This window comes from Siphateles boraxobius, unplaced genomic scaffold (assembly GCF_051911475.1).
Source record: "Siphateles boraxobius isolate OS27281-9 unplaced genomic scaffold, OSU_SipBor_1 25, whole genome shotgun sequence".
NCBI classification, from domain to species: domain Eukaryota; kingdom Metazoa; phylum Chordata; class Actinopteri; order Cypriniformes; family Leuciscidae; genus Siphateles; species Siphateles boraxobius.
Genome location: NW_027508866.1, coordinates 17,749,348 through 17,821,436, shown reverse-complemented (window position 1 = coordinate 17,821,436; position 72,089 = coordinate 17,749,348). Strand labels below are relative to the sequence as shown.

General features: G+C 44.5%; 3 long non-coding RNA genes across 3 annotated transcripts; 2 read left to right on the top strand and 1 right to left on the bottom strand.

The window, feature by feature from the left end:
- Positions 1 to 36,617: 36,617 nt before the first annotated feature.
- LOC143749545 (uncharacterized) lies at positions 36,618 to 46,891 on the bottom strand. The gene is made up of 3 exons (XR_013207014.1): positions 46,812 to 46,891; positions 45,785 to 45,837; positions 36,618 to 37,048 (listed from the first exon to the last, which is right to left on the bottom strand). It is a non-coding gene; the product is annotated as an uncharacterized LOC143749545 (long non-coding RNA).
- Positions 46,892 to 69,353: 22,462 nt separating this feature from the next.
- Positions 69,354 to 69,825, top strand: LOC143750098 (uncharacterized). The gene is made up of 3 exons (XR_013207109.1): positions 69,354 to 69,482; positions 69,578 to 69,645; positions 69,743 to 69,825. It is a non-coding gene; the product is annotated as an uncharacterized LOC143750098 (long non-coding RNA).
- Positions 69,826 to 69,841: 16 nt separating this feature from the next.
- LOC143750097 (uncharacterized) lies at positions 69,842 to 70,452 on the top strand. The gene is made up of 4 exons (XR_013207108.1): positions 69,842 to 69,925; positions 70,159 to 70,220; positions 70,302 to 70,349; positions 70,427 to 70,452. It is a non-coding gene; the product is annotated as an uncharacterized LOC143750097 (long non-coding RNA).
- The last annotated feature ends 1,637 nt before the right edge of the window (positions 70,453 to 72,089 follow it).

Genomic DNA, 72,089 nt, shown 5'->3' with positions numbered 1-72,089 from the left:
CTTTTTGGCCTTTGTGTTGGCTGCCTAATTTTAGACAAAATGATAAAATTTAATAAAAGTATTTTTAACAACATCTTGTAAACAGCACCAAAGCTGCTTTGCACACAAAACCCCGATTACCTTGAATTTGAAAGCAGCTTGGCAACAGTGGAAAATTTTGGTCTTGTGTGGCCTTCATTAATCATATTACGAGTTCATACAGTGCACATTCAATTAATCACACCCCCGAAGAGGAATGTAAGGGCACTCTAATTAAATTAATGGGGTCTGGGTTGTGGGGTCTAATATTAAATCAATAAAAATACAAGAAGTGCATACACAGTAACCAGACTGCCATCGAGCTATGGCACAGCACTGATGTTCACAGGTAGAGAATATCTATTCCTGTGCCATGGGAAACAATATATTTTAAAATGGCTGTTTATTTTAACTACGTGGTTTGGAGGCACAATATCATGTGACTGCTTGGGGAATGTGTCAGTGACAAAAGTTAAATGACCCAAACTAAAAGCAAAGATTTTTAATGCATTTGGATGTTTCTTATATTTATGCATATAATGCTTGCACAGTGACACATTCAAGATATTTCACCTCGTGCATTGCTGTTATGCAATAACACATTAGAATACTTACAAAGACAAATTATTTATGGGTTAATTTACAGGTCATAAGAAAGCATTTTATTCTATGTGGACATCTGTGCTTGGCAGAATATAAAAACTATGTGATAATAATATGCTGAAATCAATTTGTCATGAACAAATTTGAATAAAATCAAAACCAAAAACAAATGTGTGTCACATTCACCTCTTTCATCGTCTGTGTCTTCACTCCACTTCCCAGTATCCCCTGTCATCATCACCTGCGCCTCATCACCCTCATCATCATCACCGTCACCTGTTGTCCTTGTCATTATCTGTGTATTTAAGTTCCCCTCTCTCCTTTTCATGGTCGGTCGTTGTCGCTATATGCATGTTTGTGTACCTGTTTTCTCTGTTCTTCGTCGTGTTATGAGTTTATTAATAAAGACTGCTGCAACTACGATCCTGTTTCAGTGTTCACCTCAACCAGCCGTCACAATGTGCCGAATTTTTTATTTTTTTTTATTCAAAATATCTGTATTATAATTACAAAAAAAATTTGTGCTGGGCAACGATCAATTGCGATTAATCACATCCAAAATAAAAGTTTGTGTTTACATAAAGTAATATATGTGCATTTTTTGTATATAATTATTTTGTATATACTGTATAAATACACACATATGCATCGTTGCCCAGCACTACTAAAAATGAATATAAAAATATGCAGACATATAAATAATGAACAATGAATATAATGGGACAATACAAATAATAATTGGATTGACCCATTGCATTTTCATCTTGAATAGTTAAACAAGTTATGAAACTTATGCTATGCTTATGAGTCTGACTGTAGTTGACAGGACAAGGAGAGATGCTAGACAATATGAGAGAGAAATAGAGACAGAGAAAGAACATTTGTTCTTCACAACCTCCCAGAGGGTAACAACAGACATCTTAATGCAAGTATGATGAAATGGAAGTACAATTGTCCCTTCTCCTTTTTCTTTTGTGGATTTCATAGTGGAAGCATCTTTCCATTCGCATAAAACTCTATAATGGTATCTTGCTTAGAGATTACAAATTACATCTTTTTGTTCTGCACCACTCAATTGTTGGATAAGTCCATGATTGTGTGAAGTACATGCTTATGAAGAATATTCTAAAAGCATAGTAGATTAAGATGAATATACTACAAGAATAGCAATATATAATCCCCCCTGTGGTAGGATTGGGATTATCTTTTAGAAGAGCAGCAGTGATTTTGTGGTTGTTACATAAGAAACTGGCCTGTTGCATCTTAAACAAGATCAAGCTATGCAAAGTGTCAATCACCAACTCCACTTCATTAATCAGAATGGTAATTTAAAAAAAAAAAAAATTTATTCTGCCAGATTGTATTCAGAGGATTAGACACGCCTTATTTTTTTTAAATCACACGCTTGAAGCCCACAGTATACTTTTTGACTTAAATAGTCTGTTTTTATGTATACGCAATGATTTCAGCTTTTTGTAAACGCAGGTCGCGCATGCATATTGAAATTATTTTGCACTAATTAGTTGTTCCACAAGTTAGCAACACTGGCCCAGGTCATTGCTTCACAATAGAAAATGAAACCAAAGATGGAACAATGACAACAAAATACCGGAGACTGCAACAACACCAGAAGCTTGATAACAGTTGTGTGAGAGGGTAATAGTCACAGCTTTAGTTTACTTGAAAAAACTAAATTGTATAGGTAACTTGTGCTTCTTTTTTTAGCTTTTCTTATCTCATTGGGAGTTAATTTATTTGTTTAAAATTTAATATTGTAATGTGTCATCAGTTTTGGTTTCATTTTCTCTGCGTTCTATTCCTGTTTTACCTGCCTGAGTTCCTAGTTAGTTTCCTTGGTTAATAATTAGCTCTACAACTATTCTGTTTCAGTCAATCATCCTCTGTGTATTTAAACCCTCAGTTCTCTTATGAGAGGTTCTCTCGTATTGTGTAAGTTGCTTATGCTACGGGTAAAGTAATCTTTTCTCGAGATATTGAAGCCAAAAATTATCCTTAATTTTCCATTTACTGTCAACGCAGTGCAACAACCAACAGACCTAGAGCAGGCTATCTTGCGTGCCCTGCGGCAACTGCTGCAGCCTACCACTGAGCCTCGCGTGTGACGTCGCGCCCTCTACGCATCACAGCCCGCCAAAATGGGGGTGGCTTAGCGTATAAAAGTCAGGCTCGGAGGTTGCATCACTGATTTCATCATCTTCAGCGAAGCTCTCCGCATCGCTGGACTCTGAGAGAAGCCGCAGCCGTTGAAACCAGCGACCAGCACGCAGAGGAAAGAGCCTGAGGAAGCCGGTCGTCTTCGCCGCCTTCAGCCTTCCGTGCCTGCTACGCCATCCGGCAACGAGTTTTCTTTTAGTGCTATTGCTTTCTGTGAGTGTTCGCCACTTTCTAAAAGAGCGTGAGGCGTTTTTCTAAAAATGCCTCGCATTCCTGTGGCTCGTGCAGAGCCCCATCCAGCCGACCGCCATGTGATCTGACCTCTCTGCCTGGGCCCGGAACACGCAGCCCTCGCCCTGGATTCGGGAGGCTGCGTGCATTGTGAAGCGCTTCAGCTGTCGACCCTGCGGGCTCGACTCGAGGCCTTGACTATGGATACTGTCACTCCACCCTCTGGACTATGCAAGAAGAAGCGCCGTTCACAGAAGCAAGCGGAGCCTGAGGTCACACTGAAGAGCTCGCTAGATTACATCCCGCCAGCTTCTCTCTCTCCTTCTCCGCCCCTCCCAGACGGGCAGCTGCCGGCTTCGGCCCTGACTGCCGCCGCCTCAGGGGACGAAGCTGAAGGAATGGACGCAGGTGACAGCTCTTCCATCCTGGCATCGGACAGCGAGGAGTGGCCGAGTTCTCATCACTCCGAATCCTCCTCGTTAAGGGAAGGCTACATAGGCTACTGCAGCGGTGTATTTAGCAGCCAACGAGCCGGTAATGCAACCCACTTGCCTGCACACATCCGCCGTTGCTACGTCGACCCAGACAAATCTCTTAAAAGATGGTTGGGCCACCACAGCCGGACATCTCGCTGTCAGTCCCCTTAGAAAGGCTACTGCAGCGATGTATTCGGCAGTCAACGAGCCGGTAATGCAACCTGCTCGCCTCCAAAATCTCAAGAGTATAACGTCTGGCTATCCGGCTCATTCCTTAGTGCTCTAAGTGTAGAAAATGTGCCCACATCTCAGTGTTCACCCCTACACGCAAGCACGATACGCCCGTGTCTCTCACACTCACAGAGCCCACTCTCATAAAGGTGGCAAATGCCGCTCGAGTGCTAGATGAAGAAAATGAGCCCACAACTCTGTGCTCTTGCCTACTCTCCGCCCGCTCTGTCACACGGCCAAAACCGCCTCATATCGGTCAGGTTACGAATGTAAGTTATGTGCCCGCTTACAAGCGCTCACGCTTACTAGTAAGCCCAGCACTGCTCGCTCATCACAAAGTTATCTCAAAACGTTCCCCGTTCAAAGCAACCGGGACGTCAACCGGGACAGCCACCGTATTCATGCACAGAGGGCGCGCGCGCCATGCCCATATCTCTGGTTTAGTTTTCCGAGCCCACGAAGCGTGGCGATCGGAACCCGGAGGCTATTCTGTCCATGGCTATGAATCTCTCGCTCTCAAAGAGCCCACTCTCCTATAGCTGGTGAATGCCGCTCGAATTTTAGATGTAGGAAACGTGCCAACAACTACGTGCCCACGCCTACTATCTGCCCGCTCTGTTGCTCAGCCAAAGCAGCCTCATATCGGTCAGGTTATGAATGTAAGTTATGTGCCGGCTCACGAGCGCTCACACTTACTAACAAACACCTCGCCCCAGGCGCCGCTCCCGCATCACAAAGTGATCACAAAACGTTCCCCATTCAAAGCAATCGGTGCGTCACATATGAATGTAAGTTACGTGCCCGCTCACGCTTACTAACAAACTTTTTGCCCCGGGCGCCGCTCGCGTATCATAAAACGTTCCCCATTCAAAGCAATCGGGACGTCACATATGAAACAGCCAGCTACCGCTGTCAGCGAGCCGCCGTATTCGAGACCTCTGGTTCAGTTTCCCGAGCCCACGAAGTGCGGCGATCGGAACTCGGAGGCCATTCTGCGCCTAGCAATAAATGTAAAAACATGGGAAGCGATTCCAGGGATATCAGAGTGGGTGCTAAGCACAATAAGACAGGGCTATTCACTACAGTTCACTCGCCGTCCCCCTCGCTTTCAAGCACGGACCGAGACGAAAGTGAAAGCGGAAGTAGCGCATCTACTCCACGCAGAAATGGCCAAACTGCTGTGCAAAGGGGCTATAGAACCAGTACCTCCTTCTTTGAGCGAGTAAGAGCTTTTACAGCCGCTATTTTCTCGTACCCAAGAAGGACGGAGCTCTAAGACCCATCTTAGATCTGAGATATTCTAACAAAGCTCTCATGAAAAGACCGTTCAAAATGCTCACGACCAGACAAACCCTCGCGAAAATTCGCCCGAGGGACTGGTTTATATCTCTCGATCTGAAAGATGCTTACTTTCAGATTCAGATAATACCCCGTCACAGGCCATTCTTGAGATTCGCCTTCGACGGCTAGGTATGTCAATAAACCACCCTCCCGTTCGGCCCGTCTTTAGCACCCTGTACATTACAAAGTGCATGGACGCGGCTCTTGCTCCCCTGAGAAATCAGGCATGCGGATTCTGAACTATTTGGACGATTGGTTGATTCTGGCACAATCAGAGATAGAACTGTTATCTCACAGAACAGTGCTCCTCAGTCATCTGGAAAGCCTGGGTCTTACGGTCAACTGGACCAAGAGCTCATTACTGCCCAGTTAGTCAGTTTCCTTTCTGGGGATAGAACTGGACTCTGTGGCTATGGCGGCCCGTTTATCGACACAGCGCGCGCCGTGTGCGACACCTGGCCGCATCTTTCCAGAAGGGCAGCGTTGCTTCTCTGAAAACATTTCAAGAATGCTGGGCTGTATGGCCTCAGCTACAGCATTGCTGAGGCCAGACAAACTGTCCAGGAACAGCGTTCCCCCAGGGGAATGGTCCCTGCACCCCCAAACAGTCCAGTTACTGTGGCGCCTTTTCGGCAAAGCGAAAGTTAACCTGTTTGCGTCGAAAGACAACGCTCATTGCCCGATGTTCTTTTTAAAGAACAAGGATACACTAGCCCAAATCTGGCCCAGTCTCCCACTCCATACATTCCCTCCGGTCTCTCCGTTACCACAGGTAATCAAGAGGATTGACCACTATAAGGTGCTCCTTATAGCCCTGCGATGGGAGAACCAAATCTGGTTCCCGGAGCTGACGAGGCTGTCACACACAGCCCCTTGGCCGATTCCGGTGAGGAGAGATCTCCTCTCTCAAGCCCGCGGCTCAATCTGGCATCCCTATCCAGAGCGCTGGTCTCTGCATGTATGGTTAATCAACGGATACCCGTTGTCTTGCCAGAAGGAGTGATGAACACGATTACGCAATCCAGAGCTCCCTCTATGAGGCGGCTCTACGCGTCTAAATGGTCTGGGTTCTCCAAATGGTGTGCCGACAGAAATCTGGACCCACGGACATGTGGGGTATCGTGGTTGCTTAATTTCCTTCAAGAGCTGTTGGACAGGGGCAGGTCCCCCTTCCCGCTTAGTTTATGTGGCGGCCGTTGCAGCATTCGCTGAATCAACGCACGGCCAGTCAATAAGAAGGAACGAGCTGGTCATCCGCTTCCTTAGGGGAGCCAGGAGGATGAATCCCCTGCGACCCCCGTCGGTTCCCATGTGGGATCTTTCCTTGGTCCTAGAGGCCCTGAAAGCTTTCCTCTTTGAACCGATAGACTCTGTGGACCTAAAGTACCCAGGGTTCCAGACTGCGACCTCAATTTTTTGAGAATGTGCAAGTTAAAATGTTATGTGGTCTCCTACGTCTTTTCAGCGGTTATATTTTCCTCCGTCGAGCGATTACTCTCATGATCGCTCGACAGAGGAAAAGGAAATTATTATAAAATGCAGAAGGTAAGGAGTGTGAGATTTATGCTTTGTTACATATATAAAGTTTGATAACGAAAAATCTGTATCAGTTTATTATTATACTCTAATCTTTTAAAATGTAATGCATACATTTGAATGTTTAATGATTTTTAAAAGATAGAAAGATGATAATAGACAGATAGATAGATTATGATTCAAATGTAAATAGATAGATTGTATATAATTCAAATGTAAAATGCTTAAAATTACAGATTAAAATTACTGTCCAAAATCCACGAAAATCCTGAAATTTGGCAATGATAATTAATATATTACAGGTATTTCTGCTGCAACCCAGAAAGCCTTTGCTAGCCTTGGTCCATTAAAACCACTATTAATCAGCATGCCTTGATTAATCCCATGGCATGTAGCAAAAAAAAAAAAAAAGGTGTGACCAAATCATATGCTGGTGCGACCAACTGAGAAAGTTGGTAGCACCAGTGCAACCAGTGGAAAAGTTAGTCTAGAGCCCTGGTACCTCTCGCTCAAAACCGTTTTTCTGACAGCTCTGTCATCAGTTAAACGTGTGGGGGATTTACATGTCTGTTAGCGCTGTGTGTCTTGAGTTTGGACCAAATGACTCTAAAGTCATCCTTAAACCAAGGCATGGCTACATCCCTGAGGTGATAGGCACTCCCTTCAGAGCGCAGGTAATTTCTCTATCGGCTCTGCCAGCATCCGATTGTGAGAGCGATGTTAATCTCCTCTGCCCTGTCAGGGCTTTGAGGGCTTACATTACGCGCTCCGCCCCTTTCAGGCGCTAAGAGCAGCTCTTTGTTTCATTTCGTGGCCGCACCAAAGGTCTCGCTGCCTCAAAACAGAGCCTGTCCAGATGGATAGTGGATGCTATTGCATCCGCTTATGTGTCTAAAGGTCTGCAATGCCCTTTGGGCGTCAGGGCTCATTCCACCAGAGGCGTGGCCTCGTCGTGGGCTTGGTCCAGCGGGATTTCCATTCAGAACATTTGTGAGGCGGCAGGCTGGGCCTCCCCGTCCACATTTGTTAGGTTTTATAACCTGGAAGTTTGTGCCCTGCAGGCTAGACTTCTGTCAGTATGAGCGATGTGTATGTCCTGCCCAGATTTATCATGCGCAGACTACTCTCACGCAACCTTAGCTCTCCTGGTTGAGCTGCATTGTATGCTGAATATTTGTATAGACCAGCAACACCGCTCTATATACCCTATATGTGCTTATAACATGTGCTGGCCCGCATCGCTGGCCACCTGTTTCCCACTTATCTATGTTCCCCGGGACTCATGAAGTGGATGCTGGGCGTGCACGGCGTTGACAATGGGTTCCCCAACTTACGCAATACGAGATAACCTCTCGTAAGAGAACGTACTCGGTTACATACGTAACCTCGGTTCTCTCTAGAAGAGGGAACGAGTATTGCGTAACCCGACCGTGCAGGCGCCACGAGCGATTTTCGCTTCAGCTGATGAAACCAGTGACCCAGCCTCCATGCCTAACTTTTATACGCTTAAGCCACCCCTATTTTGGCGGGCTGTGACACGTAGAGGGCGCGAGGCTCAGTGGTAGGCTGCAGCAGTTGACGCAGGGCAGCCAATGAGCACGCAAGATAGCCTGCTCTAGGTCTGCTGGCTGCTGCACTGTGTTGACAATGAATGAAAAATTAAGGATAATTTTTGGCTTCAATATCTCGAGAAAAGATGACTTTACCTGTAGCGTAAGCAACTTACGCAATACTCGTTCCCTCTTCTAGAGAGAACCGAGGTTACGTATGTGACCGAGTACGTTTCCCGTGTTTCATTGTCTGGTATGTAGGGTATCTGGGTGAATCATTGACTCAGTCCCTCTGAACACAAATGAAGCACATTCTTCCTAAAACCCAAAGTCTTTTAGAATGAATGTAAATTATGGACATTGGCATGAGAATGCCTAGATGAGACTGTTTCTGAAACATTTACGACTCTGTGATGTGTCCCAGAACAACTCAGAAACTTCCCCCACTGTAGGCAAACCCAGGTGGCCTCCCCGTCCACACACACACACACACATAATAACTTTTAACGAATTTCGCCATTAAAGACATTTTAATGAGAACTATTTCATATGTGTTATGTGGGTCAGAGTGCCTAGGGCCTATGAAGATACGTGTGAGTGTATTGTAGTTCTAAACGAACGACAAATGCCTGTATTATGCATTTTTAATGAATAATCCAGCAAACTCACTATCCTAACAAAGTCTGTGAAACTTTGCTCTGCTAACACTGGCCGAAGTCAGTGTCCTGTTACGGGTTTACGACCTAAAGGAATGAAATGAAACCTTTTCAATCCTATATATTCTATATATATAAATATAACCATGTGAGAAATGTATTACCATATATCTAATGTTCAAATCTCATGATGTGTCCTTTTATGTGGTTTGTTTCATGTAAACTCTAATACTTACTATTCCAGACTGTTCACACTATGATCAACCAGAATCAGATGTGTGACATATTTGTTTAATAAGTGTTTAATTCCAATCGATGAGTGAAAAGAACACCGCGTGACATATCATCAAATCCACAGCAAATCCATCTACAAGGAGAAAAAGCGCGCGCTCGCTTTGAAGGAGAAACACGCGCACGTGATCACGTGAGGCGCCGGACCGAGAGACACACACACGCTTCTTCACAAGCCATGCAAAGAATGCAAACACTATCCGTGTTTGATCACGCTTTTAAGATTTGTTGAAGTCTTGTTGTCTTTCAAAGTTCCGTTGTCTATGTGAATTTGCTATTTAGAAAGATCCTCGGGTCTTTCTAAACTCCCTCTTGCATAACTGCAACTCTCTACATTTCCTCTCTCTCTCTGTCTCTATGCATTTCTCGTTCATTGATGCCTTATCGTTTATTTTTTCCAGTAATAAACAAACATTAAGTTGTTTTGATTGATACTGTGAAGCAGCTTTGATACAATCTGTATTGTGAAAAGCGCTATATAAATATATTTGACTTGACTTGACTTATCGTGTTTTGTTGTTTATTATGTTTGTAAATACATATATCCCATGTAACCGTAGTAAACACATAAGTAGTTCTGCCTTTATTAAATTCCTTTATATTCAGTGATTGAGTCATCTCTTTTGCTCATGTTCAAGTCACTAAAGTGTCCGATCTAGCTACGAGCTGTAATAAGTTAACTAAAGTTAACTAGGCTATCGTATAAAACAGGAAGGCTAAATTCCTTGCCAGAAATTATCTTTCCTGTCTCCGAAATTATTTCTGTATGAGAATTGATAATGTTCGCGTGATGAGCTTGCTGGACAAGCAAATCACAAGATCAAATCAATTCACAGGGATGGCCTCGGAGGAAGCCAGATAAACCTAATTGACACATTAATATTTAATTATAATCCGTTGTGATTGAATATTGATTTACAATTGACCTAAATTTTACCCACCTATAAAACGTGATCTATGCAATTAACTAGAACCAGTTTATGGTTAGTTGTCGAGATACACATGAATGCAGATTCAGGTTAACATATTATCATCCCTACTCGGGAGATTAAATGAAATGTAAAGTTGATCTGGTCCAAACCTGTATGAATAATTATGAATTATGAATTATTTTATACAAATTCCCTAAAATCGACCGGGTCATACTCTACAGGTAACATCTTTATTTTATGTGGTGGTGCATTACTATTATTCTTGTTATCTCCAGAGTGTTCTAGTTGTTTTTATTAAAAAAAAATCTGTTTTATCCCCTGCGTTGTGCTCTTACTTCATACACCCATGTGTGACAGAATACCAGACCAATAACGGATATTTGCAGTGTTTTTTCTTTCTTTTTTTTTTTGTTTCCTCTCCTATGGACCTTCTCGCCATCAAACTGCTCTGCCTGGAGCAGAAGGCCTGTTCTCTGGATGACCACACCAGATATTTTTTTCAATTTTGCATACAAACCACACTATCTGGACTGCTCGCTCTGTGTTTTTTACATCACCAGCCTCCAAGGCGTCCCTCCCAGAGAACATTCCTCGAATGGATTTTGCTGCTTTTGTGGAGTGGGTGCTGGTAAACAATGGATCTTTGCTTACCATCGGCTCAGCGTTGGACTTTACCAGCCCTACTCCAGATCCAGAGCCAGGCCAGTCATCACCTCACTGCAAGGTTCAGCGCCAGAGCCCACCGCAGACAGAGAGAGCGAGCCTGCCACAATGAACCAGCCAGACTGAGCATACCATCATCCCAGAGCCCGAGCCCCCAAAAGAGTCTCACCAGGTGTGTGAGTTGGCAACATCCTGTTACACCATGGGACTGCTAGTGTTCAAGGGAATGGAGGAAGTCCCCACCCACACTCCTACCACTGAAAGTGAGCTGCAGGCTCTGCATATCATTTTGAAATAGAAGATGATGCTTACCTTAATCTCCTGTCCAGTTTGAAGTCTCCTGTGTTTCTTCTGGCTCTGCCCAGCTCAGAGTCTCCTGCGTCAGCACTGGTTCCACCCAGCTCAAAGTCTCCTGTGTCTCCAGAGTTACTGCCCAATCTTCCTCTACCGCCTCCTCTTCAAAAATCAGCCAGTTCTTCAACCCCCTTCTTCACCTTGGTCAGACGTCATGCTGTCTGTTCCTCCCATTTGGGTTCGTTTGACTCCACCTTCCCTCTGGCTCCACCTCAGTCCTCAGTCCCACCAGCTACACCTCAGTTCTTAGGCACCCACCTTGGATGCTCGTCACTGCGGTCTCCAGGATCATCTGTGTCGCCCAGTCCTATCTGCTCTCCATATGTGTGTAGGGCTCCACCTCCATCGGCCTCATCTCCCTTTGGCATCTCCCCTGGTTTCCTGCCCTCCGCCTACTCAACGTCCTCCTCCAGACTCCCCACCCTCCATCCTAAGTTAGACTTTTACGGCACAATGATGGGCGTTCTGGAAGGGGGGCAAACTGATGTGAATGTGTCACCTAGTGACCAACGTTAAATTATAAACTCAGGTCCCAGCCACAGAAACCCAACAGACAGTCAAGGTTGCATACAAAAAAAAAAATACACTTTATTGATGGGCCAGCAAGCATAAAATTGAAACACTAATACGTAGGAGAAAAAGTTCACTAAAATCAAGTCTCTGAAATCCTTTTGAGAGAGGTTAAGATTCAATGACTGGGTAGCTTCTCAGTGGTTTGCTCCAGCTGTCCTCCCTCAAAACAGTCAAACGGACGCGTCCAGAGGGTCACAGTAGTCGTCAGACCCACAGGAAAAAGTTACGGTACTCCAGGCAGCAAGCGTCGAGGGAGGTTCGAAGATAGCCACTCAGTCTTCGAGACAACGCCAGAACCACAGGATGGGTATTGCCAAGGCTAAAAGCAAGCAACCACAATGAACACCAACACCACCAGTAGCAGAAGAACACACATTCACACTGTGTGGTAAAAAAAAATATAGTTACGGCCCTTCAGGCAACAATAGCGAGCGTTGAGGGGGGTTCAGGGGTAGTCACACTGTCTTCAGAACCACGCCAGACACTGGAACCACAGGATGGATATTGCTGAGGCTAGGAACAAGCAACCACAATGAACACCGACACCACAGATAGCAGAAGAACACGCATTCACACTGTGTGGCAGAAAAATATAGTTACGGCCCTTCAGGCAACAATAGCGAGCGTTGAGGGGGGTTCAAGGGTAGGCACACTGTCTTCAGAACCACACCAGACACTGGAACCACAGGATGGATATTGCTGAGGCTAGGAACAAGCAACCACAATGAACACCGACACCACAGATAGCAGAAGAACACGCATTCACACTGTGTGGTAGAAAAATATAGTTACAGACCTTCAGGCAACAATAGCGAGCATTGAGGGGGGTTCAAGGGTAGCCACACTGTCTTCAGAACCACGCCAGACACTGGAACCACAGGATGGATATTGCTGAGGCTAGGAACAAGCAACCACAATGAACACCGACACCACAGATAGCAGAAGAACACGCATTCACACTGTGTGGTAGAAAAATACAGTTACGGCCCTTCAGGCAACAATAGTGAGCGTTGAGGAAATCCAACTGCAGTATACCGGTGTTCAAACAGCGAGGCCTGGGAACCTGGGCTTTACAGTTACAGAGCAGGAGCATGCATTGACCACAATGGCAGCCGATCAACCACCACCAAGCAAGTCCTCTTTCTCTTCCAAAGGACCAGTTTTTATCTTCCTTCAAACCAAGCATGGCCAGCCGGTAAACAATTAGTTGGTAATTGAAAACATCAGCATCAAAGCAGAGGCAATAATAAAATTACTCAATGACAGGAAGTATCGCCCAAATATGGGTAAAAAGGTGGAGCATTATAACGAGTTCTAATAAACTAATTTCATCACATTAGTAGGGGAGGAAGCACAGTCCAAATATGGGCATAGTAGTGAACAGGAAGCAGGTTGCCAGGTTTGTCCATGAACGGGTGTCTAAAAAGAGTCAAGTAGGGCAGATTAAGTAGTAGCCACAACAAAACCCAATACAAATTTGATGCACACGCACAGTGAATAACCACTACAATTCAGAGTGGAAATATGTTCATGCACACAGTAAACACCATCACACATGATACACCACACGAAGTAAGGCCCTAATGTCTCTTCCAATTAAAAACAAAAAAAGTACTGGTTTAACCTGTGACAAATGTGCTCTTGTTATATTGTTAGGGGAGGGGCCAGTCTCAGTGGCTCCAGTTCGACAGTAGGGGCGGGGCCAGGAGTTCAGTGGCTCCAGTGCGTCATCGACAGTACGGTTGGGTCCAGGAGCTTAGTGGCTCCAGTGCATCATCAAACCACTATTTTTGCCCCGCCCAAAAATCCTGAACACAGCAATGGTGAAAAACTCCACAATTCAGTACTTCACAGACTTTGCAATGTGCTTTAGCAATACATTTCTAACATTTATAATGTCTTTTTTTTAGATTTTTTTTAGAATATGCATAGTGTTAAATTTCAGTATTTTCTAAGTTTCATAAAATGAAGCATAGTTTATCCTTCTGCATGTGGTTTTCACAGCATGGTCCGGTTGAGACTGATATAATTCTTTCTACAGCAGACAAATCAAATCTAAGTGCATAGCCAGGAGGTCAGCCATAGAGCGCTCACACACACACACACACACACACACACACACACACACACACACACACACACACACACACACACACACACACACACACACACACACACACACACACACACACACACACACACACACACACACACACACACACACACACAATGTAACAGGTCCAGGATTGTAATGGATTTGTCTCACTAATCCCTGTATGTCCCTTCCCCATCCATATTTACCTCTGGATTTACACTTCAATGATGGGGGTGCACACCATGATAATGCCCCATACACTTCTGCCTGGATGAGACTGACACCTGCTTCTGTATACAGTATGTGAAGGTGTTTTTATGCTTTTATAAACTACATTCATGATTATTTGCATGCAGCACCCTTTTCCCTATCTGTTTCCGTTTTATTTATTTATTTATTTTTGGGCGGTTTTCAGCCCAATTTTGCTTCAGAGGCTAAAAACAAGTTGGGGCTGAGGTTTGTATTACCGAAAGGCTTATATTCCAACAAAAATATTTCACAAGAGGAATTAGATCCGGAGTGAGCCGGATCCAAACACATTCTCTCAGGTTTGATTCCACAGGGAGGACTATCTCCATTTCCAATGGAAATGATATATGAACCTGTCCAATTTACATGACAATATGCAATGAAAATAACCATCAAGCGCGTCCTTAACATGAAACCTATTCACCTTTCCTTTACAGCTATCACCTTTACCATGTAATCCCCTTTATCATCGCCAACACTTTTCCCATCCCCCTCCCTTTCTAGGTCGACCTCACCTCCTTATCAAATACGGTTTATTGGAACTCTCCAACTAAAGTCTCAATAAATCCATAAGCCTATGAAGATGACAGTAGAGGGAATATATAATATGTGTGGAGATTCGCATCCATATGATAGCGCATATGTGTGTGTGTGTAAGTTTGTAGCTGGGGAATGGCTCATACCTTGCTTTCTCCTTGTCATCCCTGCCAGGCGCATGACCAGTGGTGCATGAGTGTGTATATATATGTGTGTTCTGACAATACAACTTGTCCTCCACTGTGTCCCAAAGGTGTCTCCAAGACAACAAGAGAGACAACTAACTACTTATGACACATGAGGCTTCAATTTCCTGAGTTAAAGGTGAAGTGTGTAATTTTTTCGATAGTAAAATACTTTCTCCTGTATCTGTGTAATGTGCAAAGACAACTATTAGTAAGCTGTTTTTGGGTGAACTTCACGAACAGTATAAAGACTGTGGCATCAACTCCAACATACCATTTTGTTCAAAAAAGGATGTACTTGGACTAAGAAATAAACAGTTTTGAACATATGCCTGCAAAATACATAATAATAATAATAATAATAATAATTAAAATATACAATTTTTAAAAATACCTGTTAATGTTCACCCCCATGTTTGAGCATTATATCTGAAAATAAATGTTTGCAGTTCAATGCTTTGAAACAGTACAATTTCTAAGGTTGGTCTCTTTTTACACTCTTAATTAAATCATGAATTAATTAATTAAGGAAAAACTGTATAGTAATACAAGTTTAAGTTTATTGTAAAGCATTTAACTGTAAATTACAGACTGAACAAAACATTTTTAAACAAAATAATTTGGACTATAAAATTGCAAGACAATCTTAGCTGAATGTCAAACTAAGTTGTGTAACAAATTTGAACTTGATATCACAAAATTGAGCCTACTAAAGCACCGTTTCATGATAACTCAATGTCCAATTTCAACATTTTTCACAGGAAGAATTTTGAATGTTTAAGCTTTCGAATGATACCAAATTTGTGATGATAACTAAACTATGTAATAGAAGGATTTTTTTTAATCATGAAAAAAAAAATCTTCCATTTTAATAATTTTGTAATATTGTTTGGTTCCCCTGGTCCTCTCAATGTTCCTTTTAGATAGCTATCTTGGCATAATTTTTGTAAAGTCGCATTCTTCCATTCTGTTGGGCAATGCCCATTTGTTTTCACAAGTCAGTCAATTGCCATGGATAATATCAAGTCCCACCCTACATTTTTGTTCTTATTTCACTTTGAAAAAGCATCACATTATGGGTGTAAAATTGGTAGCAACTGGTAATTAACATCTTAACATTTTAATGATTGTTGCAGCTTTATCAAAAACAAGAAATAAATAATGGGAACCGGAGTAGAGAGCAGGCAATGTCTTAAACATCTCTTGTTTGTCTGTTGCGTGTTTTCGATAAACAGAGCTGCTTTTTAGAGTGTTAATGAGAGGTCTGTATTTATTTGCAGTTCCTTAAGATGCCCCTAAGGCAGACGCAGCAGAGACTGGAAGAATACAACAATGATTATGCATTTCTCTCTGTCTCTCTCCATCTTGTCTCCCACACAGATCAGTCTGACTTCCCACCATCTGCTGACAAACCTATGAGATACAGCGGCCCTCCTTGCCTGGTCACCATCTGACTACAGCAATCAAAGAATGATTTGCATGATATTTGAATATCACACTGCTGACCCCGTCCCCACAGTTACTGAGCTGCTTTAAAACATGCTATGCTTCTTTATAATAATATATGAAAACATTTTTTTTGTTATGAAGTATTATGTCTATAAAGCTATAGACATAGCTATAAAACTTTTATGTTTATTGACAATGTTCACATTTGAATGCAGCCCATTCTTATCAGAATTTGTAGTTGGAACCTATGTTTTATCAGGGGGAATTAAATAAGACTGCATCTGAATCAGTTTTTGTTTCATAAAATTCCTCTTAATCTACTGACCTATCTGTTTTCTGTGATTAGACTGCATAAGGATTTGAGAGAGTGTGAGTGAGAGTGTGTGTGTGAGAGAGAGAACGAGGGAGGAACATCATTTTTTTTAAACATTAAAAAGCCTGATTCAAATAATGGCTTTTTATGTGATTAATACCACCAATGACAAAATAGGCAAATGGATTTATTTTTTGTTCTTTCTGTGCAATATCCATTTTGATTCTTCTGTGATTATAACCAGGGCAGATCCTAGCCTAATCCTGGTGCCCCTGTCTGGATCTGCTCTCAGAGGTGAGGGCTTTGTGTGCAGGATTGGGTTTAATTCTGACATAGGACAGAAATCTTCACAGTTACTGCGACAGGACAACATGGTGTAAGAATGACTTCAGTGAAGTGAACTTAGATGATTTTTTTTATTTTTTTTATTTATTAAAGTGAAAGAGTATTACCTGCCTCAAATGCTAATGCACAAAAGTAAGTTATTATTGGGGAGCTAATAATTATTAGCAGACTAAAATACGCAGACCAAAAATGTGTAATGTAAAAAAAAATATCACCTTGAAGAAGTTTTTATATCGATGATATTGTCTGTACCTGTACATTATACCGTTTGTATAACTGGTCCTACACGACCTGCTCTAGGTGGGATTCGAATCGTGGTCTCCGGGATGGGAGGCGGGCGCGCAAACAAGGATGCTAAAGACTATAGTCGTTAGCATTATTCGCTAACACTCCTCTTGAGGCCAGGGGAGTGAGGTTTACACGCACAACTCTTACTGTTCCTGTGTGAACAGCCCCTAAGGGTACATTTACATGACAACAATGTACTAAAATCTAAAAAGTGTTGCTTTTGCATTTTTCACGTTCAGAAGACAGCGTTGTCAAAATGATCCCCGTTCACACTGATCAGTGAAAATGACTAAAAAGGCTGTATTATTCATGCTAGGCTAGTAGTTGGCGATGTCACTTTGTAAAGAAACACTACACACCTATAGACTGAACACGTGATAGGCATGAACATGACGGCACCGTTTTCACAAATTTAAGTTTTTGTAGTTTACACGGAGAGGATAATGGTATTGTTTTCAAAAACTTGCACTTTTAAAACCTGTTTTCTGATAGGAAACAGGAACAGGGAACACAGGAAAACCATGGAAATAAAACAGAACATAAACCTAACAAATGTATTATCTTTGAACTTTTTTCAGCCAAAATTGATGAGCATGATGTGCACACGCACATGACATGATCGTTTCCCAACAGGGGGGTCTCGGCCCACAGGGGGGTCTCAGTTATCCTGAGACACTATGGTAGACCTATAATAAAGTCTTTATATTGGGACTATTTTACACTGGTTCGGGTCATACCGCTGCAGTGTAGCCCAGTGCCTGCGTGACTTGTCATAGACATAAACAGAGACAAGTAGCTCCGGCTACAATGTTCTTCCGCAAGATGCATTATTCTGTTTATAAACGCATGTTTATTACCGGTATTCACTGGAGCGCCAAACGATCATATTACATTAGCTAATTTTATTTACGATCCCCTGGCTGACCAAAAAATGTTTTTTTCGACGAGGTCCCAGACACCAGTCATTTTGTAATAGCCTATATAAATATTTTTTTTCCCAACACACCAGTGAATTCTGATATTTTTGTTATTGCATTTCAAATAGGGGCAATTAATAGGCTACTCCTGGGCTTACGTTTTTAAATTACAAATGGGCTACTGATGTTTTTGTTATAGTATTTTCAATATTATATGCTATTATTTATGCATAAACATATCTGGTTATAGTAATAATACTGTTTATTTGGGAAAAAGGGGGTCTCAGACAAAAAAAGGTTGGGAACCACTGATGTAATTAACTCATTTGATTCCAGTATTGTTTGACTCACAGCCCGCTATTATTATTATTATTATTATTATTATTATTATTATTATTATTATTATTATTATTATTATTATTATTATTATCAGTTTGTGCATGTTACTGTATATTTCAATATATATTAAATAAAACACAGCAACATTTACAGCCTAAAAAGGATAGGTCCTCATCATTAACATCTTGACATTTTGAAAGAGACTTTACCACCTTGAATTCTATTGAATCTATCAGTTATTCCTGGCCTCCATTTTCTGTGCCTTCTGATATCCTCTCAGTGTTCAAACATGTCTGTGTGGGCGTTTAGCCATTCGTTGTGCTCCACTGACTGCTCAGATTATCGCCATCCATCATTTGTTTACACTTTCATTTGGAAAATCGAGCTGTTTTACTCCCTGAAATTATAATTTGTTCCCAAGGCCACGTAAGGTGAACATCAGCTGTGTGTTGTTGTTTTTTGTACTCTTAAGATGTTTTCTTAAGTTGGAATCGACCTCTCTGGTCTGTGGTGCACTTCACGTGTTACGCTGACAGACGTTCTTTGTTTTTCCTTTGTTTTACGCCTTGTCTTTACTTGTTTGCGAAGATGTGAAGGTGAAAGGGAGATGCCAGAATAGCTGGTGATTTACGTCAGTTTAAGAACACGGTGGGATTGATGCTACAGGCCAAGGCTCTTGATGTCGCATGCGACCTTTGTCATTGAAAACGTTCTCTACACAAGCTTAGGTTCATAAATGATAATACAATCTAAAGAAAGTCTCTTGAACCAATTTGTACAAAAACATCACATACTTCTGAAAACTCTAGCAGCAGAGCGCTGTATACTGCACATAGAGCTGATGAAAATAAATACAAATTAAATTAAACAAAATTAAATATTAAACATTTAAAACAAAATAAAATGACAAACTAAAATTAAATATAAAATAAAAATATAAAATAAAATAAAACAATTATAAAATTAAATAAATACATTTAAATAAATAAATAACTGGGGTGTCATCAGTATGATTGTGTTAATTCAAATAACACAGTCTGACTGTAATTTGATTTTTATTCGCCTGACAGACTGTAATAACAACAGTAAATATACAAATAATAATTATATAAAATAATAGATGTAGTTGTAGTCATAGCAGTAGTAGTTTTATAATAATAATAATAATAATAATAATAATAATAATAATAATAATAATAATAATAATAATAATAATTTTACAGACCTTCGGGATTTGGGGTCAAGGATTGATTTGATGAACTAAAAATAAATAAGTTCCCTAGTCAGCATATGATATAATTATTTTTAATTATATGATTTTCATTTGTGTGACAGCGCTAAATTGTTCATTTATTTATAGTTGTAGTAGTAATAGTTTTATAATAATAATAATAATAATAATAATAATAATAATAATAATAATAATAATAATAATAATAATAATAATAATAATAATAATAATAATAATAATAATTAAATCTGCAAGCAGCATTTATCGGGGTTCAAGCGTTTAAGGCCATTAAGGCCTCATTGTTAATGAGTTGAAAAACATTATGTTTGAGAGAGATGTGGCAAAGGGTACAGCAAATAGAACTGGAAACAAGGAGGATTGGTATGTCTATTGCAACTTAAGAAATCAAGTAACTAAAATTAATAGGAAAAGAAAATAATGTTTTACAAAATTAAAATAAGTGACTGTATATGATTGTAAAAAAAATGTGGAGTACACTCACTGAAATAATAGATAGAAAATCATGTCAAATTCCTTCTTTTATTGATACATGTGACTCATTTTAAACAATTTTTTGATCACAATAACTTAGTAGGAGCAGTATTGTTAGATTTTAGCGCAGCTGTTGATGTACTGGATCATAAATTATTGCTGGATAAACTCAAATGTTACAAATTTACTTCTCATATACTGTTCATTGGTTTAAAAGTTAACTGTCTAATGGGACAATGTGTATTTTATAATGGAAATTATTCAGATGTGAAAGAGCAATACGAAGTTGCAATGTGGTGTGCCTCAAGGAAGTTGTTTAAGACCAATGATCTTCCTCTTGTTATAAAGTGTGCATGGACAGTCATGTATGCAGATGTTAAAACATTATATTTACCTGCAACATCAATTAAGCAGTTGTCTACTGCTTTGGATGAGGAAATACAATTGGTCATAAAGTATACGGAATAATAAGTTGGTTCTAAACTTGATAAAAACCAAAAGCATTGTGTTTGCATCAAATTGCATCAAAAGTTGATTGCATCAAAAGCTAAATTCGTCTGTAAAGAGTGTGCCTATAAAACTGGTATAGGAAATAAGACTTCTTGGAGTTATATTAGACAGTAGGCTGAAGTGGTCAAAACAGTAGAAGATGTGGTAACAGGTTTGGGAAGAGGTTTGTCAGTTATTAAGAGATGTATACACTTTTTACCACAACACTGTATTTCTAAAATTGTGCAAAAAATGGTTCTTGCTTAGATTATTGCCCAGTGGTGTGGTCGAGTCCATCAAGTAAAGTCAAAAAAATTTAACTAATTGAAAAAATACAATTAGTCCAGAACAGAGCGACACAACTCATTTTAAACTATAATAGAAGGGCTAATATAATAAGAATGCACTGGCGAAGGATTGTCTTTCTTCGTCTAGAGTTCCTAATGTCCTGTACTCTCAACTTTTGTATAGTTGTACTAGTCATAAATCTAACACCAGGTTTTTATTTCCTGTTTCGAAAACCACTGCAAAACAACAGACTGTAATGTATAGAGTAATGAAAATATGGAATGATTTACCATTGATATTACATATTTTTTAAAAAGAAACATATTTTTTACAAGAGTTTTAAAAAAATATTTAAAGGAACATTTAATGGCACAATATATAGTAAATTGATGATTTTGATATTTGGAATGAATGTTGGGTTCCCTTTCAGTAGCTCACGTTCGATGTAACGTTGACGTGACCACGTAATTGGGATCGGCTTGAGAGACAAATCTACTTTGAGAGTATTAAAAGAGCCAATGCACATTGGCATGCGATAATTGCATCAGCTGCTTTGCTTGCAGCGCGAGCATATAAGCAGGGCAATACAATGGTGGTCCAATACAAGATGGCGCCGCAGATGGCTGCCTCGGTGTGGGCAGTGGCGCAAAAAGTGGGTATGCGCTATATGCGGCGCATAGGGGCGCCGCATCATGGGGGCGCCAAAGCGATGGTGAAAAAAAAAAACTTTTTATGCAAGTTATATAAATTTATATCAAAGTTATATAAGTTAAATATAAAAAAGTTATATACATTTTAGAGGACTAACAGGCTAGAGTAGGCGCCGGCGCCGGCGCTCTCCTAAGATTCCATCATAGAATTTATTTTGACATAGAAGAAGGGTAATATCGCGAGCGGGCGTGGGTGCGCGCATGAGCGCTGAGTGAGCAGCACAGAAGTGAGTTGTCGTTGAAACTCGAAAAAGAGATGGATAAAGCAAGCTGTCGGGGGCAAAAAATAGAAAAATAAACAGGGAAAAGGAGATGGCATGTCAAGGGATGCGACAGCAGCTAAATACGTGGATGGTGAAAGGCAACAGGTAGGATTTAAAGTGTGACGTCTGTGCTTGGAGGAGGCTTGCAAATATTCATGTTAACAGACCAGCGTTTGCTAACACTGGGAATGTAGCAGCCAGAATATGTACTGTAGCTATCTAGAATATGCAAAACCGAGGTTGCTGAGCTGAAAACTGAAAAATATAAGGTAGCATGTACAATAAATGACAAGAATCTGGAAAACAACTAATGCAATATCTCTGGTTTACCATGGAATCATGCATAGATTTGCTACCAAACTTGGAGGCTTGCAAATATTAATGTTAACAGACTGGCAAGTGTTTGCTAACTTAATGCAAAATAATATTGCTGATATCTACATTTAGATTCTGGTTAAACTCTATGGTACCAATCCCATGCATGACATATCTCAATTTTATCAAAGTAATATAACAACTGGTAAATATAAGGTAGCATGCACAATAAATGACTAGAAGCTGGAAAACATTATTTATGCCATATGGCTGGTTTATCATGAAAACAAATAGATTTTGTTTTACCATTAGCTGTTTATGTTAGCTGTGCTGTCAGACATACAGGCTATAGTTACATCTGCTGGATGACATAGAAGCTGTAAGTAGGGGCACATCTCTCTCTCTCTTTAAAGATCTGTGCTATATATGTATGTATGTTATTTATTTATATATATATATATATATATATATATATATATATATATATATATAATTTGGGGGGCGCCAAAATTGTTGGTGCATACCCCTCTAACACTGGGTAGTTGCGCCCCTGGGTGTGGGGCTCTCCAGCTATTGTGTTGTTTTTGTTCGCTTGTTCTGCGTTTAGTCATTCTTTTCCTATCAGTTTCACCAAAGACAAACTACTGGACATTAGGAAACAGACACCAGAAACCTTTTCAACAGTTTTTGATTATTCTGACGTTTTGCTGGACTTTCTCGTCGGAGGGGCAGCGGTGTTGTTCAAATGCGTGGTCAGACGCAAACGCGGGAAGCGAGCCGGGGCGCTGGTTAAACTCCGCGAGCGCGGCCTCCGCACTGCACTCCCCAGTATTCATCTTGCGAATCTCCGATCCCTTCCTAACAAAACGGATTAACTTCTTCTCCTTACCTGCACTAACAAGGATTTTTTAAACTCTGCTGCTCTGTGCTTCACTGAAACCTGGCTGAGTGCAGCCATACCAGACAACGCAATACATCTGCCGGGCTTCCAGCTGTTCCGTGCGGATCGCATCGCGGAGCTAACGGGGAAAACAAGAGGTGGTGGATTGTGTTTCTACATTAACGAAAGTTGGTGTCCAGATGAAATAACACTGAAGAAGATGTGCTCTCCTAATTTAGAGGAGCATTTCATAAACTGTAAACCCTTCTACTCGCCTCGGGAGTTTTCCTCTTTCATTCTCGTGAATGTATACATCCCTCCTGACGCGTGCGTGAGCGCGGCGCTACAACAGCTGGCTGAACAAATAGCTGAAACGTACCCAGACTCTCTTCTAATCATTCTTGGGGATTTTAACAAAGCAAATCTTTCCCGTGAACTACCAAAATACAGACAGCACGTTACATGTCCCACCAGAGACAGTAATATACTGGACCACTGTTACACCACAATAAAAAATGCGTATCACTCTGTCCCACGGGCAGCTTTGGGGCTCTCTGATCACTGTTTGGTTAATCTCATACCGACCTACATGCAGAAACTGAAATCAGTTTAACCTGTAATAAGGACTGTAAAAAGATGGACTAATGAAGCAGAGCAGAATCTACAGGCCTGCTTTGATTGCACTGATTGGACTGTTTTTGAAGCTGCTACCAACGATCTGGATGAGCTCACAGATACTGTAACATCATATATAAGATTCTGTGAGGATACATGCATTTCTACCAGGACATTCTTATCATTTACTAATGATAAACCATGGTTTACTGGGCAACTCAAACACCTTTGTCATGCCAAAGAGGATGCCTACAGAAGTGGGGATAAAATCTTGTATAACCAGGCCAAAAACAGACTGACAAAGGAGATCAGAGTTGCTAAAAGGAACTACTCTGAAAAACTGAAAAAACAGTTTTCATCCAACGACCCATCAACAGTCTGGAATGGCCTGAGGAACATCACCAACTACAAGTCACCATCCCCCCGATCTGTGGACAATCAACACCTGGCTGATGATTTAAACTCATTTTATTGCAGGTTTGAAAAGCCCTCATTCACACCACACACCGGCTCAGAACTGCACTTCACACATTCACCATCACCTCCTGCACCCCCATTACTCCCCCCTCCTGCCATCCAACCTGAGCTTAAGGTCTGTGTGGAGGACGTGAGCAGAGTCTTCAAAAAACAGAAGACTAGGAAAGCCTCAGGCCTAGACGGCATCTCATCTACTTGTCTAAAATCCTGCGCTGACCAACTGGCCCCGGTCTGCACGCAGATCTTCAACAGATCATTCGGGGAAACTCACATCCAGGACTCTCACCACCAGTACTGGTGCCCCCCAAGGGTGCGTTCTCTCCCCACTGCTCTTCTCCCTGTACACTAATGACTGCACTTCTAAAGACCCCACTGTCAAGCTCCTGAAATTTGCAGACGACACCACTGTCATCGGTCTCATCCAAAACGGTGACGAGTCTGCTTACAGACTGGAGGTTGAACAGCTGGCTGTCTGGTGCAGTTATAACAACCTTGAGCTGAACACGCTCAAAACCAGGGAGATGATCATGGACTTCAGGAGGAACAGCCCAGCACTCCCCCCACTCACCATCATGAACATTACTGTGGAAGCATTGGAGTCATTCAGATTCCTGGGCACTTCCATTTCTCAGGATCTGAAGTGGGATAATCACATTGACTCCACTGTGAAAAAGGCTCAGCAGAGACTGTACTTCCTTCGCCAGCTGAGGAAGTTCAACCTGCCACAGGAGCTGCTGATTCAGTTCTACTCTGCCGTCATTGAGTCTGTTTTATGCACTTCCATCACTGTCTGGTTTGGTTCAGCTACCAAATCAGACATCAGGAGACTACAACGGACAGTCCGGACTGCGGAGAGGATCATTGGTGCCCCCCTGCCAAACCTCCAGGACCTGTACTCTTCCAGAGTGTGGAAGAGAGCAGGTAAAATCATCACAGACTCCACTCACCCTGGACACCACCTGTTTGAACTTTTAACGTCAAGACAGAGACTCAGATCACTGGCCACAAGAATGTCTAGGCACAGGAACAGTTTCTTCCCACAGGCCATATCCCTCCTGAACAGTTAACACACCTCCCAAGGCATATGCCTTTGAGTGCAATACTCCCACTGTTTAGTGCAATATCCTACAACTCAGGTGATACTTATACGTAGATTTATTTATTTATAATATTCAAATCACTATAAATATGTTCATTATCTGTAAATCTGAAAATGTCTATTCTGACTAAACCCAACTGTGATACTTTTATTCTCATATATTTATATTTTTATTTTTTATTCTTAGAATTTATAATTCTTATAATTTGTAGTATTATGTTTCTTGTTGTATTTGTATTTGTATATGTCCACTGGAAGCCTCAGTACCAAAACAAATTCCTTGTGTGTGCAAGCACACTTGGCAATAAAGCTCTTTCTGATTCTGATTCTGATATAACGAGCAGCAGGTGCATCGGATGTTGTCTTTCGCTTCGGAGCCAAGCGGTTCTACTGTTCATGCTCTACAATCTTCTGACAGTGTTAAACTTCAAAAGAAGAAAATGAGTCAGCTCTTCAGGAGTACGCCTCTTCAAAGCTGGTGTTGGTGTGGAGCGGTCTCACAGAGAGCCCGCAAAACTGCTGTTTTCACAGCTCAGAATGTTGCGCCTTCAATGAGAATGTGAGTGCTCACATCAGGCTGGCCGTCCTGTTGTGTAGCCGCGGTCATCCCTGGGTGCTTCAGCACCAGAGAGAGCAGTTTTTCCTGAAAGAGCATACACGGTTTAACACTGCGTCTTTTTCCAAGTCGTCATTCAAACCGTGTGTTTCTGGATTCGTTTCCTATCCTCATCTGACGGCCACAATCACTGTTGATCACCTGGGCTTAAGTGTGATGAAACTGTGCTCTTGGGTGTTTTATGTTCTCTCTGAGAGCATGACCACGTCGGCACGTTGTTCGTCTTGCCTTTCTTATTAAGGTTTAAGTGTTCAGCGTGCCGTGAGCCGTCGAGCTGCTGGCTGACAGCGTGGGTTGTCACGACAATGAATGAAGAAGCCCCCCCTGGCTAAACCTTGCAGAGGTGTGAGACATCGCCAAAGTTCGCTTTCTCGATGCTCCCATCTTACGAGGTGGCCTTTCGGCAACACTGTTGGAGACTGTGCCCAGCGGTTCTCCGCAGTTCCAAAGCAGGCTGAGGTAAACCAAAAACTTGCCACAATGTGCTCCCTGACTCACTGGTGAGCTGCCCCTCAGTCTGTTTGTCGTCACGGGTGTCAGTCCCCTGCAAAAAAAAAAAAAAAAAACGGGAGACGGGAGACCCATAGGCAGTTTGCTCTTTCCCCAGAGGAGGGCCGGGTGGAGAACTTTTGTTGAATCATTCTGTTCCGCCACTGGCGTCTCAGCCAGCGGTACCAAATTCTCAGCAAAAGCTACTTCTCTATTTCTGGGTCCCAAGAGAGCGAGGTTGGCAGTGTGTGACACTATGCCTTGCCACCCTCTACCCCCTCTTGCGTCACCAGTGGTAGCCTGATGTGCTAAAGGCCGCGCCTACGCCGTCTCACTCATCCCCTACCGATTGGTGGAGTCAGGTTAGTGTTGCACACTCAGACCTCACTTCGGGCTGCTATGCCGTCCGAGTCGGGTCCCTGCATTCCGCCATGCTGCCCCACCTCGGGTACGTCTGTTGTTCAATTCAATTCAATTCAAATTTATTTGTATAGCGCTTTTCACAATACATGTTGTTTCAAAGCAGCTTTACAGAAAGTGCATTTCAGAAATGTACATTGAAAAATACAGTTAGTTAATCATGTATTAATTTAGGGCATAACATATCGCCGGCGTTGAGTCGTCTCTTCACATGCGTTTAGTCATCTCATCGCAGGTGTTGGGGGATCTGAAGTCTCCGTGAGAGGCTGGATACAAACTGGAGCTGACGAACGCCATTTACCTCGGGACTAGTGTCCCGAGATAACAGCAGAAAAGCAAGTGGGATATAATTAGCATAGCTGCTGTTCATAATATAAATGCATTCGATCTGATTCAACAGTGGTATAATAGGTAAGCATTATGTGAATGCTTGGCTAAAGAGATGCGTCTTTAATCTAGTTTTAAACTGGGACAGTGAGTCTGAGCCTTGAACAATATCAGGAAGGCTATTCCAGAGTTTATGTGTCGAATGGATAGAGGAGACAATATCAAGTAAAAACAGGTCTTTATTAGAATATAAAGCACCAGTCTCAGAGTGAATAAAGCAGCAGACAAAGTTCTCAGAGGAATGAGAGGATCACAGATGCAGTTAATAAGAGAGGTGACAAGACCACTAGATCCTTCTACATGCGATGGTAGTCTCTGATGATGATGACGAGGTAGCGCAGGTTTGCGTGAGCAACTCGCCACCGGGCAGTCCGCAGCAGAATGCCCACGAGCCTTCTCTGCCGTCTGCCCCTCGGTGGAAGCAGGTTGGTGTCAGGCGCACCCAGACCCCCGCTCTCGGTCGCTACAACGCCACCAGAGCCGGGTCCCTGTCTTCCACCTCGCTGCCCCTCCGTGGGTACGCCGGTGATTCGGGTGGGTTCATTGCGATGCTATCTGGAAGCCTGGCTAGAGCGCTTCCGGGTCCGTCCCGATGGCTCATCCGCACCGTCCGGTTCGGCTATGCAATTTAGTTTGCACGCCGGCCTCCCAGGTTCAGGGGCGTCCACTTCACCCGTGTGCGGTCGGTGGACGCCCGCGTCTTGAGGAAAGAGATCGATGTCCTGCTGGCGAAGGACGCGATCGAGCCGGTCCCTCCTGCCGAGATGAGGTCTGGGTTTTACAGCCCTTACTTCATTGTATCAAGAAAGGCGGTGGGTTACGGCCAATCCTGGACCTGCGTATTTTGAATCGGGCCCTGCACAAACTCCCGTTCAAAATGCTTACGCAGAAGCGCATTTTCGAATGCATCCGTCCCCAGGATTGGTTTGCAGCGATCGACCTGAAGAATGCGTACTTTCACGTTTCGATTCTCCCTCGACACAGACCTTTTCTTCGGTTTGCTTTCGACGGTCGAGCGTATCAGTACAAGGTCCTACCCTTCGGGCTGGCCCTGTCACCCCGCGTCTTCACGAAAGTCGCGGAGGCGGCCATTGTTCCCATGAGTGAACAAGGCGTTCGCATCCTCAACTACCTCGACGACTGGCTCATTTTAGCTCACTCGCGAGATGTATTGTGCGATCACAGGGACATGGTGCTTCGGCACCTCAGCCGGTTGGGGCTTCAGGTCAACTGGGACAAGAGCAAACTCTGCCCTGTGCAGAGGATCTCTTATCTCGGTATGGAGCTGGACTCGGTCGCCCGGACTGCGCACCTCAGAGAGGAACGCGTCCAGTCAGTGCTCACCTGCCTCAGGTCTTTTCGAGGCAGGGCAGCGGTTCCACTGAAGCAATTTCAGAGGCTCCTGGGGCATATGGCAGCCGCAGTAACGCCGCTCGGCCTGTTACATATGAGACCGCTTCAGTGCTGGCTTCATGATCGAGTCCCGAGGTGGGCGTGGCACAGTGGCACGTTCCGGGTCAAAGTGACCCCGCACTGCCGCCAAACCTTCTCCCCGTGGTCGGATCCTGTGTTTCTACGGGCCGGAGTGCCCTTAGTCCAGGTTTCCAGGCATGCTGTGGTTTTCACAGATGCCTCTGCCACCGGGTGGGGGGCCACGTACAACGGGCATGCCGTTTCAGGTCTGTGGACGGGGCCTCAACTGCATTGGCATATCAACTGCCTAGAGTTGCAAGCAGTACGCTTAGCCTTGCGTCGCCTCAGAGAGGTTCTCAGACACAAGCACGTACTGGTCCGTACGGAGAGCACTGCGACCGTTGCGTACATCAACCATCAAGGTGGTCTACGCTCCCGTCGTTTGTCCGACTCGCCTCCCACCTCCTCCTATGGAGTCGGAAGCATCTGAGGTCGCTTCGTGCCATTCACATTCCAGGGGAGCTCAACCGTGTGGCAGACGAGCTCTCACGGCTGCCTCCCCTGCCAGGAGAGTGGCGACTCCATCCCCAGTCGGTCCAGCTGATTTGGAGTGTCTTCGGAGTCGCACAGGTAGACCTGTTTGCCTCTCCGGACACGACCCATTGCCAGTGGTTTTACTCCCTGTCCGAGGGGACCCTCGGCACAGACGCCCTGGCTCACAGCTGGCCCCGGGACCTGCGCAAGTATGCGTTTCCCCCAGTGAGCCTTCTTGCACAGACTCTGTGCAAGGTCTGGGAGGACGAGGAGCAGGTCCTTCTTGTGGCGCCATATTGGCCCACCAGGACTTGGTTCACCGAACTCATGCTCCTCGCGACAGCCCCTCCCTGGCCGATTCCTTTGAGGATGGACCTTCTTCCTCAGAGACGGGGCACTCTATGGCACCCGCGTCCAGACCTCTGGAAACTCCATGTCTGGTCCCTGGACGGGACGCGGAGGTTCTAGGTGGTCTACCACAGGCAGTGGTAGACACCATCACTTCCGCTACAGCCCCCTCTACGTGGCGCCTCTATGCGTTGAAGTGGAACCTGTTCGTCGATTGGTGTTCCTCCCGTCAGGAGGACCCCCGGACTTGCCCGATCGGTGTCGTGCTTTCCTTCCTGCAGGATGGGTTGGAGCGGAGGCTGTCCCCCTCCACCCTCAAAGTGTATGTCGCAGCAATAGCTGCGCATCACGATGCAGTGGAAGGTAAGTCCCTAGGGAAGCACGACCTGGTCATCAGATTCCTTAAGGGTGCCAGGAGGTTAAATCCACCTCGTGTTTCGCACTCTGTACCCTCTTGGGACCTTGCTCTGGTACTTAGAGCTCTTCAAAGTCCTCCCTTTGAGCCTTTGCTGACGGTAGAGATAATATCCTGTCCATTAAGACAGCGCTCCTGTTGGCATCGGCCTCTTTAAAGAGGGTCGGGGATCTGCAGGCTTTTTCGGTCGACGAATCGTGCCTAGAGTTTGGGCCGGGCCTTTCTCACGTTGTGTTGAGACCCTGGCTCGGATATGTGCCCAAGGTTCCTACCCCTCCCTTCGTGGACCAGGTAGTGAACCTGCAAGCGCTGCCCCAGGAGGAGGCAGACCCAGCCCTGGCTTTTCTCTGTCCCGTCCGTGCCCTGCGGGTTTATATTGACAGAACGCAAAGCTTCAGAACCTCAGATCAGCTCTTTGTCTGTTACGGAGGCCAGCAGAAGGGGAAGGCCGTCTCCAAGCAGAGGTTAGCCCACTGGTTAGTGGATGCTATCACCCGAGAATATGAGTCTCTGGGTGAGCCTTGTCCTCCCAGGTTGCGCGCTCACACCACTAGAGGTGTTGCCGCTTCCTGGGCTTTGGCTCAAGGCGCCTCGCTGACAGACATCTGTAGAGCTGCGGGCTGGGCGACACCTAACACGTTCGCTAGGTTCTATAGCCTTCGTGTGGAACCTGTTTCCTCCCGAGTTCTGGCTACGGCCAGTGGGTCGAGGGAATAGGTTGTGTCGGCTTGCTGCGCCACTCCGCCTCAAACAGCGGATACGTGCGTTCTTTGCTCCGTATGGCGCCCTACGTTGGTGAGCCTCGTGAGTTCCTCCTTCACCCCTCCGGTGCTGGGCGTGGCGGACCGCCCGGCACCAGGTCTGCTACCTCTAGTAAGGAGCTGCTAGTAGACTGGGTGCTCCAGTGGTTTCTATTTGTGACCCATGAGGCCACGTGCAGTTCAGCCGTGTCTTCCCCTTGACGGACTTGTTCGACGTCCCTGTTGAGTACGCTCCCACTTCCCTTGGATTGGGACTACCTCAGGGACTGCCATATGTTTCACTATTCCTTCGGGCTAGTACATATGTGTATTCCTGGCCTTCCTCAGTCAGGCTGGGGCTTCCGCAGCGTTCCCTCCTCTCTTGAGGGAACGCTTTCCCAGTGTTATCCAATATCCACTGTGCGGGTCTCGCGGAACAGCAGTGTGTTTCCCGTGCTAGCTCCCGCAACTTATTTCAAGAAACTGCTGCAGGGTAGCTTTGCCGGGCGCTGGAAGGGGCCAGCACCATGGCGTTTTATTAGGGATCCCAATTCGTCAGGGAACTCCCCCGACGACACGTCGGAGTTCCCAGGACGAAAGGGAACGTCTCGGTTACGTATGTAACCCTCGTTCCCTGAGTACAGGGAATGGAGACGTGTCGTCCCTTCGCCATGTTGCTGTACCTTCGCGGAGGACTGGACCCCGTTCGGCTCCTCAGCGAAAAGCATTGCGCAATGTTTACTTCCGCCTTTTATACCCGCGCTGGTAGGCGGGTCGCGGAATGCAAATCTTGCATGCCAATTTTCATTGGCTCGTTTTAATTCACTCGAAGGCAATTGGTCTCCCTAGCGTGATTCCAATTCGTCAGGGAACTCCCCCGACGACACGTCTCCGTTCCCTGTACTCAGGGAACGAGGGTTACATACGTAACCGAGACGTTTTTCCCCATTTAAACAGACAAAATGATAACGGTCTGATAAGTACGATCTAAACCAGCTAAATGCCTGTCTCTGAACACCAGTGTAGTTTTGTAGTCGATCCAAGAGTATTTTATGATCTATAGTGTCGAACGCAGCGCTAAGATCGAGTAGAACTAGTATTGACATACAGCCTTGGTCAGAAGTTAAAAGTAAATCATTCGTAATTTTAACTAGCGCAGTTTCTGTGCTATGATGCGGTCCGAATCCTGACTGAAATTTTTCATAGAAAAATTTGTATTTTTTACTTGTTGGGACCCCAGGACGAGTAGCCACTGCATAGGTAGTGGCTAATGGGGATCCAAATAAATAAATACACTTAGATCATAGATGGAAAATACCATTTACAGCCAATACAGGCAATTTACTAAGGAAAAATATGTTTTTTAAAGTTTTTTTTTTTTTTTTACAGTTATAGCACTAATGTCTTGTCTGATCTCCACCACTTTTATTTGGTGTCTTAAAAGTGTGTCCATACATATGTGTCAAATTTGTTGTAAATATCTCATTTTATTTTGACGTTTAGAGAGCACAAAAATTATCCATGGGCGACATTGATTGGATTTTTTTGTCAGTTCCTATCATAATTTTGACATTTGAGCGTTATTGTTTAGCTATTGATCTATGTTTTCAAATTTTCTGTGGTGGTTTTGTCTCGATCGGACTAATGGTTTCAAAGATAATTGCAAGTTTTTTAAGCGCTAAATGACATTGTTACACAAACCATAAGGCAAAACCTGGCATGTTTGGTATCGTTGGACTCGGCAATGATTCAGGAGGTCACTTCTGTGAAAAACGCTGCCTTGAAACTTCTCAGGCTCCTTTAGGGCATTGTGCCGATGACACATATTGAATTTTTTGAGATGTGCCAATGTTCTCATAGACTATCATGCCTGGACAAAGACACTGCATGCCAATTTTCATCGGACTAACGGTTGCGTGCGGTTATAGCCATTTCAAGATCTTTTACACTGTTATAGCGCCACCAAGTAGCCAATCGTCACGATTTTCTTCATGTGACCTCAGAACTCATAAACATGTGCCCCGAGTAGGGCTGGGACAACGCGTCGACGAAATCAATGACGTCGACGCAAAAAATACGTCGACGCAAAACATGCGCGTCGATTCGTCAGACCCAAAACAAAGATGGCGGCGCCGGAGAGTAGTAGCAACACGAGTGGTTCCTCAGACTTTCACAAGTGCAAGGCGGCACGATCATTCCTCTAAAGTACACGCATACACACACACACACACACACACACACACACACACATACACGCACAACCCACAGAAAATTGTGCGTCAGTACTTTCGGGCTTGAACGAACCATAACACACACAAATTATGCCAAACTTTCCGTATTGTCGAGTGTCCTCATAAGAGCAGTCTTAAATTAGTAAAATAAAGTATTTTATTTTAAAGAGTAAATTACTCACTCAGACCCGGTGCCAGGATGATTATTATACCGGAAAAGCCTAATAATCATGAATGCACTCCGCTTTTTTTTAACACATCTCCGGCGAACGGCTTCTTCACGCAAAAGGAAAAAATGTCATGAAACGCAGTGAAATGCAGCGACCTGTGGCGTTTCCTGAGGGATCGAGGATGGTTGTTTCTTAACTTCATTTTATACGTGCAATTCACACGAGCTCTAAGCGCGTGCGAGACTGCTGCAAGTATGCGCTTATAGTTATGTCATGAAAAATACATAGAGGACACGGACAACGCGCTGACAGACAAGACCAAGAAGGTAACATTTTATAAAGTCTCAACTTTCAAATTTGGTTAGTCAAAGAAAATTAAACCATAAATAGGCCTACTATTTTTTTGGCTCTTTAATGTGTCGTGACAGATTGCACTTTTTTTCAGTAAACTAGGCCTATATGTTATCAAGGCTTCAAGTTTTATTGAATGCTACCTCTGACTAAGAATGCATTACTTTGCACTTGAATAGTCTTTATTTTGGAATTTTAAGAGCAATAAACAAATATTGCAATGTTAAGGAATTCATGTTTTTTTTTCATTCAGATATGTAAATTAACATGTAACAATTGCTATTAGCCAATTAATGGGGAGATAATCGATAATCGAATCGAAATCGAATCGGACTGGGAAAAATTAATCGTTAGATTAATCGATGCATCGAAAAAAAATCGCTAGATTAATCATTTAAAAAATAATCGTTTATCCCAGCCCTAGTCCCGAGTTTAGCAGAAATATCTCTTTCCGTTCACAAGTTAAAGCCGTTTTAGTAAAAGTGGCATCGGTTACATTGAACATTTTGGTTCCCCTTAACGACCGTGAATTGAAATTTCGAGAATATTTCTGCAGTGGTTTGGTTCCGATCAGGCCAAAAACCTAGGAGTAGTTCGCAAAAGTAGTTTTTTCAAAAAAAACTCAATTTACTCGAAAATGGCGCGTGAAGGGCGAGCAAATCAGAGGCATGCATTTTGACTGCCCTGAGCCGAGGATTCCAATGATATAAGACACTTGAGCCTACGCCTAACAGTTTAGGAGTTATGAGCCATTTCATACTTTTGACCGCTGTAGCGCCCCCGTCTAGCCATTTGGTGACGCGGTAGGCTGTAAACTTTTGGTTAAGGTTACCCGATCAGTTTCAGATGGAGAATGCTGCATCATGGGAAAATTAACAATAACAAAAAGGTTACAGCGCTACACTGTTGAACCCCCAATCATATTTTTAACAGACTTTCAGGATTTTGGGTCAAGGTTTGATATTTGATCATATATTACCTATCGGCCCAGTTGGAATATGCACACTTTTTCTGCAGATTTTGGGGGAAGATATGTGGAATGGATTTTTTTCAAAAAAATTAATGATTGCCTAATATGGTGGCTGACTGTATAATAAAATTAGCCAAAATGTTTAATGAATGAACACACAAGGGAACTTTGTGAAATACAAAAATGGAATTCTGCAGGCGCATATTCCGTGCGGGCCTGCTTATACAACGTTAAATTTGAAGGTGGAACACGCATGCATGAGAAAATATGACCTATCTATGCATGATTTATGGGGCACTTGAGAATTATTGGTATCTGGTCTTGCTCTTTTAGAGATAACACAGACAGAAGCTTGTATCACTGATGGTGTTGGTAAGACACGCTGACCTACAAGTTCTGCTCATGCGTGAAACCACAGGGAGTTCTCAACAAGAGCCACTGTCTGTGCTTGCTGATTCCACTCGCTTGGGCCAAAAATGGAGGAAACTCAAGGGACAGCTTTATTTTTGAAGACATGGGATCATAGAATGCCATAAATCTACCAAGTCCTGCCATATCTGACATGGTTCATCCATGCATGAACTGTTGCATGTCTGGAGAACATGTTACACAGATATGAGAGTGGATTCTCCATTCCTTTGGAATTCTTTCTAAACCGGTCCTTTTTGAAGTATTCAGAGTGAAACTGAACTAGACATAGTTTCCAAATGCTACATATCCTATTTGTATGGTTCTATCTGAAAGGATTTTATCAGCCTACGTAAAATATCAGACTTTAAAAAAAGGGAAAAATAGAATCAACATTTTAGGTTTTTATTTTTTTAGATTAAAAGCTTAAGATTTCAAAACCAATTGGACTGAACAAAATACATTATCGATTGGAGTCTGACGTGGCATTTAGCACACATGAATGATATGTACTGAGACATATTAATTATGTTTATAATATGTCTGTTTCTCTAATCAAAGTTCTCTTTATTCCTTTTGTCTTATCTGTGTTCTTTGATAAGTTCTCTGATTGCTGTTCTTCATAATTATTACGTTCCTTTCATCTTTCATCAAATTTCCAATGGCAAGTAATTTCTCTTAACTTCTGAATTACAATTATGGGCATATATGGCCCACAATAAAATCAAAAGTAATGTTCAGAAATGTCTTACCTATTAAAAAAACAAAAAAACAAGTGTGAATATATATATATATACATATACAAAATCTACTAAACTAAATCTATAAAATAATCCCATGATGGGGAAAGGTTCTCTATACGAAGCACATGACAGAACCCTTTATATATAAATGGTTTACCCCCAAAATGGCTAACACATAATAGCTTTTATTTGTCTCAACCACAAATTAGTGGTCAGGAAATTATTCAAATTTAACCAAATGCACTGCTTAAAAATCCATTGCTGTCTCAGAAAAAACATCAAAGACAGAATTAAGTTTTTGTGCTGAGGGATGAATCACAATGAAACATGAGTTGCATGGTGATGCTCCAGAGCGGTGTCTTTGAAAATCTACTGAGACATATAATAATAATAATGCATCTCTACCACAGTGACGCTTTGAGGAAGACTGTCATTGTGTGGTCAGCTTTTTTAACTGCTGGTATTGGTGAGCTACTTCACTGAGAAAAGTCATTTAATGCTTTGGAGTTGAGCAGATTATTACAGAATGGCTTGCTTCCCACAATGTAAAAAATATAAAGTTGAGTAAACTTAAAAAAATAAAGCAACCAGCTGCAAAGCATTTTTGAGTTTACTCAACTTCAGTGGTCGAAGTTCATCCAACTACCGGTCTAACTCAAAGAAACGAGTAAGCACAACTACAGAGGTCCTGAAGTTCAGTAAACTCAAAAAAGCTTTGCAGCTGGTTGCTTTATTTTTTTTTACATTAACTCAACGTTGAATTTTTTTAAGTTAACTCAACTTTTTCTTTTTTTAAGTTAACTAAACTTTTTTTATTTGTTTATTCGACTTTATTCAATTTTCTTCTATCCTAATTTTACGTACTATTGTCTCACACAAATCCCTGACATTATAAGAATCCAAATGTAGGGATTACTGTAAATACAATGTAAAGACTTTCAACATTACAAAAAAAAAACTATTTATTGAAACTTTTGCAAAATGGTACATTTTCTGTCAGCATGAGGTACATAATTAGTGCTGGCATTATACAACACAAATTATTTTAAAGTGCTGGAGTAACAACATTTGTCTTAAAGTGCTAGAGTATCAAGCATAAAATGCTGCAGCAATAAACAAGATAAAACAGTTACAACACACCTTGCATGTTATTGTAAAAAATTTTCTTAAATTTAGCACATCCATGCAACAAACCTTCTAAAGCTATCAAGTAGCAAACTGTTAAAACATTTGACCTTACATTAAAACTCAAAGCTCTATTTTTTGATGTTGTACTGTTAAGGAACAACGGGAAGAACTGGAAGAACAAATTAGTGCTTGCCTTGCTTATTGACTGCAGCTACATAGACATTACTTTGTTTTTGAAAGACTGGACCCTTGCTGAGCACTGGGGGTCAAGGCCAATAAACACTTTTTGAATAGTTTCAAAAGTGTATTTAAGTTCTTTGGGATAGTTCATGTTCAGGCAGTAAATCAAGCCAAAAAGGAGAACAACAGCAGTGGGAAGGTCTTGGACATTATCCAGCACAACTAGCTCCTCAAGAACAACAGATAGAAACCTTACATTTGGGCTGGAATGGATGGTGGCAACATTGTCTTTGACGATGCTTAAGATCCCCATTGTAATGTAGAGTCAGAGGCGTTGAGATCCATTCGCAGTATTTTATTAACACATGCAATGAAGCAGAGATAGGCAGACATAAACTGTGCAGGTAAAGGGGCAATCCAAAGTTCGTAACGATATTCCGGCTAGGGTCAGGGTAGGCAGCAAAGGTTCACAAAACTAGAGTCCAGGCAGAGATCAAAGTACCAGATAACTAGAGACAGGAGAATAACGCTTGGAACTGACAGCTGAGCAAATCAAGACTTCGCAAAGTCACAGTCAAAGACAGAGTCCATATAAAGGGAAGGTAAAGATGAACAGGTGATAAACCAGGCAGGGATGGGGATGGATAATACTCGGAGGGAGAGATGGGAAATGCAGTCTTAATATTCCGGAGATAGGGAACGGATGAGGCCAGAGGGAGGCGCTGCTGAGCACTCTGTGACAGAGCCCCCCCCCCTGCGAGCGGCTCCGGAAGCGAGGGCCTGGCTGACGACGGGGTCTTCCACGGGGTCTTGGTGCGGGTCGATCTGGGTGGTCCTGATGGTAAGTGGAGAGTAGCGAGGGATCCAGAATATCCTGAGATCTAACCCAAGAGCGTTCTTCAGGTCCGCATCCCTCCCAGTCTATGAGATACTGTAGTACCCCGCCGCGGCGTCTGGAATCCAGGACCGCTCGCACCCGGTATGCCTCCTCGCCGCCAACCTCAATGGGAGGAGCCTGGACTGGAGCGCTCTCCCTCTGGACCACCTCTCCCCTGGGAGTAGTAGCGGGTCTGAAAAGAGACACATGGAAAGTGGGGGAGATGCGGTAATGAGCCGGTAGATCCAAACGAAAGGAAACTGGAGTGATCTGGCGGAGAATTTTAAATGGACCGATGAATCGAGGAGAAAGTTTTCTGCAGGGAAGTTTGAGACGAAGATCCCTGGTGGAGAGCCACACCCACTGGCCAGGTTTGTATTGAGGTCCTCTGCGCCTTCTACGATCCACGTGTTGTTGATAGTGACGGATAGCACGCTGCAAGTGGACGTGGGCGGCGTCCCAGGTGGCCTCGCTGCGCCGTAGCCATGCATCTACTGCAGGGAGATCAGATGGTTCTCCGACCCAAGGAAAGAGCGGGGGTTGGAAGCCTAGAACACATTGAAACGGGGTTAATCCTGTGGCTAGTTTCAACAGGGAATTCTGGGCGTACTCAGCCCAGACCAAAAAGCGACTCCAGTCGTGTTGATTCTGGTGGCAATAGGTGCGCAGGAAACGGATGAGGTCCTGGTTGAGTCGTTCCACCTGACCGTTGGCCTGGGGATGATAACCCGATGTGAGGCTCACGTTGATGTTCAGCTTGGTGCAGAGCTCCTTCCAGACTTTAGATATAAACTGGGGACCTCGGTCAGAAACAACGTCGTCAGGGAGTCCGAAGAGACGAAACACGTGATTTAACAGAGCCTCTGCTGTCTGAAGGGCGGTAGGCAATTTTGCCATAGGGATGAAGCGGCATGACTTGGAAAACCGGTCTACTACTGAAAGGATTGTAGTGAATCCCTGAGACTGAGGCAGATCAGTTACAAAGTCCACGGCAATGTGAGACCAGGGACGCTGAGGAATGGGCAGTGGTTGCAATAGACCAGCAGGCTTGAGATGTGAGGATTTGACGGTATTGCAAACAACACATTGGTGGATGAAAGTGATGACGTCGCTTTGCAAAGTAGACCACCAGAAACGGTTGGGGACGAGCTGAGTGGTAGCAGCAATGCCAGGATGTCCAGCGCTGGGGGTGCAGTGAACCCATTGCAGGACATGATGGCGGAGCTCGAGGGGAACATAGAGGACATTCCGGTGGAGCAGCGTGAATTCGCTGTGAAGCAGTGACCTCCGCTATGATATCCCATTGTACGGGTGCCACGACCAGTGTGGAGGGAAGAATAGACTCTGGTTTGGAGGGTTCATTGGGACTGTCGAACAGTCGAGAGAGAGCGTCAGCCTTCCCGTTCTTAGACCCCGTTCTTAGACCCCGGTCTGAAGGTTATCTTAAAGTTAAATCTGGAGAAGAACAGAGACCAACGGGCTTGACGCGCATTCAATCGCTTGGCGGATCTGATGTACTCCAGATTTCTGTGGTCCGTAAGGACAGTGAAGGGCTGACGTGCGCCCTCCAGCCAGTGCCTCCACTCACCAAAGGCTGCCTTCATGGCCAGGAGTTCTCGATCGCCCACATCATAATTACGTTCTGCTGAGTTGAGCTTGCGAGAATAGAACGCACAGGGGAACATTTTGGCCGGGTTGCCATGGCGTTGTGAGAGAATAGCACCCACTCCGGTGTTAGAAGCATCCACTTCCACGATAAATTCCCTCTCTGGATCAGGGTGATGAAGAATGGGAGCTGAGACAAATCTCTCCTTCAGCCGTTCAAATGCAGAAGTGCACTCGGAGGACCACCTGAACCTCCTCCCTCCCCCCTGAAGAAGGGATGTGAGGGGAGCCACGATAATGCTAAAGTTTCGTATAAATCTGCGGTAAAAATTGGCGAACCCCAGAAAGCGTTGCAGCTCCTTCACAGAAGAGGGTTGAGGCCAATTAACCACAGCTTGGACCTTGCAATCATCCATAAGGACCCCCTCGGCGCTGATAATGTAGCCCAGGAAAGATATTCGTGTCTGGTGAAACTCACATTTCTGGATTTTGGCATATAGCTGATTGTCGATTAGACGTTTCAGAACGGTTCGCACATCCCTCACGTGCGCTTCGAAGGTTTCAGAATAGATCAAGATGTCATCAATGTAGACAATGACGTTTTGGTTGAGCATGTCTCTGAAGATCTCATTGACAAAAAGCCTGAAACACGGAGGGACTATTGGACAGTCCGAACGGCATAACCCGATATTCATAGTGACCTGAAGTGGTAGAAAACGCCGTCTTCCACTCATCGCCCTTGCGTATGCGGATAAGGTTATAAGCATTCCGTAGGTCAAGCTTGGTGAAATACCGGGCTGTGCGAAGCATCTCCAAGGCAGCAGGGACTAAAGGCAGAGGATAGCGATATTTGACCGTCACTTCATTCAGACCCCGAAAGTCAATGCAAGGCCGGAGACCACCGTCCTTCTTCTTCACGAAAAAGAATCCAGCTGAAGCAGGAGATGTAGAGGTAGTAATGAAGCCCTTGGACAGTTGTTCGTCGATGTAAGCTCTCATGGACTCAGTCTCAGGCTGAGATAATGGGTAGACTCTCCCGCGAGGTGGTACCGCCCCAGGTAGGAGTTCAATGGTAGGAGTTTTGATGATGACTTTCTCTTTGCCTTACATGAGGACGGGAGAGGACGCTGGCGCTGTCTGTTCGCCGCTTCTCCATTTCTGATTTTAATTTAGCGTATTTTAAGAAAGTGTTTTTTTATAGGTCTTTTTTATGCCCCTTGCAAGTTTCCTACCTCTCTGTACCGCAACAATCTTTTTGACTGGGTGCTTTAGCAACGTACCTGCTGCCGCTCTTTGGTGTAAACACTCTGTGCGAACACCACCAGTGTCCAGCATGATGCTGAAATATTCCATTTCTCAACTGCTGAGTCTTAACTGCAACACTGCTCCACCTTGCATCACAGCCATAAGACAGCTTGGACTTTTGCGCCGACCCCGGTACTGCCACAGAAGTGCTCGGAAAGACTTTGTTTATCTCCTGCATGGTGCATCGACGATCCCCTCCATCTGGTCTTCAGCAACGCGTGTCGCACTACAGCGGCGTCATCAGATCACTGCCGTGCTTGGAGTATGTAGGAACCCTTCACCGCTCCTGAGAACCTCTAGCGGTGGGATATATATAAAACATGGAGTGGACCACAGTGTACTGCGGAGCTTACAGAGATGTTCACCATCAGCTCTGTCTCCTGCCACCATGGAATTATTCAATACACAATCCCTTACCAATAAATCCCTGCTTATCCATGACCACATTCTGGATAGAGGATTAGACTTCATGTGCCTAGTGGAAACTTGGCACAAAATAGGCGACCACTCAGTACTCAATGAAGCTTGCCCTCAGGGTTATGTCTATATGGAAAAATCACGCAGCTCTGGACGTGGGGGTGGTTTGGCCGTAATCTATCGGGACGAACTGAAACTCTCTCCCTTGCCACTGCCTGATCTTACCTCAATGGAATGTTTAGCCTTCAAATGTAAACCTCCATACTCCATGACAGTGCTTCTCATATACCGTCCCCCCAAACCACACTCCTCATTTCTCCCTGAAATACATGATCTACTTACATCACTTTGTTCTATGTCAACCAGGATTGTTATTCTTGGTGATTTTAATATCCATATTGACAAACCCTCCTGTCATCTTGCAACAGAGTTCCTGAGTCTGATCGATTGTCTTGGTCTCCACCAACATGTGGAGGCTCCTACGCACACCAAGGGTCACACCTTAGATCTTGTCATTACTGACGCGGCCCCCATAAACAACCTGGAGGTGAAAGATTTGGGCGTGTCTGATCACAAGTTGGTCTCTATGGCCCTTACATTCTCACTGCCCATCATTAGACCAAAACGCCAAATATCTTTCAGGAACTGGAAGCAAATTAACCCAAATTCTTTCACCGCAGACCTTCAGTCCAATATAAACTGCCCAGTCTCTACAACAGTGGACGGACTAGTGGATCACTACAATACATCATTGAGCAGTGTTTTTGACCGCCATGCCCCTGTCAAGACACGGGAAGTCAACTTCGAACGCTCTGCACCCTGGTTCACGCAGGAACTGCGGCAAATGAAAACTGATGGCCGTATCCTGGAACGACGCTGTAAACAGACTGGTCTAACTGTTCACAATCTTGCTTTCCGTGACCATCAAAAGGCTTATCTTAAGTCCTTGAAGGGTGCACGCGCAAAATTTTATTCCAACCTCATCAATAAGAACACTGGAAATTCTAAACAGCTTTTTTCTACAGTAAACAATCTCCTGAAGCCGAAATCATCTATATCCACTGAAGCCACAGTGGAGCGATGCAACAGCTTCATGGACTTTTTTCAGATCTAAAGTCAATAACATCCGCACTTCTAAATCTATATCTGGCTCTCCATCACTGTCTCCATCGTCCTCCAACCCCCTGTCCGGTGGATTGACGATCCTTCCGTACTTTGCCGAGATTCAGCAGAGCCATGTTGAGGAAATCATCAATAAAATGAAGCCGTCCGCCTGCATCCTGGATCCCATCCCGACTGTTTTGCTCAAGTCGCTCATTTCCAGTGTCAGCCCAATCATCACTGAGTTTATTAATCTCTCACTAAAAACAGCCGTTGTCCCTCCTGCCCTTAAAGCTGCTGTCATTTGTCCGAAACTTAAGAAACCAACTCTAGACCCAGAGGTCCTGGGAAACTACAGACCAATCTCCAACCTCACCTTTCTATCAAAGGTTCTAGAGAAGGAAGTCGCCATTCAGCTTCACAACCATCTAGAACACAATAACTTATATGAGGTTTTTCAATCAGGCTTTCGTTCGGCCCACAGCACCGAAACAGCTCTGCTAAGGGTGACAAATGACCTTCTCATGGCAGCTGATTCAGGATCACCATCATTGCTCATTCTACTCGACCTAACAGCGGCATTCGACACGGTCGACCATACCATCCTTCGGGACCGCCTTCACAATACAGTTGGACTATCGGGAACAGCACTGCAGTGGTTTCAGTCCTACCTCTCTGGCAGGACTGAACGAGTCATTTTAGGAGAATATGAGTCCAGGCTGCTCCCTGTTACGTGTGGTGTTCCGCAGGGGTCGGTTCTCGGGCCTATTCTATTTATTCTATACCTGCTTCCCCTCGGTTCTGTCATCAGCAGACATGGACTATCTTTCCACTGTTGTGCGGATGATTTGCAACTTTATATTAAAACTGCTCCAAGCTCCTCCGCAATCTTGTCGCGACTCAACACATGTCTACTGGAGATAAAGGAATGGTTGGTTAGCAACTTCCTCCAGCTAAATTCCGGTAAAACTGAGGCACTACTTGTTGGAACCCCACAACAGATCCACTCCTCTCCCGTATCTCAATTCATCCTGGACGACCAAGTCATCACTTTCTCTTCCTCAGTTACAAACCTAGGGGTTAGGTTTGACCCGCAGCTGACCTTCAATGAACACATTAAATATATCTGCAAAACCTCCTTCAACCATCTTCGAAATATCTCCAAACTACGTCCTCTTTTAACTCTTTCGGATTCAGAGAAACTTGTTCATGCTTTTATTTCCACCAGGTTGGATTATTGTAACGGACTCTTCATTGGGATTTCTGCCAGAAACATGCAGAAGCTACAATACATCCAAAATAGCGCTGCCAGAGTCCTCATGAGAGTCTGAAAATATGATCACATAACTCCCATCCTACATTCACTCCACTGGCTCCCTGTTTCATCACGGATTGATTTCAAAATTCTGCTATTCACACACAAATGAATCACTGGTCATGCACCACCTTATCTACAAGAACTCATCACCTTGAAATCCTCCTCCCGCACTCTCAGATCATCAGGTCACCTACTTCTTCAGGTCCCGACCACAAGACTTCGCACTATGGGGGACCGAGCTTTCTGCTCAGCTGCACCTCGGCTTTGGAACCACCTTCCGAGTGATCTGAGAGAAGTACAGAGCATGGACACCTTCAAGGCAGAACTGAAGACTTTTTTATTTAGAAAGGCTTTTATGTGCTGATTTTATTGTTCTTAATATTCTGTAGCTATTGTATTGTTGCTCTTTTGTAGCACTTTGAGATTCTTTGGAATGAAAAGTGCGTTATAAATAAAATCTATTATTATTATTATTATTATGAATGGCACAATCGCCCGCTTGGTGTGGAGGTAGTTGATCAGCTTCTCTCTCGCTGAATGCCAGACTCAAATCATGATAGACAGCCGGTAAATCTTGAAGATTCGATTCCTTAGAGGACCCAGAGCATGTTTCAGGACCTTGGACAGCGGGTATGCAGGTCTTGTGACAAAAAGGAGACCACTGGGTGATCCTCCTCTCTGACCAGGATATCTGTGGATTGTGATTCTCCAACCAAGGAAATCCCAGTATCACCGGATGAAGAGGCGAATTAATGGCAAGAAGCTGTATAGTTTCGGTGTGCAGAGAACCGATGTTGAGAGTGAGGGGTTGTGTGATGTACTGCACGCTCCCTGTCCCCAGGGGGCGCCCATCCAGCGCTGCCACAGCCACATGCAAGTCACAAGAGACGAGAGACAGACGATGAGTTTTGGCAAAAGAAAGATCAATAAAACTTCCTGCCGCTCCTGAATCAATTAAAGCTTTAGTTTTAACACTCTCTCCATTAGAATATAAGGAAACCTCCAAAACGAGTGAGTTTAAAGTTGAAATCAGAGAACTCACCGCAATAGGAACTGTAGAAGTGGGTCTCCCCGGAGGTCTCACAGGACAGGAAGCTCGCAGATGACCAGGTTGAGCGCAATACATACAGAGATTATTCCGCCTTCTTCTCTCCCGCTCGGCTGGAATGATATGCGTGATGCCGATCTGCATGGGCTCAGGTTCTGTGCTGACAGAGGGATTAACAGGGAAGTTAGTCATGTACGATGGGCGACGAGCCCGGATGAGGTGGTCGAGTCGGATGGCGAGATCCATGATCTGATTTAAAGTCTTTCCATCATCGCGGCAGGCTAGCTCTCCCTGAAGCTCCGAGATGAGACCCTTTCGGTATAAGAGCTTGAGAGGTTCCTCGGTCCAGCCCGTCTGTGCAGCGAGCGTCCGAAATGTGAGGGTGTAATCAGCCGCCGTTGAGCTTCCCTGGCGTAACGAAAGAAGAAGTTCCCCCGGATCCTTTCCACTCGCGGGTGTTCGATCACCTCTCTGAAGTGAGTAACAAACGTATCGTAAGAGAAAGTAGAAAGCTGACCTCCTGACCACATCGCCGTTGCCCACTCCAGCGCCTTTCCAGTGAGGAGCGAACACACAAAAAAGATACGGCTGTCGTCGGTGGTGTGTTCCCGTGACTGTTTAAAATAAATCTCACACTGCATCAGAAAGCCTTTACAAGTGATTGGTAATCCATTGAATTTCTCGGGGAGTGACATTTTGGGATTGCTGAAGGACGGACTCTCAACTGGTTGAGGAACAGCAGGTGCAGCGGGTGTTGGAGCCTGATTAGCGACGGTGAGTGTTTGAACAGATTTCACCAGTTCCTCCGTGAGATTTGTTAGTTTAACCAGCTGCTGGCGATGTGCAACCAACTCCGATGCTTGTGAGGAAACTTCGTGGGTTAGGCGGAGAAAATCTGCTGGATCTTGTGGCGGCGAAGTCTTCTGTAATGTAGAGTCAGAGGCGTTGAGATCCATTCGCAGTATTTTATTCACACATGCAATGAAGCAGAGATAGGCAGACATAAACTGTGCAGGTAAAGGGGCAATCCAAAGTTCGTAACGATATTCCGGCTAGGGTCAGGGTAGGCAGCAAAGGTTCACAAAACTAGAGTCCAGGCAGAGATCAAAGTACCAGATAACTAGAGACAGGAGAATAACGCTTGGAACTGACAGCTGAGCAAATCAAGACTTCGCAAAGTCACAGTCAAAGACAGAGTCCATATAAAGGGAAGGTAAAGATGAACAGGTGACGGTGATGGGGATAATTAGATATACCAGGCAGGGATGGGGATGGATAATACTCGGAGGGAGAGATGGGAAATGCAGTCTTAATATTCCGGAGATAGGGAACGGATGAGGCCAGAGGGAGGCGCTGCTGAGCACTCTGTGACACCCATCTTCATCCCCTTTGTGTATTCGTCTTCTGGCTCTGTGTCCTGGAGTAAAAAGCAGCATAAAAACAGGGTGAGTAAAATTAATTTCTCTTAGTTTATATCTGCTATATTTATATTCTTGTACACTCTTTCATATTATATTAATTGTATTTATTCTTTACTATTGCCACACTTTTTTAATCTCATGATTGTGTGCTGTATTGTTTTTTCAGGTTGAAGATCAGAGGGAATGTCTCAATATTAAGTTTTCAATTTCTCAATGTTGCGAAATAGTAATATTTCATTGTGTTTGCTTTGGCATAACACTTCATGAATTTGTGCTACCAGGTGAAATCAGACTGACCACTGAGAATAATTCAAATAAGATTATTTGGTAACACTTAACACTAAGGTTTAATTAGTTAACTACATTAGTTAACATGAACTAATAATGAACTGCACTTCTACAGCATTTATTCATACATTTTCTAATACATAAATAAAACCTAATTAAAGTTGTATTTGTTAACATTAGTTAATGCACTTTGAGCTGACATGAACAAACAATGAACAGTTGTATTTTAATTGACTAACATTAAAATGATTAACAAATACAGTAACAAATGTATGGTTTATGGTTGGTTCATGTTAGTTTATACATTAATGTTTGCAAATTAAACCTTTTTGTTAAGCGTTACCGATTATTAACCCCTTGAGCCGCAGGGATCACTGGTGATCCCGAATTTTACATTCAAAAAAATTGTGCATTGTTTTTGAGCTGCTTTATCTCTCTATTAGTAATTGCTAGAGCACTTCTGAGTATTTCACAGTAAACTGTCAAGTGTTAGCTTTTAAATGATACCTTAAACTATTTTTTACCATCAGTTTGTCTCCTACTTTCTACTCTTCCCTCGGCCTCTTGTCTGATAGAACAGTTAGTTGATGTGTTTAGGATAACAGACAAAACTGTTATCTCCTGACAGGATCTGGGGAAGGATCTCAGGTATGAGTATATGTGCTGATACGCATCTTCTTACCAAGCAAGTCCTCAGAAAGTTTCCTGACTTTTCCCTCATAAACACCGGGAGCCCTTCGAGAGCTGTAGCCTTTCTATGAGCAAGGACATCAGAGGTCTGAAAGACAGAAAAACAAATACAGAACAAGTTAGATCCAACCAGAAGCAGATATCACGCTACAAATGAAGTGTTACAGGCAGCCGTTTTCTTTTCGAGAGATCATCTAACTTGGATGTGGATTTTGAAACTTTGCAGATCGATTGCATGCACAAATACCTACATTTCACACAAAAAAAGGGGTAAAATCTGAAAATATCATTGTAGTTCACTTTAACCAGCGATATTTGATCTTTGAGAGAGATTTGGTAAATACCTGATTATCAAGTTGGTCCAGGAGGGTTTTCATTTCCTCTCCATAGGCTCCACCACAGGCTCTGTACAGCTTGATCATCGGTGATGCTTTCTTTTTCTTCTCTTTGCTTTCTTCAAGCGTCTAAAATCCTCATTCGCTCTTCTTTGGTTTACAGTGACTTCAGAGCAACCTACTGATCGTAGTTTCTGGCGGTAGTTGCCAACCTTGTATTTGATGCTCATAGTCCAGCTGTGATAACCTGTTCCAGAGCCCCGATCTTTGAGACATGGATGCTTTTCAACCAATGCAGCAGACACCGATTCCAACTCTTTATTATTTGGATAAGCTTTGAATGAAAAAAATTTCTTGAGCTATGGCATCCAAGATATCCATTTTCATTTCTCTTGATATTGTGAGCAGTGTTCCATCTTCTTTAAAATTTTCATTCCCTTTGGCAAGCCGTAACTCGACATCATACGTGAATTTGGGAATCGGGAAAGTAGAGGGCCACTGAAAACTTTCACGCTGTCTCATAGTCAAGGAAGGGGAACTCTGGATTGAGCTGATGGATGGGGATGACACACTGGCAGTGTCTAACGAGGAAATGGAGATCTCTGATTCAGATTCTTCAGGTACATTCAAGAGTATCTTCAGCACTGCTCTATCTGGTGGAAGCTCTGTTATATTGGTCAAGTTACAGAGTTCATTCCCGAACTCTGGATCCTCAAAATGAATCAAAAAATCAACCTTGATTTCAAGCTTTTCTTGAAGAATTCTTTTCAAGTGTTCAACTGAAGTGAGGTTTTCCAAAATATCCAACCTCCTAATATTATCAGGGGCCAACACAACCCGCAGCCGCATATTCTGTAAGAAATAATTAAAAGATTATACTACATCAAGTAGAGGGCAAAACCTATGATATGTGCCAAAACATTGTATGATTTAAAGGGGTAGTTCAAAGATGAAAACTTTCATAATTTGTTTAGGATCATATACTTCACAAGAAACATTAGGTACTTTTGATATTTTATTTTTATTTTTTTATCTTTAAAATTAGATATTTGGCATTATAATGTTTTATTTGTTAAAACACATGCTTTTGTCTTCTGCCTTAGGAAGTCATACAGTTTTATAATGTCATGAGGGAGAGCAACTTTTGACAATTTACATTTTGTGGAACTATCCCTTTAACCCATAACAAATACTACAATTACGTAAAAGTTCAAATAAAAATTCAATGGCCCAATTTTAATGGAGGCAGTGTGGCTATGTGAAGAACAATTAATGGAGAAGGAACTTCTTTAGTGCAATCATGTTCTTTCCCTGAACTGTATACGAGGTGAGAGGTTGGTAATCATTAAGGTCCTCTGGCTCAAGTATTTCAATTGTGCTTGTTTCAGAAACCTCATAGCACCTATAGTGTTCAATGTACCATGACAAAAGCCTTTTGTAAATGAAGGACACTTTGTTAGCATTCACTAATACACTGAGAATTCAGAAAAATTCAGGCAAGCCACTGCATTGACCTGAAGACAAAATCATGCCTTCACTGAAGTGAATTCCATGCAGATGTACATCAGACGCGAAAGACAAAACTTCTTTGTGTGGGTATTTTTTCTGAAGTGCAGTCTTCTGTAGCACTTCTAATGTACACGTTCTTACCGTTTCCACATTCTGCACAGACAAAGGCAAAGAAAAGAGACTTGGACCATTGAGGAAATGGGCCATCATAAGCTGATGCTTAGTTGCCAAAGTGAGTGGAATGTTTTTGAAACTGTGGACGTCACTCACCACACCTTTGATATAGCTATGCTTGTCCTCAAATCTGATTGTCCAGAGCTCGACTAATGGCCCAAAGCAGCGAATCAAGTGTGGATAGTGCTCCACATAGTGGTGTTTTGGTCGCAATTTAAGGTTTGGGAATCTGTCTTTGAGTAGTTGTCGGTGTTCTAATGTTTTTCGTTCTAAAAAGCATAGGGTTGCTTCTGAGAACTGGCCTGACATTACCAACTCAACTATCTCTCTCAAGTTCATCAAAATTTCCCAAAAAGCCTCAGAATTGGTTACAAGGTGACCAATCATTAAAGGTAACAAGCGTAGCAATGCCCAATTCTCATGCCCATTCCCACCTATGGTTTTCTTAGAAAAGCTGGACTGGGAAATTACTTGGGGTCTGTTCACTCTGTCTGAGTCCTTGTAAGGAAAGGATTTAATACAGTTGTTCAGAGTAAGAAGAGTAAAATGTCCCTTTGAGATGAGTTCTTTCAAGCAAATTGATAACTCAAATGGGACAATACCTTCCAATGTGTCATGTAGGACATCTGGTGGGAATCCAGTTATTGGGTGAAAGAAAGAAAGGTGCTAACTGAGGACACATTCTTTTTCTACACCAAGTTTGCTCTGAAGCTCATGGTGGTCTCTCAGTTCATCTGTAATGGAGTTGTGCTGTTCAACGGTTCATAGCTGAAAAAAACTTGCATCTTGTTTCTGTATGTCATCTTTGCTGACTTGGCAAAATCTACACAGGTTCTCAGCTTGAATGCTTTCTTGAAAGCCAGCAAGACCGTGAGCCCCAAGATTGTCAGCACATACACAAAACACCGTTCCTCTAAGATGTGCATTCAGGGCTTCATCAAACACACCTTGCTGCTCCAGGACTTTTAAGAGTGGATCGAAAAATTTGTCATAGCCAATTTTTTTTTACATCACTGCTCTTTCCAAGTAGAGCCAGTTGTATTTTGGGAAGTGTAGAACGGAATTTTGCAGGCAGATTTAGAAGCACCCAATAAACAGCTGTGATCTTGTGAATCTTTTTCGAAGTGCCCAGGGGATTGCAAACCTCAAAATCATCAATGTAGATACCCACTGAAAGGCAATTACTTTGAACACCTAAAAGTTGGTTTTCTTTGTAGTACTGCCCACTACGAGTAGATGTGTACTGTCCTGGTAACTCATCCTCTACAAAAACAGCTCTTTCAAGACATCTTCACTGTTGAGTAACACTTGAAGAACTCTCAACACTTGAGACATACACAAAGGTATTTTGATTTAGCCTATCATAACGGTACTCCACCGGATCAATTCCTTGAAAATGTTCTTTAAAATAAGCATTCCTTCGATAATCTGTTGAGAGTGTACCCTTCTTTGCAGTGGCTGTAAAAACAGGATTTGTTTTAAGCACTTCTGCTGATATCAAATCAGAAAGCTCTTCTGCCACTGAATCATCAATGTGGCTTTCATATGTTCTTGAAAATCCCCTGATCGATTGTTTTGCTGCATAACTAGATAACGAAACAATATCACTCATCCAAATTAATATCTCCTGAGTTGCACTTTTTGAAACATGCAAAATTGTCTGCATATAAAGGATCAATGATGCAAGTTTGCCCTCTAACCTTAAATAATCTACAGGCTCTGAATACGAGTTTGTTTCAGGTCCAGAAAGAGTTAAGGAACAGTGCTATCTGTAACATCTGACTGTTGCTTTGGTATATGATCTCCAGTCTCTTCCGACCAAGATTCTTCATTGCTTTCCAAATCATCCGTTTGAAATGTAACAGAAGAGCTGAAATCTTTAAAACCTTGAGACTTATGTCTACGAGTTATGTGGCTAGTAAAAGTTGAAAGGACATTGGTTGTCAGCTCACAATCTTTGAAAGGACATTTGACTGTGTCATGTGTCTTCAAATTATTGATGGCTGACAAAAATCTTTAAAATCACATAACTCGCACGAAAAATTAAAGTGCTCTGTAACTGCAATAGTCTGTTTGTGTGCTCTTGTCAAATGTGATTTTAACGCACCTACAGTTTTGAAAGTACAGATGCAGTCAGTATACAAGCAAGGCTTGTATCGTCCTTGATAATGGTGAAATCTGTAGTGTTTCAAAAGGACCTCTCTGCTACTGTGGGCAAATTTGCAAAACTTACACTGCATTCCAAACCTATAAAAAGAAGAAAAACAAAAATAGTTAGAGATGTGCAATGTTACATTTCTACAAAATTAACATTAAAGGTTGTTAACTAAAAACAAACAAGACTTGTACAGCATTTATTAATCTTAGTGTGAATTTCAACATTTACTAATACATTATTACTGTCAAAAGTTTTATTTGTTAACATTAGTTAACACACTGTGAGCTAAAACGAACAAACAATGAACAACTGTTTTTTATTAACTATTATTAAAGATAAATAAATACTGTAAAAAAATAATTGCTCATTGTTAATTCATACGTTTACTAATGTTAACGAATGAGACCTAATCTAAAGTGTTACCATATACCACACACATGCTACGTTAACAAAAATGAAATAATATCCACAATAAAAATGCAGCTGCTTCATTAACATTACTGAAAGACAGACAGACAACAAAACATATGTTAGATTGCTGCTACAGTCAAGTTACATGATTTGACTCATTTGGACATTAAAAGCTAATGTCTGCAACTTTTGGCGTTCTAGCAGTTCTCTTACGAGAGGTTCTCTCGTATTGCGTAAGTTTAGCTTACGCTACGGGAAAGATCCATCTTCTCGAGATATTGAAGCCAAAAAAATCATCCTTGATTTTGTATTCATTGCCAACGCAGTGCAGCAGCTAGCAGACCTAGAGCAGGCCATCTCGTGTGCTCATTGGCTGCCCTACGGGCAACTGCTGCAGCCTACCAGTGAGCCCGGCGTGACGTCACGCCCAATGAAGGGCGTCCGCGCCTTGATAGCGTCACAGCCCGCCAGAATGGGCGTGTCTTAGCGTATAAAAGTCGGGGCTGTAGGCTGACTTCCCTGATTTTTCGTCTCTTCAGCGAGTTCTTCGCATCTTTGGATCTGAGAGAAGCCACCGCCGCCGTCGAACAAGCGAAACAGCCAGCTTAGGACAGCGCTGAGGAAGCCGGCCGTCTTTGCCACCTTCAGCCAACCGTGCGAGCTACGCTATCCGGCCCTCTCGAGCTCTCTGCATGACCCGGACGGGCATCATCTGTGTCACATGTAGGTCCCGTGCCCACTACTAGTGCGCGCGCCCTCATACAAACACTGTTCCCAGTTCTGCTCGACCAACGAGCACGCGGCTAGCTCTCTTTACGTTACAAGAGAGCTACCCCGCCCTCGTGTCCCCGTTCGCGCGTCATGCAGAGCCCTCTCGAGCTCTCTGCATGACCCGGACGGGCATCATCTGTGTCACATGTAGGTCCCGTGCCCACTACTTGTGCGCGCGCCCTCATACAAACACTGTTCCCAGCTGTGCTCGTCATGCAGTGCCCTCTCGAGCTCGCTGCATGACCCGGATGGGCATCAACATACGCGACGTACTGGATGCGTGGTAAGAGCAGAAATTTTTATACAGTTCGGCTCGATCAACTATCTCTCTTTACGTTACAAGAGAGCTACCCCGTCCTCGCGTCCCCGTTCGCGCGTCATGCAGAGCTCTCTCGAGCTGTCGAAATGTCTCGCCCTGTCAGTCCCCTTAGATAAGGCTACTGCAGCGGTGTATTTGGCAGCCAACGAGCCGGTAATGCAACCCGCTCGCCTGCACACATCCGCCGCTCTCGCGGTGACCCAGAGAAATCTCAAGTGAGTATAATGTCTGGTTATCCGGCTCATGGCGTTGGTGTCTTGAGTGTAGAAAAGGTGCCCACATCTCGGTGTTCACCCTTACACACAAACACGATACCCCCCGTGTCTCCCGCAGAGCCCACTCTCATAAAGCTGGCAAATGCCGCTCGAGTGCTAGATTTAGGAAACGTGCCCACAACTCTGTGCTCACGCGTATTTTCTGCCCGCTCTGTCACACGGCCAGAACAGCCTCATACATGTCAGGTTAAGAATGTAAGTTACGTGCCCGCTCACAAGCGCTCACGCTTACTAACAGACACACCGCCTCTGAAAAGACGCGTGTGTCCCGCTGCGGCCGGACCACCGTCAAAGTTTATTTCCCTGTCAGTCCCCTTCAAACAGGCTACTGCAGTGGTTCATTTAGCAGCCAACGAGCCGGTTTGTTCACCCTCTCGCCTGCACACAAATGCCGTTTTCACAGCGACCCAGAGTAATCTCAAATAGAGTATAATGTCTGGTCCGGCTCACGCCATCGGTGTTTTAAGCGTAGTGAAAGTGCCCACGCCCCAGTGTTCACCCCTACACACAAGCACTTCGAATCTCGTGTCACTCACAGAGCACACTCTCATAAAGCGGAAAAAAGCGGCTCGAGTGTTGAATGTAAGAAATGTGTCCACAGGTCTGTGCCCACTATCTGCCCGCTCTGTTACACGATCAAAAAAGCAGGTTATGAATGTAAGTCTCGTGCCCGCCAGAGAGCGTTCACGCTTGCTAACACAAACCTCCCCCCGGGCCCCGCCCGCGCGTTTAAGTGTTATCACAAAACGCAGGGCATTAATAAGACGCTCCCCATCCATTATGATCGGGGCGTCAAATACACTTGTAAGTCTCGTGCCTGCGCACACGCGCTCATGCCTACAGGAAGCTTTTCCACCCGGAGCGCTGCTCGCGTGTCAAAGAGTAAAAAAAGAATGTTCCCCATCTCTTATGATTGGGACATCTCACATAAATCAGCCGGTTTCGGCTTTCAGCGAGCAGCCATTGCCCAGAACCGAGAGCGTGCGCGCCACGCTTTCGGCTCCGGTTCAGTTTCACAAGCCCGCAAATGGCGGCGATCTGAACCCGGAGGCCATTCGCCCCCTAGCGGCTCACATTGCTGCGTGGGAAACTATCCCAGGGATTTCAGAATGGGTGCTGCGCACAATAAAGCAGGGCTATACACTTCAATTCATTTGCCGTCCCCCGCGCTTTCAAGCCCGGACCACGACAATAGTGAATGTGGAAGTAGCACACCTACTTCACGCAGAAATAGCAAAGCTGCTGTGCAAAGGGGCTATAGAAAAGGTACCGCCTTCTCTGAGCGAGTCAGGTTTTTACAGCCGATATTTTCTCGTACCCAAGAAGGACGGAGCCTTCAAACCTATCCTAGATCTGAGACATTTGAACAAAGTGCTTGCGAAAAGACAGTTCAAAATGCTTACGACCAGGAAAATCCTGGCGCACGTTCGCCCGAGGGACTGGTTTATTTTTTCTAGATCTGAAGGATGCCTATTTTCAGATTCAGATAATACCCCGTCACAGGCAATTTTTGAGATTCACCTTCGACGGTCAGGTATATCAATACACCGTCCTGGCGTTCGGCCTGTCCCGAGTACCCCGTACATTTACGAAGTGCATGGACGCGGCGCTCGCCCCCCTGAGAAGTCAGGGGCTGCGAATAATGAACTATCTGGATGATTGGCTGATATTGGCACAGTCAGAGACAGAACTGCTATCTCACAGAACAGTGCTTCTCAGTCACTTGGAAAGCTTGGGTCTCACGGTCAACTGGACCAAGAGCTCATTACTGCCCAGCCAGTCAATTTCCTTTTTAGGAATAGAACTGGACTCCGTGACCATGACGGCTCGTTTATCGACACAGCGCGCACGCCGTGTTCGCCACCTAGCCGCATCTTTCCAGAAGGGCAGCTTTCTCCCTTTGAAAACATTTCAAAGGATGTTGGGCTGTATGGCATCAGCTGCAGCGGTGCTTCAGCTGGGCCTACTGCGCATGCACCCTCTCCAACGCTGGTTGAATGCTCGCGCGTCCCGCCGAGCCTGGGGTTCTGGCGGCCAGAAAATCAGAGTGACTCAGACCTGCATAGCGGCTCTGCAGCCCTGGTTAGTAGCCGACTGGTACCAGCAGGGAGTGATGATGGGAACCATCTCTAATCGGAAAGTCATTCGACAGACGCGTCCAACTCGGGTTGGGGCACGCTGTTCGAGGGCAGACCGGTCTTCGGCCAGTGGTCAGACCAAGAGAAGTGTTTTCACATAAACTGTCTGGAAATGATAGCGGTCGAGAACGCGCTGAAGCGCTTCCTCCCGTTCATACAGGACCAACATGTTCTTGTCCGCTCGGACAACATGTCTGTGGTATCCTATGTAAACCGTCAGGGCGGTGTCAGATCCAGAAATATCTGCAATCTGACGGAACGCCTCCTTATTTGGTCTCAGATGCACCTGCGTTCGCTGAGGGCGGCGCATGTGCCTGGCCATTTGAACGACAGCCCAGACAAACTGTCCAGGGACAATGTTCCCCCAGGGGAATGGTCCCTGCACCCCCAAACGGTCCAGAAGCTGTGGCGCCTATTCGGCAGAGCGGAAGTCGACCTATTTGCGTCAAAAGACAGCGCTCAATGCCCGACGTTCTTCTCGAAGGACGAGGACGCGCTGGCTCAGGTTTGGCCCAGCCTCCCGCTATATGCTTTCCCTCCGGTCTCTCTGTTACCACAGGTGATCAAGAGAATCAGGGAACATGCCACTCGGTGCTCCTCATAGCCCCGCGTTGGGAGAATCAGATTTGGTTCCCGGAACTAGCACGGCTGTCACTTACAGCTCCATGGCCGATTCCGGTGAGGGCAGATCTCCTCTCTCAGGCTCGCGGCGCGATCTGGCATCCCCATCCAGAGCGCTGGTCTCTGCACGCATGGTTGATCAACGGGTACTCGTTGTCCTGCCAGATGGAGTGATGAACACGAGCACGCAGCCTAGAGTTCCTTCCACGAGAAGGCTCTACGCGTCTAAATGGTCGCTGTTCTCCGGATGGTGCACTGACAGAGGTCTGGACCCAGGGACATGCGGGGTGGCGCATCTGCTCACCTTCCTACAAGAGCTGTTGGATAAGGGGAGTAGAGGATGACACGGGAGTGGATTTTCACTCCTGTCCCGTCCCACTCCCATAGAAAGAAATCTTGTCCCGTCCCACTCCCAGACCAAAGTTTAAAAAATAATCCCATCCCATCCCGCTCCTGGTAAATTGACTCCCAATCCCATCCCGCTCCTGTTTAAACTGACTCCCGCTCCTGTACCGCTCCCATATACGGCAATTTTCGCTTGATGAACGAAGCGATGCTTGGCTGATTTTTTCTCGAATATGCCTTGCAAGTGTGCCTCTTCAGACCGCTCGTCCCTGAATCACTTGCGTACTTGACTAAGACTAAGCATGTCTTACAAGCAGCGTACATTGTGCTATCACCGTCACATTCTACTCTCATAAACTTAATTAATATTTCAGACTTTCCGACCAGTTCTGTGAACTTAATAGACATGTCATTACTTCTGACTTTGCGCTGTAAATCATTTTTTGCCACATCGACTTCTCCGCGGCTGTTAGCTCCCTCCATCACTGCTCTTTGAATTTCGGCGGTAAGCTGTGACAAAAAGCACTGATGGCTTCTGGGACGGCTGGGTCGTGTAGTTATTTTTTAATTGCGTTACATTGTAGGCGTATTAAAAGGAAACTACAAAATGATGCATTTACTTTTTTCTTTTTTTGTCGTCTTTGCTATTGGTTGATTCCCGCTCCCGTCTGCTCCCGTTAACCATTTATCCTGTACCGTCCAAATCCCGTGATTGATAGCAAAGATGACTCCCATCCTGCAGGAATCCCACGGGAATCCCGTGACCCGTGGGATTCCCGAAAAAATGTCAGCCTCTAAAGGGGAGGTCCCCATCCACGCTCAAAGTATACGTGGCGGCCGTGGCAGCATTCGCAGAATTGACGCAGGGCCAGTCATTGGGAAGACATGAGTTGGTCATCCGCTTCCTTAGAGGAGCTAGAAGGATGAACACGCCGCGCCCCCCGTCGGTTTCTATGTGGGATCTTTCATTGGTCCTCAGGGCCCTGAAAGCCTTTCCATTTGAACCACTAGACCCCGTGGGGTTGAAATATCTATCACTGGAAACTGTCTTTCTGACTGCACTGTCGTCAGTAAAACGTGTGGGGGAGCTGCATGCGCTGTCTGTCAGCGCGTCGTGTCTTGAGTTAGGGCCGAATGACTCTTAAGTCATCCTCAGACCTAGACATGGCTATGTTCCTAAAGTGATGGGCAGTGCTCGAAGTGGGGCGGTACTCACCGGTACGCAGTACCGGCACTTCTACATTTTACTCTTAAGCGTACCTGCACTTTTTCTTGCGTACCGCTACTTCTCGCATGTAGCCGGTACTCGACCACTGACAGAAAAAGCGCCAGTGTCACGCCCGTTGATATACTTCGTTTGCAGTGCGTATGCAGTGCGTATTTTTTCCGCACCCATGTTAACAGGTTCGAGCTTTCACACTGCACGCGCATGCGGTCCGTCAATGCTCTCCTGGTGCTGTGGGTATACAGCAGTGCAGAGATCGTTCCGAGTCTATTTTTGCTGTGCTGCACGCGGTGAATTAAAGTGACAGCTCATGGTTTGTGGTCAAAACACAGATTGACATGAAAATATAATAATCTCACCATAAATGAATTTAATTAAATAAAATGTAATAATTTAAATGTATTTTTGGACTTGCAGACTTTCCGTTTTTCGCACGCACGTGCACACACGCACGACTTGTTTTAATAGGCTACATTTATGTTGTTAATAAATAACAACAAGTTTTGTTATAAGTTTTGTTTTTCACTGTAGAAATCTCAAATGTCATGATTTGCCAATGCAAGAGAGTACCGGCACCTTTCTTTTCCCACTTCAAGCACTGGTGATGGGCACTCCATTCAGAGCGCAAGTTATTTCGCTGTCCGCTCTGCCAGCACCTGACAGCAAAAGTGAGGTGAATCTCCTCTGCCCTGTCAGGGCGCTGAGATTTTACATTACGCACTCCGCCTCCTTCAGGCGTTCAGAACAGCTTTTTGTTTCGTTTGGTGACCGCACCAAGGGTCTCCCCTCCTCGAAACAGAGCCTATCCAGATGGATAGTGGACGCTATAGCAGCTGCTTACGCGTCAAAAGATCTGCAATGCCCTCTGGGCATCAGGGCTCATTCCATGAGAGGCCCCTCCATGAGAGGCCCCGTCATGGGCGTGGTCCAGTGGGATTTCTATCCATGTGTAGCTGCGGGCTGAAGCTCTCCGTCTACCTTTGTCAGGTTTTATAACCTAGAAGTTCCTGCCTTGCAGGCTAAACTTTCGTCAGTTTGAAGGAGAGGTGTATTCTGCCCAGATCTTCCTGCTCAGATCACTCTCACGTGACTCAGCTCTCCTGGTTGAGCTGCACTAGTAGGGTATGTGCCATGTGCCTATACAGACCGGCGCGCTGCTCTGTATTCCCTATGTGTGCTTATGTACAAGTGATGTCCCGCGTGGCTGGCCACGTTATTTTTTCCACTTATGGGGTTCCCCTGAAAGTTCGGGGTCTCATGGTGGATGCTTGGCGCGCACGGCGTTGACAAAGTGTTCCCGTAGCGTAAGCTAAACTTAAGCAATAGAAGAGAACCTCTCGTAAGAGAACGATACTCGGTTACTAACGTAACCTCGGTTCTCTCTAGAGAGGGAACGAGTATTGCGTAACCGGCCGTGCTCGCGCCACGAGCGACTTCGCTTCAGTCGACGAAAAACCAGGGAAGTCAGCCTACAGCCCCTACTTTTATACGCTAAGCCACACCCATTCTGGCGGGCTGTGACGCTATGAAGGCGCGGGCGCCCTTCATTGGGCGTGACGTCACGCCGGGCTCACTGGTAGGCTGCAGCAGTTGCCCGCAGGGCAGCCAATGAGCACGCGAGATGGCCTGCTCTAGGTCTGCATAGCTGCTGCACTGCGTTGACAATGAATACAAAATTAAGGATAATTTTTTGGCTTCAATATCTCTAGAAAATGAATCTTTCCCGTAGCGTAAGCTAAACTTACACAATACTCGTTCTCTCTCTAGAGAGAACCGAGGTTACGTTAGTAACCGAGTATCGTTAATAACCAGAACTGCATGCATACTGTGGAGGACATTGTAGCCGGAGCTACTTCTCTCCATTTATTTCTATGACGAGTGACGCCTGTTTCACACATACACACACAAAAAGCGGTTTGGGAAATAAATTCATGATGTACTCGCTCATTTAATAAAAATGTAACACAAATAAAAAAGTTAACGTTACATAGTGTAGCTTTAAGGAGAGCTGAAAAGCGCGCCACTTTTAAAACAAAGGACCAGAATGTGGAACAATAACGTTTTATGGAGATTATCTTATTTTTTATAATCATTTGAAGACTAAATCAAACTTATATTATGGTTCAATCACACGTCCTTAACACTAGGCAGTGTATAACTTACAGCACAATAGGCCTACAGTAAACAGAACGAACATTAATTAACAAAATGAACACTACCTACAACACAAAATCCACTTCTATACATGTTATTATTCTAATTGACACACTCTAACACACACTCTATTTAATCGTGTATTTTTTTATGACCTCTAAATGTTAGCAGCTGAACTATGAAGATTGCTATCGCTGTCTGAGCTTTTTTGAATATATAACGTGCTATAGAATTAGCTATTTTTCAGGAAAATAACATTGCACTTTATAGTTTAGGAGTACAGTTTATTCATCTTAATTTCAAACAATAAAAGAAAGCTTACCTCTTAACAGACGAAATCCACTCCCGAGTCCCTTCATCAGCGTGATTGAAGAGGGAAACCCCTTGCAAGTTAACGCAAAGACAGACAGCGCATGCGCAACAACAGGAAGTTAAACGGTCAAAATTTTAAATCAAAATATTAAGTTTCCTCAACTTAATTGTTTGTGTTCATTGGACAAAATAGTAGTTCACTTGCAGATAAAAAGTTTCCTCAACTTAATTGTTTGTGTTCATTGGACAAAATAGTTGTTCACTTGCAGTTAAAAAGTTTTTATAAAGTAAACTCAACATTGCAGTCAAAAATTTGCCCACTCAACTTAAAATTTTAAACTGAGTTAAGAATTTGCAAGTTGGATTTTTTACAGTGCACAAATGAAAAGTTGTTCCCTTTCAGTCGATAACGTCGGACGTAGTCGACGCCGACTGAAATGGCTCCCTAGCGTGATCCCATTTCAGTCGGCGTCGACTACGTCCTCCGTTCCCTCCTTCAGGGAACGGTGGGTTGCATACGCAACCAGGACGTTCTCTTTCATAGGTTCACTCAACGCTGCGGAAAGCGCAGTGGGATATCCTCTGGATGTGCCGATTGCCTGAAGCCCTATAGAATCACGCCAATTCATTGGCTGATGGCGCTCGCGCAAGCTGGCTCCGCCCCGACGCTCTTACGTCGTAGCATGACGAACGCGCGCGCCATCCTCTCCTCAGATTTCTCTGCCTTCACGAAGCGGTCACATCTTTCCCTTCATTCGGTTTTTCTGAGCCCGAATTTTTCGAATTCAACTACAGCTTTCGTCTCAACACTTCAGCGACTGGCATAAGTGGAACTCTGTTCTCCTCACAGTGAAGTGTCATGGATTATCGACGCTGTTCTCCGCCATGCGTTCGTTTCATTTCGAAAGACGACCCTCACAGTAAGTGTGTTAAATGTATGGGTTTTTCGCATGCGCGTGAGGCTGTATTAGGATTGTCAAAATGTAAATTTTGTGACAATCTCCTTCTCAAAACCCCCCGCTCTAGACTCGCGGTTTTTGAGAAGGAGTCATTCGTTTCCCCCCGTCGCGCTCCCGAGACCGCTGAGGCCTCTCGTGGATCCGCGGCCTGGGGCTCGGATGTTGAGCTCGAGGATATTGAGTACGAGCAGACGGGCCTCGCCCTTTCTCTCCCTCCCTCCCCCGAGCACGCACGTGGCGCGGTTGAATTCGCGCATGATTATTTATGCCCCAGCCCGGGAGCCCGCGAATCGGTTTCTTTCGGTCTGGATGACGTGATTTACACTGCAGCTTCCGACTCCGAGGATTTCGGGCCTGCTTTGACTGATGACGTTATCCCGCCTAGCGGCCAGGACGCGCGGCCTACTCCGGCCTACACTGAGCTTATTGACGTGCTTTCGCGCGCTACAGGGAAGCTCTCTATAGACTGGCCTGTTGAGCCCCGCGAGTCTCAATCGTCCAAACTCGACGAGAGATTCCTTAGTGGACCTAATTCTAGGCCAGAGCGAAGAAAGCTCCCCTTTTTCAGCGATCTGCATCACGAGATCTCCAGATCCTGGAAGCAGCCTTTCTCCGCACGCCTTACTAATGCGGCAGCCGCTGACTTCACCAACCTTGTGGGTTTTGTGGAGCAGGGTTATTCCGTTATTCCAGCGGTCGAGGACACGCTGGCTAACCACCTCGCCCCGTCGTCTGCACCGTCCTGGAAGTCGCGTACCCTCCTTCCTTCCAAGGCTTGTAGGACTACTTCCTCCCTTATTGGGAAGTCTTACATGGCGGCTGGTCAAGCAGGCATGGCCCTGCATACCATGGCCATCCTTCAAGCCTACCAAGCGGACGTCCTTAAGGACATGGACGAAGGAGAGGGACTGACGCCCGAAGCTGTTAAAGAGCTTCGCAAAGCCACAGATCTGGCCCAAAGAGCCACCAAACACACTGCTCGGGCTGTAGGTCGCTCTATGGCGGGCTCGGTTGCCGCAGAGCGCCACCTCTGGTTGAATCTCACGGAGATCCGAGAAAAGGATAAGAGTTTTCTTCTGGACGCCCCTATCTCCCACTCAGGTCTTTTCGGGGAAGCGGTCAACACGGTGGTTGAGAAGTTCCGTGCCGCTAGGTCTCAGTCGGCCGCGCTCAGGCAGTTTATGCCCAGGAGATATAGAGAGCCAAGAGACTCCAACCCTCCCCCTTCTCAGACCCGAGAACGCTCTGCTCATAGGGTTGAATTCCCTACTAGAAGGAATGACCCGGCTCATCCCCCACCAACTACGGTCTGGGGAGCCCGAGGTCGTCCGTTTCCCAGCCAGCGCCCTCACAAGCGCCTTCAGCTGAAGCGGTCCAACAAATCGGCCGCTCCAGCCTCCTCGAGCCGTTCCTGAGCCGCAGGTCAGAAGGAGGAGAGCCGCACCAGATCTACGAGGTTGGGACAGACCGCGCAAGCGTTTCTGCCCTCCTCCAACCGGCTCTCCTCCTCCAACCCTGTCACCTTCGCCACCCAGTGTGTTTCGAAGTGCAGGTCCTGTTTCACTCTCTTCACCCAGTCCGGAGCAGGAGGAAGGAGATGCGTCTTGCTTTCTCCCCTCGCTCCCGGCGCACGTTATACCTGCCAATCGCTTCCTCGGAGGCACAGTTCGTTTTCCTCTGAAGCAGGCGGACCCAGTTACTTCCATCCAGGTGGTGGTACCCCCCAGTACGTGTCAGGATGCCAAGCGCTCTCCTCCACGGTCAACCACGCCTCCCCATGGACAGCGCGACACCCTATCTCAGGTATGTCCCCTGCACTGCAACACTCCTCTCCCTCTATCACATTTCGTTCAAGAATGGGAACGTTTACCAGGGGTAACGCCTTGGATCCTTCGCACAGTTTGGCTCGGCTACACGATTCAGTTTTGTCGCAACCCCCCCTGCTTCAACGGGGTCTTTCCTACTGTAGTCGACAGCGCCGCTCAGGCTTCTGTACTACAGCAGGAGATTTCATCCCTTCTGCTGAAGGGGGCGATAGAAGAGATTCCTTCGGGGGAAGTCGAACAGGGCTTCTACAGCCGTTACTTCCTGGTCCCGAAGAAGGGAGGCGGCCTGCGGCCGATACTAGATCTTCGCCGGTTGAACTTCTCTCTTTACAAAGGGAAATTCAAAATGTTGACGCTGAAGGCCATCATATCTCATATCCGGCTGGGGCACTGGTTCGTGACAGTAGACCTCAAGGATGCTTATTTCCACATCCAGGTCGTACGGCGACACAGGAAGTTTCTCAGGTTCGCCTTTGGAGAGAAAGCGTACCAGTACAGGGTCCTCCCCTTTGGCCTCGCTCTAGCGCCAAGGACGTTCACAAAGTGTATGGATGCTGCTCTGGCCCCGTTGCGGCTCAGGGGCATCCATATACTCAACTACCTGGACGATTGGCTCCTTTTAGCCCACTCCAGAGAGTTGGTGACTCACCACAGGGACATTGTCCTCCGTCATATTCAGTCTCTCGGTTTGAGGTTGAATACGGAGAAGAGCGTTCTTACTCCAGCTCAGAGCACGGTTTTCTTGGGGGTACACATGGACTCCGTTCTTATGCAGGTCCGTTTGGCTCCTGCACGGATTTCCAGTCTGGAGACATGTCTGTCCCGCTTTGCGCTAGGCCAGCCTGTTTCCGTGAGCACCTGCCGCAGACTTCTGGGCCTTATGAGCGCGGCCTCCCCTGTGCTACCTCTAGGGCTACTCCACATGAGACCTTTTCTGTGGTGGATGAAGCTCTCAGGGGCTCGGCCCACGGGGCCAGCCCTTCGCCTATTGAAGGTGTCGCGCAGTTGCTTTCGCGCCCTGTCAATCTGGCGGGACCTCCTCTTCCTTCAGAAAGGAGTCGGTATGGGTGCGGTATTCTGTCGTCAAATGGTTACGACGGATGCCTCTCTGACCGGCTGGGGAGCGGTTTTCGAGGGCAGGCCAGCGTGTGGGGTTTGGACTAGCGAGACCCTCTCGTGGCACATAAACAGCTTGGAGCTGAGGGCTGTCTTCCTGGCTCTTTGCCACTTTCTCCCTTTCCTCGAAGGGCACCATGTCATTGTCAGAACGGACAATATGGCAGTAGTGTCCCATGTAAACAGACAGGGGGGTTCACGTTCGCACCTTCTTCTGTGGTCCCAGGACAAGTTCCTCTCTCTGAGAGCAGTTCATGTCCCAGGGATTCTGAACCTCGCAGCAGATTTCCTGTCGAGGCAGAAGCTCAGGTCTGGGGAATGGATGTTGAACCGCCAGACGGTGGCCCTGATCTGGGAGAGGTTCGGAAAAGCGGAAGTGGACCTCTTTGCATCTCAGGAGTCGTCCCAATGCCCGCTTTGGTTCTCCCTGAGCCCTCCAGCTCCGTTGGGGATAGATGCATTCGCCCACCCTTGGCCGATGCTGAAACTCTATGCCTTCCCGCCCATCAAGCTGATCCAGGCGGTTCTGTCCAGAGTGAGAGAGAGCGGAGTCCGCCTCCTTCTGGTAGCCCCATTCTGGCCGTCCCAGCCATGGTTTTCGGAGCTGATCCCTCTGTTGGTATCCTCCCCCTGGGAGATCCCGGTCAGGAGGGACCTGCTTTCCCAGCTTCAGGGCAGGATATGGCATCCTCGCCCCGACATTTGGAAGCTGTACGTTTGGCCTATCAGAGGCCGTTAACTTTAAGCTTTGATCTCCCAACCGACGTTCAGGGGACCATTGCGAGTGCTAGAGCCACTTCTACGAGGAGGCTGTATTCCTCCAAGTGGAGGGTATTCGAGGCATGGTGCTTAGCACATGATAGGGACCCAGTTGGCTGCCCAGTAGGCTCAGTGCTGGAATTCCTGCAGGAAAAGTTTGCTTCCGGAGCGGCTGCTACCACTCTCAGAGTATATGTCGCAGCTATTGCCGCTCATAGAGAATCAGATGAGATTCCCTTGGGGAAACTGAGGTTAGTTTCGGTTTCATGCATGGGGTTAGGCGCCTGAGACCGGCTCGCCCCCCTGGTGTTCCCTCGAGGGACCTTCAGTCGTCCTGGAGGGTTTGACAGAGGCTCCCTTCGAGCCCTTGGAGTCAGCCCCTGAGCGGATTCTGACTCTTAAGGCTGCTCTTTTGTTGGCTTTATCTTCACTAAAGCGGATGGGGGATTTGCAGGCTCTCTCTATTAGTGAGTCATGCTTGGACTTCGCTCCTGGCCTGGTTAGGGGTAACCTTGAGGCCAAGGTCGGGGTATGTACCCAAGGTTCTTTCCACGGCGTTCCGCTCTCAGGTTGTTAACCTTAACGCTTTCCACCCTCCTCCTTTTGCCTCTGAGGAAGAAAGGAAACTTAACCTGCTCTCCCCGGTCCGTTCTTTGAAGTTGTATGTAGATCGCTCAGGCGGTTGGAGGAAATCTAACCAGCTCTTGGTGTGTTTTGGTGCTGGCCGCCGCGGGCTTGTGGCATCAAAGCAGAGGATTTCCCACTGGGTAACGGATGCTATTTCGCTGGCTTACGAGGTGCGTGGTTTGCCTTCACCTCTTAGCATCAGAGCACATTCCACCAGAAGTGTGGCTTCCTCTCAAGCTCTTTTTAGAGGGGCCCTCTTGGAAGACATTTGTGTGGCGGCAGGTTGGTCCTCTCCGCACACCTTTGTGAGGTTCTATAATTTAGATCTTGACATGACTCCAGGTTCCCAGGTTCTATCTGCTTGAACCGGTCATGGTTATTATTATTTGGTCTGTTACCAGTTATGGCAGCGCTTAAGCTTGGCGAGTTTGGTATTTCGTTCCCACTGCGCTTTCCGCAGCGTCGAGTGAACCTATGAAAGAGAACGTCTCTGGTTACTTGCGTAACCTATGTTCTCTGAATAGGGAACGAGACGCTGCGTTCGCTGCCAAGCTCCTCGCGCTGCCGACAGTTCTTCTTTTCGGCAGAGAAATCTGAGGAGAGGATGGCGCGCGCGCGTTCGTCATGCTACGACGTAAGAGCGTCGGGGCGGAGCCAGCTTGCGCGAGCGCCATCAGCCAATGAATTGGCGTGATTCTATAGGGCTTCAGGCAATCGGCACATCCAGAGGATATCCCACTGCGCTTTCCGCAGCGTCTCGTTCCCTATTCAGAGAACATAGGTTACGCAAGTAACCAGAGACGTTTTCTAAAGAGGAATGATCAGCTGTTATTTTTCAACAAGACAATACTCCTGCCCAAGTTGCAAAGACAATCAAGAAGTGGCTTGAGAACAGGTAGGTCCATCAGGCTCAAGTTTTGGCATCGGTCAAAGTCCACATTTGAACCCTATAGTGAATATTTGGTCTCACATTAAACTCCCGGTTACCGGTAATTTATTATTTTCAGTCCCTCAAGGTCAGACGTGAACACACTGAAGAGCCACTTTATAGTATAACATTTAAGTTATATTGTAATTCTAATTGAAAGAGACACTAAAAGCTTTTTTCATGTTTAATACTGTAAAGCTGCTTGCTTTTAAACAATCTATCATAAAGTGGTATATTAATAAAGCTGCAAACAACCACTTCCAATGACATCCACATCACTGCGATCAGATGCTTTCATAACTACTGTTCTCATCGCTGTCATATTTGTTGTTTTATTTTGTTATTTCAAACTTCTTTTTTTCCTAAACCGAAGAACGAAAAATAACTTCGCCGTAAGTACGTCAGGGACTTTTATGAAATAATTTAAGACATATCTCCTTATAGGTCTAGATCTTTTTGACATAAAGGGTTCTTTAAAATTGAGTCAAGAATCCAGGGTTCTATATAGAACCCCATTGAAACTTTTTTCTAAGGCCCCATCCACACTACTACGTTTTAGTTTAGAAACGCAAACCTTTTGCTACGTTTGCACCTCCCGTCCACACTAAAATGGCAAAAACGAAGACCTAAAATGGAGAAGTTTAGAAACGCTGCCGACCCCGTTTTGCGTTTTGAATCTACGGAGGGCGTTTTAGTGTAGACGGGTCAAAACGGAGGACTTTAGAAACGATGACGCAGAGGCTCACGCTCGGCTCTTGATTGGATGTCATACAATGCAAAAAACGCACAACAACAGCCTTGACTACCAGTTACGTTAGTGCAAGTAAATTCTGCATTTCACAATGCTATAACTGCCTACATGCGCCGGAGGCAAGCTATTATTCCAGCGATCTGATAGTTCCCGTGTGCAGCGACGGTATCGACCGTACATGGAGCGTCGGTTTTGAGTTGAGACGGGAAGAACCAGCGCATGGTGGGATAATTTTATCAATGAAGTTGTAGTTCCTGAAGAATGGTGCGAAAACTTTTGAATGTCCAGATCGGCACTTATCAACCTCAGCAAAATCTGAGGAATAGTCAATCCGTTTCCTGTTTACACCGGCACGTGCATGCCTAGTGTAGGTGAATGGTGACGTGATCCGCGTTTTCAGTCGTTTTAATGTGGACGGAGATCAGATCTAATACGCAGCTAAAACGCTGGTGTGGACGGAGATTGTATTCGTTTTAATTCTCCGTTTCTAAACTAAAACGCAGTAGTGTGGATGGGGCCTAAGAGTGTTAGTCTAGTGCAGGGGTCTCCAACCCTGCTCCTGGAGAGCTACTGTCCTGCAGATTTCCAACCCCAATCAAACACACCTGGACTAGCTAATCAACCTGTTACTTGATAATTACAGGTATGTACAGTATGTTGAAACAGAGTTGGAACTGAAGTCTGCAGGACAGTAGCTCTCCAGGAGAAGGGTTTGGAGATCCCTGGTCTAGTGTATTTAAAAAAAAAAAAAAAAAAAAAAAATTATTTTATATATATATTATTTAAAACTCCAGTCCGTAACTTTTGGGTTAAAAAAATGTCCAAAATAAATGTTTGAGCAAGTACATAACCAGCCAGTGTTCAAAACTATCTGCTTGCCTTAGCTCGATTCAAAACTGTAAGCTTGTAATAATGTTTTTAATTCCAGTGGTACAGGTGGATTTACGCGGGAAATTCGAGCATGTCTTTGCGTCATTACGTCACATCTGTGCACATAAAAAGGTGTCTCAGCTAGTAGGCTATATTGCGTGTGAGGATGTTGGAGGTGGAGATTTATAGCCTTTTATCACAGCACTTGATATAATTAAACGTATCAATTTGATGGTGGATCCAGAAAGGTTTAAAACGACAATCACCAGTGACAACTAGAGATTCACCCGTTGTAAAATGCAAAAGACTTCGGACTTCGGAGTGGCTACAGAAAAAAAGAGACTACAACCGGGCCCATGCGAAAAAGCAAGGATAGATATGCATCTGATTACAGATACGAGTGTTTGTATTTCAAAGAGTACCAGTTCTAAGTAACATTAATTGGTATGACAATTAGAAATTTACCAACATACATGGTAAAAGTATCTGCTCTCAGTCATGGGCAGCTGTATGCAATGGGTCCTTTTTAAAGAAATAACATGACTTATTTTGTGCAGTTCGCTACATTACTCACCGACACAGTTTGCTAGATTACTCACCGACACATCTTACCCTACTCTCCCCCATGTAGTCTGATCTGTCCTTAGGGGCTTTGCTGTATTAAAATAATAAGGGATTTATTTCATCATTTCAATGACTGTGGACAGAATCAATGCTGGAGTCTGTATGGATCGCTTACTGTCATAGCCTAACAGCTGGCTTATTAAAAAACCATCCTGCCCGCTGGAAGAATCCTTTTTTTAGCAAGTTGCTGAAAATAAACTTATTATACATAAATATTAGTCATATGCTGTACACACTCGGCCTGGTCTGAGAAGCACAGCAGGACAGATTTTCACCAATTTTACAGTCTTTTTTTGAGTAGGGAATGAAGCTTTTTATCTGTTTGCCTGTTTAAAAACAATACAGATAATTGGAGATAATTAGTCAACCACTGTCTTAATATGAAATAAGAGACTATCTACAGTGGGTTCTTAAAGGCTCCTATAGTGAGAAGAACGTAAATTCCCAGAGTGGTAATTGTTGCTGGCTGTGATGTGAAAAGTTCGGTTTATCAGTTCAATCCTTGCCTATGCTGATTAAAATGAGACTTTGAAGGTGGTAAAGAAACATTTCTCTTGAAATATGAATGATGATCCTGCCTGACCCAGTTCTTTGATCATGTCTCTCAGCCAAAAAAATGCTGAATCCCTGAGGAACACAACAAACAAAGCATCATAGTTGGGGAAGTCTGAATGATGCTTTGAAATATTCTGTAGTCACAGATTTTTCAGATGAGGTTACAAAATCGGCATCATTATTACGGCACAGAGAGATTAAATGTGAAGAAATCCACTCTGGAAAAAAAATTGCTTTTTAATTGCACACTTTGAACAATAAAATGCTTTATTCATCCGTACTAAAAGTCTTCATGGCTGAGAGCTCTTCATAATGACTTTTGATTACAAATTAAGATTTTAGATCCCAAATAAAGATATATATTTGACTAATATTGGTATCCAATTCAGTCATGAAACTCTATATGGCGTAGGCTAATAGGTCCTTTACATGCAGTCTTCAAGCAACCACATCATTACCACATTGCACAAGCCAATGAGATTGTTTACTCAACATTGAAATCAGGGGCTCGTTCTTCGTACGTTGCTTAAAACATCCGAGATCAAATGAGACATCCAAGATGATATCATCGTCCTAATCATGATCCGGCTAATTGGGTTCTTCGAACACACCTGTTGTTTATGATTAGTATCGCTGGATTGAGTTATCTGAGATAATTGCGCGTTCATGCGCTGGGTTAAAAGGGGATATGTATCGATAGTAGAAACAATGATCAGCAACGCTGCTATTGGCTGTTCAGCATGGCCAAAGAACGCGCCCAGTTCTTCTCCCAAGGAGAACAAGAGCTTTTAATGGAAGGTTATGCCGAATTTGAATCTTTAATTAAAACGACAGGGAACACCTCGAAGTCTGCAAAATCCAGGAGAGAGGGCTGGCAAAAAGTAGCAGACAAATTAAATGCGTAAGTGCTGTCCATGGTAGATGTTTCCATCACTTTCTACAATATGTATTTTTGCATTTTAATAATTTCATATTTATTTTGTTCTTTTATGTCAGAGCCTCCGCGGGACCCACTAGAACATGGGGACAAGTAAAAGTGAAGTACAAGAATATTCTACAAAATGGTAGCCTTTAATTCTTATATTGTCTTTATTTTAAAAAGCCATTTTTCCCTCTTTTTAAAAGCCACTGTTAAATAATGTGTTTGTCTGTTTATAACAGCCACCAAGAAAAAGGCTGAAAAAAAAAAACAGGTGGTGGTCCTGCACCACCACAATATACCCCAGCAGAGGAGCTGGCCCTTGGGTTGAATGAAAACCCGACCCATTGTGGAGGGCATCCCTGGGGGCAGCTCTTCCTCAGACCCAAAGCCAGGGACCAGTAGCAGCAACACCTTTATTACTGGTAGGCTAAATGAGTTTTCAATTCTCTTAGTACACTGTAAAATTATTTGTTGCTGCATTCAATGAAGTATAATCCAAATGGCTTGTATAGTAATTTAAACCGTTTGTGAAAGTGAAAACTTCTAAACTTTTAGTTAATATAAAATATATTGCCATGAGTTATTGATCACATTATATTTTTTACAGTGTAGTTAATTGTAATGACAATTTTTTTTGTTCCCCTCTTTTGTGCAGTTTTACATAATACACCAACACTTTTACCTGTTCCCAAGCAAGTGGTGGCTGAAGCATATGCAGTAAGTTGTGTACTTTTTCTAACTTGCATAAAGGGAAGAAAGTGCAACACTTTGTAATATCCATTTATTTCCATTGCACAGGACAGTGAAGAAACCCTCTCAGATGACTGTCCTTTGGAGGAAGAACCTGTAAGTGCATAAATAACTTTACACTAATTTGTATATACTTGTGTACCTATTCTTTCTTTCTGCAATATGAGTTGCAGGAGTCCACACCTACAGAAAGGCCTACATAAAGGCCTACAGAAAGGCCTACAGAAGAGTCTGCACAAAGAACTGATACAGAGGTGGACAGTGTTGTACTTTTACTTTTTACTTTTGTTGCATGAGGCATGTTTTGACCCTTTTTCTTTCACAAAATGACACAGGGTGACATCCGTTCCCTATATAAACGGCATCTTCAACAAAAAATCGAGTATTTTGACCTGAAAAAACACAAATTAAGAGGAGAAATTGAACTTGACAACTTGAAAAAGAGAAAAATTGCACTAGAGATAGAGTTGCTTCAAAAGGACCTTCAGAGTAAGTGCTAATACATCATTTGACACATAGTAGTATTGCTGACTTTACATAACTATCTCTTATTGCAGGCAAAGGATGACTTGCTGGCTTTTCTTTATAAAGAATTGTTTAAATAAAACTCCAGGAACTAAGCATTTTTGTCTTGTCTTTCATTACACATTCAAAAATGGTGTTCCACAATTCTGTCCCGTGCAGCTCTGCCACTAGGTTGGTCCAAGTGCACTGGCTGGAGGTCATCATCAGGCTGCACCCCCACCACAGGGGTCCTCTCCTTTCTGATAGTGGCAATGTTATGCAATATGGCACATGCAACAATTATGTCACAGGCCCTGTCAGGTGCAACCCTCAGACCCTTCAGACACTGAAATCTTTCCTTTAGTTGCCCAAAGGTCATTTCAATGCGTGTCCTTGTCCTGGCTAGAGCTGCATTGTAACGGGTTTGTGGTCCAGGGTTTGGGTCAGGGAATGGCGTCATGAAGTACTGCCTGCAGGTATAGCCCCGGTCACCAAGCAGGACCCCGTCAAAATTCCCTGTATAATGGAAAAATGCAGTTTTGTTAGGCTCAGCATAAGTGTGTCTAATACTGTGAGCTTGACATTTATAAGTTCCCTTACCACGTTCAAATAATGTGCATAAATGTGACTCTCTGAAAATTCTTGAGTCATGCACTGATCCTGGCCATTTTGCTTCCACATTTGTTATATGGAACATAGAGTCACACACCATCTAAGAGATTTTAGTCAGTCAACTGCATACTTTTTGATTACATTCATTTTTTTATGTAATATATTACTAATCTGGAATATTATAAATTGTAATAGTAACTTGCCTGCACATTTACACTGTGAACCCCCTTTCGGTTCACAAAATCCCCTTCATTGGGCCCTGGTGGGGCCTTGATGGGGACGTGTGTGCAGTCTATGGCACCAATCACGTTAGGGAAGCCTGAAGGACACATACTGTTAGTCATACTTTTTGGCATGGTCATGATTGCATGTCATTAACAATTATAAATGTACCTGCAATAGCAAAAAACTTCTGCTGTACAACCTGGGGTCTTAAGTGGCTTGGAAATACCAAAACCCCCCCTAAAAACTGCTTGAGTGCCAAGTAAACTTTGCGAATGGCACGACAGACAGCACTTTTCACTAAGTTCTCTGCATCTCCAATAGTGTAAAGGAACGTGCCACTCGCAAAGAATCTCAGGGCAATGCACACAGTCTGTGCAGTTGTCAAAGCCCGACTCCTCCGTGTTGAACATTTAATGTGTGGTTCCAGCAAATTAATGATGTAAATAACACCCTCACGAGAAAAACGATATCTCTCAAAAATTACACTGTCGCGCT